Source organism: Amblyraja radiata, chromosome 34 (assembly GCF_010909765.2).
Source record: "Amblyraja radiata isolate CabotCenter1 chromosome 34, sAmbRad1.1.pri, whole genome shotgun sequence".
Taxonomy (NCBI): domain Eukaryota; kingdom Metazoa; phylum Chordata; class Chondrichthyes; order Rajiformes; family Rajidae; genus Amblyraja; species Amblyraja radiata.
The window spans coordinates 7,503,269-7,564,216 of record NC_045989.1 but is presented as its reverse complement, the minus strand read 5'-3'; the positions used below and the strand labels follow the sequence as shown (position 1 = coordinate 7,564,216).

The 60,948-nt window shown below is 47.9% G+C and overlaps 1 protein-coding gene across 1 annotated transcript; it reads right to left on the bottom strand.

Annotated features, from left to right (window-relative positions):
- Nucleotides 1-2,370: 2,370 nt before the first annotated feature.
- Nucleotides 2,371-43,462, bottom strand: rgma (repulsive guidance molecule BMP co-receptor a). Its single transcript, XM_033050597.1, has 4 exons — nucleotides 43,049-43,462; nucleotides 24,137-24,270; nucleotides 12,096-12,604; nucleotides 2,371-3,517 (listed from the first exon to the last, which is right to left on the bottom strand). The coding sequence occupies exons 1-4, from the start codon at nucleotides 43,060-43,062 to the stop codon at nucleotides 2,855-2,857; spliced, it is 1,320 nt and encodes a 439-aa protein (XP_032906488.1). The 5' UTR covers nucleotides 43,063-43,462; the 3' UTR covers nucleotides 2,371-2,854.
- Between the last annotated feature and the right edge of the window lie 17,486 nt (nucleotides 43,463-60,948).

The following is a 60,948-nucleotide window of genomic DNA, read 5'->3' as shown; positions in this document are numbered from 1 at the left end:
GTTTAAAAATGGAGTTTGATAGGTTCTTAAACAGTAAGGGCGTCCGAGGTGACAAGGCAGGAAAATGCGGTTGAGAGGGAGAAATGGATCAGCCATGATCAATTAGCAGAGGAGGCTCGTTAGGCCGAATGGCCTAATTCTGCTTCTACGTCTAATGATCTAAGCCTGCAGTCACACACCACCAGGTTCAGAAACAGTTACTTTCATGTTGGTCGTGTGATTATGCCCATTTTGAGACCATTAGTTTGAAATGAAGGTGAAAGGCCCAGCCTCATGGTATTGCCCCTAACCCTGTCAGCTTTAGTTTAGATTAGAGATACAGCACAGGAACAGGCCCTTCGGCCCACCGAGTCCGCGCTGACCAGCGATCCCCACACAATAACGCTACCCTGCACACATTAGGGACAATTTACAATTATACCAAGTCAATGAACCTACAAACCTGTACGTCTTTGGAGAGTGGGAGGAAACAGAATATCTCGGAGAAAATCCACGCAAGTCACGGGAAGACTGTACAAACTCCGTACACACAGCACCTGTAGTCAGGATCTAAGCCGGGTCTCTGGCGCTGTGAGGCAGCAACTCTACCGCTGCACAACCCAACCAACCTGTTCCTGAACCAACCCACACAAACCTAAACCTATTTCAGCAATGGAACATTCCGGACCATGTCTTGCTCCAGCACGTTTCCAACTGCGTTCTTGCACGAGCATTGTGTCTGGTAATCTTTTTCTTTTCATCGAGTCTGTTACTGTGATACTGCTGCAAGCAAGGTTTAAATTGCCCCTGTACCTCCCGTACTTGTGCCCATGACAGTGTACTCCGACTCCAGTGGCATCAATCTCCCCCACCTGGGAACGAGCGGGGTTCACATTGAGGTCCAGGAAACTCATGGCCATTGGCTGCTTCTCGCTGAAGAAGGGTCTCGACCCAAAATGTCAACTATTCCCATTTCTCCAGAGATACTGCCTGACCCCCCGCTGAGTTACTCTGGCATTTTGTGTCTATCTTCGGTGTAAAGCAGCATCTACAGTTTCTTCGTATGCATTTTGATGGCTTCTTAATCTTGGCCCAGCTCAGTCTACCCTCCGGTAGCGAGGAGGTGGGAGGGGGGAGATATCTGACACGCCAAATCCAGCTGCAATACCATGGGTCTGTCACCTTCACCTTCATTTCAAACCACTGCTCTCAAGATGGGGGTCTCCCCAACACCAACATGAAAGTTCACGCAGTAAGTGGATCGCACACACCATGTCACCGCACGCCATGGAGCCAGTAACCTGCAACCTTCACCTGGGGCATTTAAACACATTTGTGGAATACCCTGCCACAGAGGGCAGTGGTGGCCAAATCACTGGATGGATTTAAGAGAGAGTTAGATCGAGCTCTAGGGATATGGGGAGAAGGCAGGCACGGGTTATTGATTGGGGACGATCAGCCATGATCACAATGAATGGCGGTGCTGGCTCGAAGGGCCGAATGGCCTCCTCCTGCACCTATTTTCTATGTTTCTATGACATTTGCTTAATAAATAGTTTATATCGCAGTTACAGAGTTTGTAACTCTTTAAATTCATCTCCATTCTTCCCATCAAGGGTCTCGACCCGAAACATCACCTATTCCTCTTGTGCAGAGATTCTGCCTGACCCGCTGAGTTACTCTGGCATTTTGTGTCTATCTTCAGTGTAATCCTGGTTTAGTTTAGGTTAGTTAGTTTAGTTTGGAGATATTATCTACTATCTACCTCATCGATGACCCTCGGGCTATCTTTGATCAGACTTTACTGGCTTTACCTTGCACTAAACGTTATTCCCATATCATGTGCCTGGGCACAGTGAATGGTGGATTGTAATCATGTATTGTCTTTCCGCTGGTTGGTTAGCACGGAACAAAGCTTTGCACTGTACCTCGGTACACGTGACAATAAACCAGACGCACGCACACGTACCGATCCAGTCAGAATATGATCGCGGCCACTGACTCTGGAAGATTCTGCAAGACCCTCGCCCTTCTGCAGGGGCCGGACGGTGGGGCTGAGGGAGGGGGTGGTGCAGTAAAGTGCAACAAGGCAAATCTGCAACCTCACACTGACTACCTCTTCTGTTCCACAGAGAGAGAAGGGTGGGGGTGGGCAGAGGGAGGGGTGGACAGAGTGGGTTGTGGGTGAGTGGAGGGGGGAGTTGGGGGTGGGTGGAGGGAGGGTTGGGGCGTGGGCAGAGGGGGGGTTCGGTTGGGACTGAATGGGGGTTGGGGAGGGGTGGATGGAAAGGAGGGAGGTGTATGGATGGAAGGGGTTGGGGGGGGGGGGGTGGAGGTTGGATTTGGGCAGAGGAGGTGGTGGGACTGAATTGGGGAGGGGGGGGGGGGGGCGGCTGGGACTGAGTGGAGGGGTGGGGGGGAGACAGGACCTGGAATCCCAGTGGGAAGTCGGGGCTGAGATTGGGATGGTCAGGGATGGGCTGGGATGGGAGGGGGGGGGGGGGGGTGATCAGTTACGCCTGGTCCTGGCCTCGGTTTACCCCCAACGGCACGTCCTGGTGCAAATCCCGCGCACCGCGCCAAATGCCTCACGGATCATCACAAACACGTAACCACAAAACCAACGGGAAGCCCACCGCGAACGGGCAGCGACGCTGACAGCACGAACGGAGAGAGAGAGTGAGGGAGGGAGAGAGATGCACAGTCGTGTGTGTGCGCACGCGGGCATCTTAAATAAGATACGAGCCAGCGGCAGGGGAGGGGGGGGGTAAAGGGTGGGAGGCAGGAGGAAGGGAAGGAGCGGGGGTACAAAGTGAGGAGGGGAGGAGGGTGCGGGGGATGGGGGTGAGAGCGAGCGAGCGGTGATGGTGGCCGGCTATAGGTGCGGCAGGGAGCAGCAGATCCAGCAGAGCAGCAGCAGGAGTGCGAAGGAGAGAGGGTGGCGGAGAGTGGCCTCGGGGCACGAGTTCCCTGGCGGCAAGTCAGCTGTCCGGTGGTAAATGTGGAACTTGTCCTTGTTGGAGTGCAGGGTCTTGACGTCCTCCAGGGCGTAGTACGCGGCCAGCGTGAAGTTCATGTCGCCGGTGGTGAGGAGATCGAACACACACGACCAGAAGTACAGGTCCTCCACCGGCAGCTTCTCCTTGCACTTGGCGGCGGCAGACCGGTGCGTCGGCACGTCCTGGTGGCCGCGGCCCTGCAACAGCGCCCAGTCCATGCGCTCGTTGGTGGGGCAGCCGCGCAGGCACAGCTGCAGCCCCTGGTTCTCCTCGAAAGAGTTCATGATCTCCTCCGGCATGCGGATGGCAAAGGTGAGGTAGCGTCCCGCCTGTCTCACCACCACCGTGGTTCCGATGTACCGCGCCTGGATCTCGATGTGCTGCCCGCCCGACTTCTCCGCCACCCACAGGCTGTTGGCCCCGTGCTTGTCGCCGCCGTTACGCGAGCCGTCCACGAAGGCTGCGGGCAGGTCGTCCGTCTCCGCCTGGTAGACCTTCTGCTCGACGCACTCCTGGAAGCTCTTGAAGATGATCGTAATCTGGCGGGACATGGAAGGGGGGAGGGAGGGAGAGAGAGAAAGATGTTAGAGCTCCAGCCATTTCACCACAGCAGATCTCCAGCCAGTTACAAGACCAAAACCACAAACCCAGAACCACTAACACAAAAGTGAGTCCGAAAATCCCTGGCTGACTTAAAGCAAGAGGGAATCGAGGAGATGCAGACAAAATGCTGGAGTAACTCAGCGGGACAAGCAGCATCTCTGGAGAGAAGGAATGGGTGACCCTTCTTCAGATCGACCCGAAACGTCACCCATTCCTTCCCTATAGAGATGCTGCCTGACCCGCTGCGTTACTCCAGCATTTTGTGTCCACTTTCCATTTAAACCAGCATCTGCTGTTCTTTCCTACACAAAACCTTGTGCTGATATCTTTAGATGGGACTACATAATGAATACAGGCCTTTCAGCCCGTCAGGTCTGCACTGACCAATGTATCCATTGTTTAAATGTCGTAATTTAATCTTATTTTACGTTCCCCCTCATCACCAGCAGTTCCGCTCCCCAAATATTCCACCACTCAACGATATACAAGGAGCAATTTATAGCGCACAATTTACCCAAGTCATGATTAAACGTGCGGACTCCACGCAGAGAGAACTCGAGGTCAGGATAAACCTGGGTCGCTGGAGCCGAGAGGCAGCAACGCCACAGATGCATCACTGTACAGGGCGACACAGTGGTAGAGTTGCTGCCGTGCAGCGCCGGAGACCTGGGTTCGATCCAGACTTTGGGTGCTGTCTGTACGGAGTTTGTACGTTCTCCCCGTGAACTGCGTGGCTTTTCTAAAAGATCTTCGGTTTCCTCCCATGCTGCAAAGACGTACAGGTTGTAGGTTAATTGGTTTGGTGTAAGTGTAATTTGTCCCTAGTGCGTGTTAAGGGGCTGTCCCACTGCGACGACCTAATTCGCGAGTTGAGAAGAGTTTGCCCTCGACTCATACTCGCAACATGGTCGACACGAGGTCCTAGGAGGTCTTTGTAACTCTCCTTCATGCTCGAGAGTAGTCCCCACGTACTCGAGGCCTCAGCTCGGTCGCGGCATATTTTCCAACATGCTTGTGAGTAAATAAAGGTCGCCATGGAAAAAAAATCGATATTTTGTTACTCGTAGGTTTAGTCGAGGTAGGTCATAGTAGGTCGGCATGTTATTCGTAGGTAATCGAGGGTAGTCGAAGGTAAAGCTCGTTGAGAAAAAAAAGGTAAGTAAACTGACCGGTAATGTTAAATGCCCGCTAAACTTTATTAAAAGTTGTCTGGATTCTTAAAAGTGTCTCCAATCCTTCTTCCCCCCCCCTTCACTCCCCCCCTCCCCCCCCCCACTCACCACGCTCCCTACCGTAACTGTGCCAGCCATTTTTTACCTTCATCGCGGATGTGAATTTCAGACAGCGCTCCCCCGCTTTCCCTGGCCCCCGACTTTGCAATGTGTTTGTGTGTGCGCAGACAATCGATCCGGCTCGCGGTTTATCCGGCGAGCGCCCTCGAGCTTGAAGGTCGAAGACAGTCGCTGAAAAGTCGCGTTAGTGGGACAGGCCCTTTAAATAGCGTTAATGTGCGGGGATCGCTGGTCGGTGCGGACTCATTGGGCCGAAAGGGCCTGTTTCCACACTGTATTGCTAAAAACAAAAACCGTCACTTAGATGAGGGAAGATGGAGGAGGTTGAGGAGGCTGGAACAAGCAGCCTATTCCTTGGAGCGCAGGGGATGAGGGGCAATCTTATAGAGGTGTACAAAATCATGAGAGGAATAGACTGGGTAGATGCACTAGAGACGAGTCTCTTGCCTAGGGAATGGGAATCGAGGACCAGAGGACATAGGTTTATGCTGAAAGGGGAAAGATTTTATATGAATCTGAGTGGCAGATGTATGGGACAAGCTGACAAAGGAGGTAGTTGAGTCAGGGACTATTGCGATGTTTAAAAAGCAATTAGACAGGTACATGGATAGAACAGGGTTGGAGAGATATGGACATGGGCAGGTGGGACTAGTGTAGCTGGGACATGTTGGTCGGTGTGGGCGAGTTGGGCCGAAGGGCCTGTTTCCACGCTGCATCACTCTGTGGCTATGAGATCAGAGTGATGCAGGAATGCACGGATGGGTGAGGCCAAATGACTCATGTCAGTACTTGTATTCCATTTGAAATCCCACATGATTCACCCTGCCGCGAGGAAACTTCTCCTTCCTGTGTTACCTCCCCTGGTTGTCACACGCAGGGGGAAGGAAGTTGTCTTTTCACCACTCCCAAGCTGTCCGAGATTGTGGACACAGGTTCCACTCACCCTCAGCCAACTGATGTAGAACATAGAACAGTACGTTCCCTATGTGTGGGAGATGAGTGCATCCATTTTATCTTTGCACAGAGATATTCAGTGTTACCAGCTAAGAGCGAATGCCCTTCCCCTTTGTGGCCTGATGTTCAAAGACAACCCTGGGACCATGTGGCCTTCCTTCAGGTGACCTGGTTTCCTCCCACATCCCAAAGACGTGTGGGTTTGTAGTTTATTTGGCCTCTGTACATTGCCCTTAAGGCCCTGTCCCACTATGCGAGTTTACCCAAGAGCTCTCTCGAGTTAAAAAAAAAATCAAACTCGTGGTAAGTACGTAGAATGTACGTAGCGGGTACGTCGGAGCTCGTGGACGGCTCGTAATGCTAACGGCAGGTACTCGGGAAACGCGGTAACTCGTGAAGTTTTTTTCAACAGTGTTAAAAATTTCCAAGAGTAAAAATACTCATGTAAAAATACTCTTATATTAAAAAATACGTGATGAAGTAACACGAGTTTAATTTTTTTTTAAACTCGGGAGAGCTCTTGGGTAAACTCGCATCGTGGGACAGGCCCTTACGTGTGTAAGGAGTGGGGATAAGCGGGATAACATAGAACTAGTGTGAATGGGTGATGGATGGTCGGCGTGGCATTGGTGGGCCAAAGGGCCTGACTACAGGTGTTTGTCTGTAGGGAGTTTGTACGTTCTCCCCGAGACCTACGTGGGTTTTCGCCAGAATCCTATCACATGACAAAGCCGTACGGGTTTGTAGGTAAATTGGCTTCGGTAAAATTGTGCATGGTTCCTAGTGTTAGTGTACGGGGTGATCGCAGGTCAGCGCGGACTCGGTGGGCCAAAGGGCCTGTTTCCGCGTTGCATCTCTAAACTAAACTAAAAGCTTTTCACTGTACCTCGGTACACGTGACAATAAACTAACCTCAAACAATGCCTGTGCTAAACTTGGTGCCAAGTTAAACTAATCTGCACTGACTCAAGATTTAAACTACGTCTAAAGTTTCCAGGGTTCAGGGAGCATGTAAGGACTAGAATAGATTCAAAGGGTCTTCCGAACCTTTTGATAATTTCCAAAGGGATTTACTCCAATACAGGCAGCCACGCTCTGAAATCCACTGACTGAATGAAGGTCGCAGGGCAAACGGAAAATATGTTTGAAGGGTCTTGGTGAGGAACACATTCAGTTAAAGGCTAATCGTTCATGGACCAGGACCGTGAAGTGTAAGAGTAAGGAGGTTCACACCAACATACATAAACCAACACTCAGCTGGAGTCCAGTGTACAAGGAAGTAATGGAAGGTGCACAGGATGTTACCAGGGCTGGAGAGTTGTGGTAGTGAAGAGGTAGGAAGGAACCGCAGATGCTGATTTACACCGAAGATAAGACACAAAGTGCTGGAGTAATTCAGCGGGACAGGCAGCATCTCTGGACAAAAGGAATAGGTGACGTTTTGGGTCGAGACTCTTCTTCAGACTCTGATTCACATTCAGGATATTCGATACTCACAGAGGCACAAACCTATGGAATTTTCCACTCCAGAGACTATGGAGGCTTATTGGCTGAGCATGTTCTTGGATCTTGAGAAATTCTTGGCTACAGAGGGAATCAGAAGGTTCTAATTGGGGCAAAGTGCAGAGCAAGGTTTTCTTTATATCATTATGTGGAGAGGATGTTTCCACCAGTGGGAGAGTCTAGGACTAGAGGTCACAGCCTCAGGATTAAAGGACGTTCATTTAGGAAGGAGATGAGGAGGAACTGCTTTAGTCAGAGGGTTTGTGAATCTGTGGAATTATTTGCCACTGATATTTTTAAGGCAGAGATATATAGATTGTTGATTAGTACGGGTGTCAAAGTTTATGAAACTAAGGCAGGAGAATGGGGTTAGGAGGGAGAGATAGATCAGCCATGATTGAATTACGGAGTAGATTTGATGGGCCGAATGGGCTAATTCTATTCATATCACTTATGATCTTATACAGAGGGTGGTGTGTGTCTGGGACGTGTTGCGATGGGTGGTGGTGGAGGTGGATACACATTTAGAGGCTTTTAGATGAGCTTCATGGGAATGCAGAGAATGGCAGGATATGGAGCATGGTCAGGCAGATGAGGCTAGTTGGGCTTGGCATCATGTTTGGCACAGGCATTGTGGGCTGTACTGATGCTGCAATATGTTCTATAACTTGGGATCGAGCAATTGGACATGAAAATGAATGAAAGGAGGGATCAGGCACGATCTCAGATAATCACAGAGGCAATTTGAGGGATTTTAATTCTCTTTGAACAAGCACAGTTTTGTGGTGATGAAGAGTTTGGCCAGATAGAGGTTGTTTCCTTTCTAACGGAGGAGCTGCAGGAAGATTAATTTGAGATGTGCAGAACTGTAGCACACAGCATAAGTCGACAATGAGAAGATATTGATTTGACCCAAGTGTTGACAGATTAAAGGGTCATCGAGGATATACTTTAGAGGGTTCAGCAACTGCAAGTACAAAAGCCTGTTAGGGACATCCCTAAATACATTTATAAAGCATCTGTATAAGCTGCAACCACAGTTTAAGAATAAGGAGCAAGCCATTTAGAACGGAGACGAGGAAACACTTTTTCTCACAGAGAGTTGTGAGTCTGTGGAATTCTCTGCCTCAGAGGGCAGTGGAGGCAGGTTCTCTGGATGCTTTCAAGAGAGAGTTAGATAGGGCTCTTAAAGATAGCGGAGTCAAGGGATATGGGGAGAAGGCAGGAACGAGGTACTGATTGGGGATAATCAGCCATGATCACATTGAATGGCGGTTCAGGCTCGAAGGGCTGAATGGCCTACTCCTGCACCTATTGTCTATTGTCTATACGGACTGGGAACTGCCAATTGGGTGCGATTGATTAGTTGAAAGATGCAACATGGAAACAGCCCCTTCACCCCAAGCGAGTCCACACCAACCATCGATCGCTCATGTACACCAGTTCTATGTTATCCCACTTTCTCATCCACTCCCTACACACAAAGGGGAATTTACGGAGGCCAATTCGCTCACAAACCTGCACGTCTTTGGGAGGTGGGAAGGAAACTGGAGCATACGGAGGAAACCCACGCAGTCACTAGGAGAACGTGCAAACTCCACAGAGTCAACACCCGAGGTCAGGATTGAACCTGGGTCTCTGACGCTGTGAGGCAGCAGCTCTACCCGCTGCCACTGTGGGACGAGATGCAAAGGTCCGTCCACAGTTCATGCTCAGCTCACGTGCGCTAGATAGACAAGACTGTACATTTTTTTTAAATACTGATCAATCTTAATTCTTATGACTTTTTTTTTTCTTTTAAGATTATCACTGCCAGGATCAGGTTATATTGGTAAAATATCCCCGGTTAAATACTGGCTAATCAACTGGCAAAGAGTACACTATGGCAGTCTTTGGACTTTAGAGATACAGCATGAAAAAAGGCCCTTCGGCCCACCGAGTCCGTGCCACTCAGCGATCCCCGTACACTAACACTATCCTACACACAGAATTGAGAATGGAGCGGCTGGGCTTGTACACTCTAGAGTTTAGAAGGATGAGAGGATATCTTATAGAAACATATATGATTATTAAGGGTTTGGACACGCTAGAGGCAGGAAACATGTTCCCGATGTTGGGGGAGTCCAGAACCAGGGGCCACAGTTTAAGAATAAGGCGTAAGCCATTTAGAATGGAGACGAGGAAACACTCTTTTTTACACAGAGAGTTGTGAGTCTGTGGAATTCTCTCCCTCAGAGGGCGGTGGAGGCCGGTTCTCTGGCTACTTTCAAGAGAGAGCTAGATAGGGCTCTTAAAGATAGCGGAGTCAGGGGATATGGGGAAAAGGCAGGAACGGGGTCCTGATTGGGGATGATCAGCCATGATCACATTGAATGGCGGTGCTGGCTGGAAGGGCCGAATGGCCTACTCCTGCACCTATTGCCCATTGTCTATTTTCTATAAGGAACAATTTACAATTCTTTTACCGAAGCCAATTAACCTACAAACCTGCATGTCTTTGGAGCGTGGGAAGAATCTGGAGTACCCAGAGAAATCCCATGTGATCACAGGGAGAACGTACAAACTCCGTACAGACAGCACCCGTAGTCAGGATCGAACCCCGGTCTCTGGCGCTGTGAGGCGCCAACTCTACCGCTGTGCCACTGGGCAGTCCCTGGACTGACAGCCAGGTGGCAGCGTTGTCCAATTGTTGGCACCTCTGCACTGTGCTCTGGAGAGGACGGGTCAGTGTGGAGTGAGTGGGCAGTGTGGGTCAAGGTGAACAAAGCAATAATGACCGCTCAATAACGTGGGCTCTAGGAGCCCAATACAGCACTGGTGAGGTGGGGGAGAGAGAGGTGGGGGAGAGAGAGGTGGGGGAGAGAGAGGTGGGGGAGTGAGAGGTGGGGGAGTGAGAGGTGGGGGAGAGAGAGGTGGGGGAGAGAGAGGTGGGGGAGAGAGAGGTGGGGAGAGAGAGGTGGGGGAGAGAGAGGTGGGAGAGAGGTGGGGGAGAGGTGGGGGAGAGAGAGGAAGAGAGAGAGAGAAAGGAACCCTTATCTGCTAAAATACATTAACAGGTTGTCTACGTTTGGTTGAGTTGGGGCCTTTCAACAACAAGAATGCAACATGGAACATTCTCGCGACTGTCAGCTCGTGAACGGATCCCATCCTTCATCGAACGTGAAAGCACAGGCAGGTTCAGTCACCGTGTCCCCTGTCTAATCACTTCTGGCAGCGGCTCAAAAATCTCATCTTTAGGGTGCGGCACTGACTAAACGTGGCACAGTGCTGGAAGCAAACCGGCCTGGGTCTGTGGCAGGAATTGCTGGGAACTCGGAGGATGCAAGAGTGGATGAGGGTGGCGTGTGGTGGAGGCAGACAGGGCATGGCAATGTATGGAAGAACGTTGATCAGCATCCGGCTAATTCAGCTCTGTGTGTGTGTTTCACAATCAGTGAAGATTTATTCATTGACTGATTGAAAGTTACAGCATAGAAATAGGCCCTTCAGCCCACGATGACCATCGACCGCCCATCCACACTAGTTCCATGTTCTCCCACTATCACTCCGTGCACACTAGGGGCAATTCACAGAGACCTACAAACCCAAGATAGACTCAAAATGCTGGAGAAACTCAGCGGGACAGGCAGCATCTCTGGAGAGAAGGAATGGGCGACGTTTCGGGTCGAGGCTCGAGACCCAGTCTGAAGAAGGGTCTCGACCCGAAATGTCACCCATTGCTTCTCTCCAGAGATGCTGCCGGTCCCGCTGAGTTACTCCAGCATCTTGTGCTTATTCCACTTTGCTGCAAACTCACGGACTCTGTGCGTCACTTCAGTTCAGTTTAGAGATACAGCACGAAAACAGGGCCTTTGGCCACTGGGTCCCGGCCCACTCACACTATCCTGCACAGTAGGGACAATATGCCATTTTACCAAGCTAATTAGCCTGATAACCTGCAGGTCTTTGGCGTGTGGGAGGTAACCGGAGCACCCGGAGAAAACCCACGCAGGTCACGGGGAGAACGTACAATCTCCGTACGGACAGCGCCCGTAGTCAGGGTTGAACCCGGGTCTCTGGCGCTGTAAGGCAGCAACTCTACCGCTGCGCCACCGTGCCGCCCCTGTTCTGCGAACAGCATTGTCCAGCTCAGACATCTACACGAAGCCATTCAGTGTTGGCCTCCGTAAACTGGCCCTTCTGTGTAGGTGAGTTGTAGGATGTGGGGAAGTCCATGGGAATTTGAGGGGAATAAAATGGGGCAAGTGTGGGATCAGTTGAGGGACAGTATGAACATGATGGGCCAAAGGGCCTTCTTGCATGCCCTCTGCCTCCATGAGCACCAAACTACAAGCCCTCACGTCTTTGGCATGTAGCAGGAAACCGGAGCACTTGGAGGTCACACGCGGGAAGTCAGGATCGAACTGGCATCCTAATGCCCCTTTCCCACTTAGGAAACCTGAACGGAAACCTCTGGAGACTTTGCACCCCACCCAAGGTTTCCGTGTGGTTCACGGAGGTTTTTGTCAGTCTTACTACCTGCTTCAACTACCTGCAACCTCCGGCAACCACCTGCAACCTCCGGGAACCGCACGGAAACCTTAGGTGGGGCGCAAAGTCTCCAGAGGTTTCAGTTCAGGTTTCTAAAGTGGGACAGGGGCATTACTGGCAGCGGCTCTACCAGCTGCGCCACCTCTGTTGACCGCTGGTTGAACAGTGGAGAGCGGGGTGGCCGCTCGGCCCTCTCCTGCTAGCCCCAGGCAGAGTGGTCGAGGCTCGGACCTACCTTGCTGACTGCGGTGGCGCTGGAGGAGTGGACCACGGCTACGTTGGTGACCTGAACGAACAGGTAGCTGTTGTCGATGAGGGGCCACGCCCCGCGCACCTTGCAGGTCTGGAAGTCGTCGGAGAAGGTGCGCAAGTGAGGGTCCCCGAAGAGCCCGCAGTGCGTGTAGTTGGCCTGCCTCCCCTGCTGCGCCAGGCTCTTCTCGTAGTTGCAGGTCTCGGGCGCGTCGGAGTGCACCATGCAGTCCGGCGAGGTGGGCTGCGCTGGCGCGGGCCCGTGCGTGGGGCCCACCTTGGAGCAGTTGTGCTGGCTCATCAGGTCCTCGATGCCGTGCACGGCCGAGTGGTAGGCCAGGTCCCCGCGGCACGCCCGCGCTGTCCGCCGCGTGCACTGCGAGTAGGCACGCAGCGCCACACAGAACTCCACCGACTCCTCACCGCCCTGGTGAAGCCCAGACGTGGCCGACAGGTACTCAGAGTTGCACTTCAGTATCCGGCACTGGCAGCTAACTGTGGAGACAAGCAGAGTGTGGTCAAATAACCATCCATACAAACTCTCAACTGCATAGTCGGTAGACAAAAGTGCTGGAGAAACTCAGCGGGCGCAGCAGCATCTATGGAGCGAAGGAAATAGGCAACGTTTCGGGCCGAAACGTTGCCTATTTCCTTCGCTCCATAGATGCTGCTGCACCCGCTGAGTTTCTCCAGCACTCCTGTCCACCGTAGATCTTCCAGCATCTGCAGTTCCTTCTTAAACACTCAACTACATAGAATTGGCAGCCAGTTTAATGGTTTAAATATGCCAATTTAAACTGCACGTGTGTCTGTGTGTGTCTAATTATTTATGTAGAATTCAGAATTATATTATATATCCTTATATTATACGGGTTTATAAATATATAGGTTTATATTATACTAGATCAAGTGCAGACTCCCCCAGCGCAATATTCCACCACTCACCCGCTCCCCCAACGCCAGCCGTTCCCCAACGCAATGTTGCACCACTAACCCGTAGCCCCCATGGTAGGCGTGGTCCCCAACTTAACCTGTTGCCGAGCGCAAGATTCCAGCACTCCCCTACCTCGGAATATGTAAAAATTTAAACGCTAGTGCGTAGCGTTTTGAGGAAGATACAAAACACACATGCATGCATACACAAGATGATACTTTTACCTCCTACACTCCCCTACTAGAAAATGTGTAGGAAGGAACTGCAGGTAGACATAAAAAAAGCTGGATCAAGTCTACTCCGCCATTCAATTATGGCTGATCTATCTCTCCATCCTAACCCCATTCTCCTGTCTTCTCCCCATAATCTCTGACACCTGTAAAGAATTCCATAGATTCACCACCCTCTGACTAAAGAAATTCCTCCTCATCTCCTTCCTAAAAGAAACATCCTTTTATTCTGAGGCTATGAACTCTGGTCCTAGACTCTCCCACCAGTGGAAACATCCTCTGCGTGACGTAACTCAGTGGGTCAGACAGCATCTCTGGAGAAAAGAAATAGGTGACATTTCGGGTGGAGCCCCTTGTTCTGTCCCGCTGAGCTACCCCAGCTTTTTGTGTCTATCTACTCTTTAAGAAAAAGAAAACGTCGACCAATGGATTTGGAGATCACGTTCAAAGAGCTAGCACTCGTAAGAAGGGCCAAATGGCCTCCTCTTATGCTGCGATGTTGTTGTAATCCTCGCACATACTCTTTCCAAGCATCACGGGCACTTTGAACCAATTCCTCAATCAGTGAGCTATATCTCGATGGAAGTGGATACCAGGCAGTGATTCAGAGACAACAATCTAATTAGCGGGATTCGGACGACATTAGAAATGACAGCACAAAGCATCCCCATCGCGTAATTGTCATCCAAATCTGGCGAAGGAGTTCTTTAGCTGGCGTACGTACAGCTGGATTAGCGGGTGAAGTGATTATGGAACGGTGTATCAAGGAATGATCAGGAGATGACAACTCTTATTACGGCACGTAATCGATTTAATGCCATCAGTCGGGGAACATCTACAAGGTTTGTACGATTACAAATTGTATTCCTTAGATGTAAAAGCCATTTTCTGCCCTTAGTAATTCTGCTAATAAACCATTCATGTGGCGTTCCCTCGTCAGCACAGAATCAGACCAGTGATTGGGGCAGCACAGTGGCAGAGTCGCTACCTTACAGCGCCAGAGACCCCAGGTGAGATCAGGGTTCGATCCCGACCACGGGTGCCGTCTGTACGGAGTTTGTACGTTCTCCCCGTGACAGCCTGGGTTTTCTCCGAGATCTTTGGTTTCTTCCCACTGGAGTGGCCGTACAGGTTTGTAGGTTAATTGGCGAGGTACAAATATAAAAGTGTGTGGGATCGTATTAGTGTGCGGGGATCGCTGGTCAGCATGGACTCGGTGGACTGAACGGCCTGTTTCCTCACTGTATCTCTACACTAGACTCAAAGCTCCCTAGGGGGCAGCTAGGTCATTATCTCAGTGTTGCCCACAAACACTGGATAGAGAGAATGTGGAGAGGATGTTTCCACAAGTGGGAAAGTCTAGGACCAGAGGTCATAGCCTCAGAATTAAAGGACACTAGACCAAGTGCAGACTCGTTGGGTCTGTTCCCCCAACATGCGGTTGGGGGCGACATGCGGCGTCACACACATTAACCACCCCCCCCCCCCCCACCACACACACCCTAACTACCCCCCCGCACACACGCTAACTATCCCCCTTGTTAATATATTAATATTATTAATTTGCTCCTTTTACCCCATAATTGCCCTATCCTTTGGGAAGGAGATGAGGAGGAATTTCTTTAGTCAGAGGGTGGTGAATCTGTGAAATTATCTGCCACAGAAGGCTGTGGAGGCAAAGTCAGTGGATATTTTTAAGGCAGAGACAGATAGATAGATTCTTGGTTAGAACGGGTGTCAGCAATTATGGGTAGAAGACAGAATATCAAAGATAGATCAGCCATCAGGAGAATGGGGTTGAGAGGGAAAGATAATTCAGCCATGATTGCATGACGGAGTAGACTTGATGGGCCGAATGGCCTAATTCTGCTCCTATAAATTATGAACAGAGCCATGTAGAATGTTTATGTTTCTGTGTCCGTGACCACGCAAGAAGCCTTCTACACACATTGGGAGTTCTGTTCCCTACAACATCCCTTCAGGCAGCATTGGAGTTACAGATCCAATGAGTTACAGACCCAAAACTCATGAGTGTTTTATTGTCGCATGTACCAAAACGGAACCATGACATTTTCACTTGCTGCAGCAGCCCATCATGTTTGCAAACACAGCACTCAACACACAGTCTAATAAATGTTCAATAAATAATAATGGCCCTTCGCCCCACCATGCCTGCGCTGAACATGATGCCAATATTGTGCAGAAAATGAAACAAATCCAACCAGCTTTCTGACAATTAAAAAACATATTAAAATCCTCGTACCCAGTTGATTTAAATCTGCACTCCTTGGTATGAATTTCTTCTCTGAGGGAAGACAACCCTTTCATGTCTCTGTCGATGATTCTCTTAATTTTATAGTTTCCAACGGCGTGACCATTTACCTCCCGTACACACTAGGGGAAATTTACAGAGGCCAATTAACTTACAAACTTGCACGTCTTTGGGATGTGGGAGGAAACAAGAGCACACGGAGGCACCTGTGCGGGTCTCAGGGAGAACGTGCAAACTCAGCACAGGCATAATCCGAGGTCGGGATCGAACCTGGGTCTCCGGTGCTCTGAGGCAGCAGCTCGACCACTATGCCACCCTAGTGGTTCTCAATACCGTTCTATAGGCTCAATCTCCGCTCCCAGTAGCTGTGGGCCAGAGACCCCCAGCAGTCAGTGGAGACATTACATTTACACCTCCATCAGTGGAGCTGCACACTAAATCTCGTTGCACTGACGTGCAATGACAATAAAAGATATATTATTATTATTATTATCTACATACACACAGCACAGTCCATCACACAAACCAACCTCCCTTCCACTGACTCCATCTACACCTCACACTGCCTCAGCAAGGACCCCAGCACAATCAAGGATGAGTCACACTCCGGCCACTCCCTCTTCTCCCCTCTCCCATCAGGCAAGCGGTACAGAAATGTGAAAACGCACACCTTCAGATTCACAAACAGTTTCTTCCCACCTGTTATCGGGCAACTGAACCATCCTACCAACAACTAGAGAGCAGTCCTGAGCTGCTAGCTACCTCTTTGGAGACCATCAAACTATTTTTGATCGGACATTACTGGACTTTATCTTGTACTAAACTTTCTCCCTTTAGCATGTTTCTGTACACTGTGGACAGCTCGATTGTAATCATGTATAGTCTTTCCGCTGACAGGTTAGCATGCAACAAGAGCTTTTCACTGTACCTCGGTACACGTGACAACAAACTAAGCTCACACTCAACTCTGCACACAATAATAACTCATAAATAATATTTATTATTAATAATTTATTAGTAATGAAGAATAAAATAAAAGAATACACTAAACTCTCATTTTCACCCACAGGGATGTGTCGAGCATATCCTCAAAGCTCTGCCTCTATCTGCCTGGTCATCTCCTCAAGGAACAGAGCTCAGAATGGAGTGTTTAGACGTCTGGTGTTGGGAATGAGAACAAAGTCCAACTGAGCTGAAGGTAGACACAAAAAGCTGGAGTAACTCAGCGGGTGAGGGAGCATCTCCGGAGAGAAGGAATAGGCGATGTTTCGGGTCGAGACCCTTCTTTAGACTGAGCTGACTGGCTGGAAGAAAGACCTCACTGTCTGAAGAAGGGTCTCGACCCGAAACGTCACCCATTCCTTCTCTCCAGAGATGCTGCCTGTCTCGCTGAGTTACTGCAGTGTTTCTGTGCCTTTTCTCCCTGGTCGGTCAAAGTCCGTGCTGGCGGGCGGGGAGTTCATGCAATGGCCAGTTTCATCATCAAGATGGGGGTCCGGCAACACAGAAGTGGTTCAGGGTCTCGCCGTGGATCTCAGTGTTAAATGATGTGTCACGAGCATGGACAGTCGAAAGGACCAGCTTCTCGCCACGTTGTTACGGCAACCAACAAGGCACGCCAACGCCTCTACTCACTCAGGAGACTGAGAAACTTGGGCACGTCTCCAATGACCCGTACAAACATTTACAGATTCACCATAGAAAGCATACTGTTGGGTTGCACCTCAGCTTGGTTTGAGAACAGCTCTGGCCAAAACCACCAGACATTGCAGAGTTGTAGATGTAGCCCAGTCCATCACCCAGACTAGACTCCCATCTGCACTTCATGCTGTCTCGGAAAAGCAGCCAACATAGTCAAAACTTGTCCCACCCCGGCCATTCCTGCTCCTCCCTGCTGCCATCCGACAGAAGGTATATAAGCTTGATAGCCCACACCACCAGACTCAGGGACAGCTTCTTCCCTGCTATCATCAGCGTTCTGAACGGTCCTTGCGTAAGCTGGGGGACTGTCCAACTCACCTCTGCCCCACTGCGGACATTGGACTTTGTCTGTGGAACGGATGCGTTACAATGCTGAGAACCATATTCTGCACTCTGCATTCTTGCCTTTGCTCCACCTATTGTCCTGAGTTTGATTTGATTGTATGAATGTAAAGGATTATCTGATCTGTGTGGATAGCATGCAACAAAGCTTTTCACTGTACCTCAGTACACATGACGATAACAAACCAAATTGGACTGAAGGACCTGTTTACACACTGCGTGACTCTATGAGAGATGAGATAGGTTACTTGTAAATTAACTTTTCCTGTCATTTCCAACGCTCTTGCATTGAATGCAACGCCTCTGTCCTTTGGGACCGGGATACTTCTCTACACCTCACCTAAAGAACTGCTGGCACTGCGAACGGTGATGGTACCTTTGACCCATGGAGGCCAACATAGCCAAGGGAAATCCCCTCTGCTTGTCGCCCGGTCATTCAATCACCTCCAGTGTGGGATGGGGCAGACAAAATGGGATTGGTAGCCCAGGCAGAAGTAGCCACCTCTTCCCCCTGCAGTTATAGTCCCACAGCCAGGCTTGGGGCTGTGCTTGGGGCTGTGCTGGCCTGTATTACACCAGCTGTAACTCCACTCCAAAAAAAACGCACTGGGGGCAAACACGGCAACCAGCTGCTGAAACACTGACGTACTTTGTTGTTATTGGTTACAGGCACGAGCTATAAATCTCACCTATACAACCTAGCCGAAATCCTAGTGGATAGGCACAAAGTGCTGGAGTAACCCAGCGGGTCAGGCAGCGCCTGTTGCGAAAAAGGATGGGTGACTATTCGGGTCGGGACCCTTCAGTCTGAAGAAGAGCACCGACCCGAAACTTCCCCTTATCCATGTTCACCACGGAACCTGGATACAGCCTGACCTGCTGAGTTACTCCAGCACTCTGCTGCCTCATCTGCTGAGTTACTCCAGCACTTGTGTGTTTTTTTGCTCAATATTCCAGCATCTGCAGTTCCTTGTGTCTGCTATAAATCTCTCAGTGCACGGGTTATCATTTCTTAATTTAATAATGATATACACTGAGACACAGTGTGTAGATAATTGCTTCATAATTAATTTCTTAAATTAGATCTGTTAGTCAGAATAATAAAAACAACTGATGCTTGTTTAATTGCAGTTATCTTTAATATGATACAAATCTTTGAGTAGATACGCTATTAAAAGAAGTAAATGATTAATTTAACTCACCAGTGAAGTGCACAATTTGGTGCGAATCACTTTGATCGCTGCCCAGTATCTTTACGATTAAGGCTTGACAGAGAGTCACGTTTCAGAAATTGAGGACTATCCTGAATTTACTTTGGCAGTTCTTTGCCCAATTATTGTCCCTTCCCCGAACCACTGCCTCGCACAGAGTCCTGTTCCTTGGAGAACAAGTGCATTCTTGCATCTTGTTCAAATGTAGAGCTTGGATGGTGAGTGTGGCTATTTGTCTATAATGGCCATACAACCTAGCCTAAATCCTAGGGGATAGACACAAATGCTGGAGTAACTCAACGGGTCAGGCAACATCTCTGGAGACACAGGATGGGTGGCATTTCGGGCTGGGGCCCTTCTTCAGACTGAAAGTACTTCTGAGGGGTCCCGACCTGAAACGTCACCCATCCTTATTCGCCAGAGATGCTGCCTGACCCGCTGAGTTACTCCAGCACTTTGTGTCTATCTTCGGTAGAAACTAGCATCTGCAGTTCCTTTCTACACTAAATCCTACAGGACTCGAATTCAGACTCGAATGGGCTGAATGGCCTAATTCTGCTCCGATGTGTTATGGTCTTCTGGATACGTGGAACTGCAGTTGCTGGAATCATGAGCATCTTGAACTAAAACACAAAAATAACTCAGTGGGTCAGGCAGCATCTCTGGAGGACATGGACAATCGACGTTTCAGAATCTGAAGAAGGGCCCCGACCCGAAACATTGCCTATCCACGTCTTCCAGAGATGCTGCCTGATCCGCTGAGTTATTCCAGCATTTTTGTGTTTTAGTCTAAATCCTGTCAGTCTTAACACTGTGCGTAGAAAGGAACTGCAGATGCTGGTTTATACCAAAGATAGACACAAAGTTCTGGAGTAATTCAGCGGGTCGGGCAGCATCTCTGCAATAAAAGAATGGGTGATGTTTCAGGTTGGGACCCTTGATCATCAAACTAAAAGTGAGTCCAGATAACGTCAGCCACCCTTTTTCTCCAGACCCACTGAGTTACTCCAACACTTTGAGTCTATCTTGGAAAATACTACCCTGAGTAGATCGCCACTATGCTCACATTACCGTCCCAGAGGCATCAACTGTGGAGTTTAGATCATCTCCTTGTATTGGCATGGATTAGGAGTAAAAGATGGGACACTGGTCTTTGTCCCACAGGAAGGGCAATAGTATTAAACAATTAAGGGCCTGTCCCACATACACAATTTTTTCGGCGACTGCCGGCACTCGTCATAGTCGCAGCAGGTCTCCGAAAAATGTCAAAATGTTGAAAATCCAGCAGCGACCAGAAAAAGGTCCGACTCTTTGAGCGACTACTCACGACCATACAGGCATCACCCCGCGACATGTCCTGCGCCACATCCCCTTTGATGTCTTGTTTTCACACCTTACACTTCCTTATCTCCGTGTCTCTCTCTCCCCCCCTGACTCTCAGTCTGAACAAGGGTCTCAACCAGATACGTCACCCATTCCTTCTACCCAGAGATGCTGCCTGTCCCGCTGAGTTACTGCAGCATTTGGTGTCTATCTTCAGTGTAAACCAGCTTCTGCATACACATTGTACGATTTCACTGCATATTTAAAAATAAAAGAATGGAAGTTGCTTTTGAAACAGCAAAAATTCGATTCTAAAGCAGCTTTCACTGAATGAACAATTGCAATCTTGCTTCAATGAAAAGATGCACATTTAAAAAGGTATATATCACCACGGACTTTATATATACATAACATGTTTCAATCGGAGACTGGGGCTTGTGACTTTAAAATAGCTTGCTCTGTACACTGAGCACAGTATAAAACTAACTGTTGAAAATAAATATCTATAACAACATGCAAATTAGTCACTAACTTCCCTTTGACACAGAGAGAATAGGCAATTTGGACTGGGCTGATCATCTACAGTGCCCTCCATAATGTCTGGGACAAAGACCCATCATTTATTTATTTGCCTCTGTGCTCCACAATTTGAGATGTGTAATAGAAAAAAAATCACATGTGGATAAAGTGCACATTGTCAGATTTTAATAAAGGCCATTTTTATACATTTTGGTTTCACCATGTCGAAATTACAGCTGTGTTTATACATAGTCCCCACATTTTAGGGCATCATAATGTTTGGGACACATGGCTTCACAGGTGTTTTTAATTGCTCAGGTGTGTTTAATTGCCTCCTTAATGCAGGAATATAAGAGAGCTCTCAGCACCTAGTCGCCTTTGGAAACTTTTATTGCTGTTTATCAACATGAGGACCAAAGTTGTGCCAATGAAAGTCAAAGAAGCCATTATGAGACTGAGAAACAAGAAGAATGCTGTTAGAGACATCAGCCAAACCTTAGGCTTACCAAAATCAACTATTTGGAACATCATTAAGAAGAAAGAGAGCACTGGTGAGCTGTCTAATCGCAAAGGGACTGGCAGGCCAAGGAAGACCTCCACAACTGATGACAGAAGAATTCTCTCGATAGTAAAGAAAAATCCCCAAACAACTGTCCGACAGATCAGAAACACTCTTCACGAGTCAGGAGTGGAATTGTCAATGATGACTGTCTGCAGAAGACTTCATGAACAGAAATACAGAGGCTGCACTGCTAGATGCAAACCACTGGTTAGCTGCAAAAATAGGATGGCCAGGTTACAGTTTGCCAAGAAGTACTTAAAAGAGCAACCACAGTTCTGGGAAAAGGTCTTGTGGACAGATGAGATGAAGAGTAACTTGTATCAGTGATGACAAGAACAAAGTATGGAGGAGAGAAGGAACTGCCCAAGATCCAAAACATACCACCTCATCTGTGAAACACGGTGGTGGGGGTGTTATGGTCTGGGCATGTATGGCTGCTGAAGGTACTGGCTCACTTATCTTCATTGATGATACAACAGCTGATGGTGGTAGCATAATGAATTCTGAAGTGTATAGACACATCCTATCTGTTCAAGTTGAAACAAATGCCTCAAAAATCATTGGCCGGCGGTTCATTCAACAGCAAGACAATGATCCCAAACATACTGCTAAAGCAACAAAGGAGTTTTTCATAGCTAAAAAATGGTCAATTCTAGAGTGGCCAAGTCAATCACCCGATCTGAACCCCATTGAGCATGTCTTATATATGCTGAAGAGAAAACTGAAGTGGACTAGCCCCCCAAAACAAGCATAAGCTAAAGATGGCTGCAATACAGGCCTGGCAGAGCATCACCAGAGAAGACACCCAGCAACTGGTGATGTCCATGAATCGCAGACTTCAAGCATGCAAAGGATATGCAATAAAATACTAAACATGATTACTTTCATTTACACAACATTACTGTGTCTCAAACATTATGGTGTCCTGAAATGAGGGGACTATGTATAAACACTGCTGTAAAATCTATATGGTGAAACCAAAATGTATAAAAAATGGCCTTTATTAAAATCTGACAATGTGCACTTTAACCACATGTGATTTTTTTTCTATTACAAATCTCAAATTGTGGAGTACAGAGGCAAATAAATAAATGATGGGTCCTTGTCCCAAACAGTATGGAGGGCATTGTAATTTGCATTACAAAGCCTTCAATGGAGCTCAGCTTGATTTTCCCACATAGGTAACTCAGAAGGGACTTCAAGAGAAAGAAAGGGCATGAAAGGAGGAAGGAGGGGGAGGGGGGGGGGGGAGATCTGACAATGAAAATAAGCATGAATTTAAAACGAAAAAAGGTCAGAACTGTGAATAAACACAATTAAGGTATTCAGAAATATATTGCCAGTACTCTCCCACACGCATACACACACACACACACACAGTCACAAACAGAGACACGCTGAAGTGCTCGCACACAGAGACACACACAGAGACACACACACACACAAAGGCGCGCGCACACAGAGAGAGACACACAGACAGAGAGAGAGACACAGAGAGAGAGAGAGAGAGTGAGAGAGAGAGAGAGAGAGAGACACACACAGACAGAGAGAGACACACAGACAGAGAGAGAGAGGCACACACACAGTCACAAACAGACACACACACACACAGAGGCGCGCACACAGAGAGAGAGACGCACACACACACACAGACAGAGAGAGAGAGAACGACAGAGAGAGAGAGAGACACACACACACTGATCCTCAATCCTAATCTCGCTCGTTACCATCGCGTTTCCTGTATCAGTCTTAATCTCAATCAAACGTGCAGTGTAATCAATATGTGTATCCACTCCAGTGCTTATTGCCAAATGGAATTTGCAATTAAACTACTTTATTGGGAAACAATTCATAGGAGCATCGGTTGTGTTCTGTGCAAGCAGATTTGCAAAACGACGATGTGTTATTTATGAATCTTATGCTTCTGGGAAAGAGAGCTGATGGAACACGACAAAGTCTCTCTCCACCAACCTAAAGACTAATTAGCCAGATACCTGCATGTTTAAATCCTATGGGTGTTTGGGACAATTAAAGATTGTTACTGCATTGGGGCCGAGACTGCATTTTGACTCTTTAAGTGATTAAATCAAAGAGTTGCAGATATTCTTAAAAAATGGATCAAGATTACGGTTAAGCTGTAGTGAAGGGTTTGTACTGCGTTGCAAATGCAAGTCAAACACGGGAGAACAATATGTATGTATGCACAAAGTATTTTTGTTCCTTAACAGATTGCGCCAGAGTTTATGTCGGAACACAGGCGATTTTATTTTCAAGAAGCGTTTCACAAAGTGGTAAAAAGTTGTGCTGAAGTTGCCAAGCGCCGCCCATCCCCCAATAAAAACAGACCGATTCTGCGGGGGATCTTTGTAAGACCCTCAAAGCACTTGGTTGGGCAAAAGGAGAGAACAACAACAGCACGGCTGGCTGGCTCATTTGTACTCAACGTCTTAAAAAAAAAAGAGACGCGTTTTAAATTCACACTTCAACTGGGGAGAAAGACTTGTACAAATACATCGCCAGTTTACTCAAGTCTAACTTGGTTTCTTTCTTACTAGTCTCTCGTCTCGATCACAGGACAAAAAGTTCTCCCAACAAACTCAAAGTCTTAAAGACAAACTTGTCCCACGGCAGCACAACTTTCAAATAAAAACCTTTTTCTTCCCCCTGTTTTCCACACATTTCCCGTGAGTGTGACTTTACGTCTACTTTGATCAGACAAACAAGTTACAAATGCGATTGCTATAACGCTATGAGCTCGGCTCCAGTAAGTAAGTAAGCTGGCTCAATATTGTTTTGCTACATCCAAAAGATCCGACGCGCTCGGCACTTAAACCCACGCAACTCCAAGCTCGGAGAGAGAAAACAAAACTAGTCACTGAGTTTCCAACTTTTCTTTGTGCGATGGAATGAATGTCTTTGCTTTTTTTTTTTACCTGCTGGGAGGCAGAGGACGATGGTGAGGATCTGCAGGATTCGGTGGCCGGATGGGTCGTCCCTTCTCCCCATTCCCATCCATCCAGCCCAGACTGGGGTCGCACACAAATCCGACTCTCCGACTCTGCTCACCCTGAGTGAGACATGCAGGGAGGGGAGGGGGAGAGAGAGGAGGGGAAACAAATTAAAAAAAAGAGAGAGATCAGAACCACACACGCCAAGGAGAAAGAAACCGCCGAGGAGTCCGCAGCTCCATCAATCATGTGTCGGGGTGAAACCAACCTCCCTCCTCGCTGGGCGAATGGGGCAGAGGGGGAGTCAACCCACGCTGCTCACTCCACCCAGAAACACAGCACTGAATGCCGACAGTGAACCAGCGCCAGGCGGGGAGGGGGGAGAGGGAGAGGAGGGGGGAGAGGGGAGAGAGAGAGGGAGAGGAGGGGGGAGAGAGAGAGGGAGAGGAGGGGGGAGAGAGAGGGAGAGGAGGGGGGAGAGAGGGGGGAGAGAGGAGGGAGGGGGAGGAGAGGGGAGAGAGAGAGAGAGGGAGAGAGAGAGAGAGAGAGAGAGAGAGAGGAGGGGGAGGCAGAGAGGGAGAGGAGGGGGGAGAGGGAGAGAGAGGGGGAGAGGGAGGGAGAGAGAGAGAGAGACAGGGGAGAGAGAGACAGAGAGAGAGAGAGAGAGAGAGTGGGCGAGAGAGAGGGGGAGAGAGAGAGGGGAGGGGTAGGGGGGAGAGGGAGGGAGGGAGGAGAGAGGAGGGAGGGAGAGGAGGAGAGGGAGGGAGAGAGGAGAGGAGAGAGGAGGGGAGAGATGGGAGGGAGGGGGAGAGGAGGAGGGAGGGGGAGAGAGAGGGAGAGAGGGAGAGAGAGAGGGAGGGGGAGAGAGGGAGAGAGAGAGAGGGAGAGAGAGAGAGGGGGAGGGAGAGAGGGGGGAGGGAGAGGGAGGGAGAGAGGGGGGGGGGGAGGGGGAGAGAGAGGGAGGGAGCCAGAAACTTAGAACATATCCAGCCACTCTGTGAAACAGCCAGATTATTTCTACAGCGAGAGAAACACAGCCAACAAGAAAGTAAAACAGAAAACTGCAAATAAAAGTTGGTGGAGCGCCCACAGATTGAGATCCAAGGAGGAAAGGCCCCAAAGAAGGAGAGAGCAAAATACTTCGCTAAATTCGTCAGTTCACATAGGAGCAGAATTAGGCCCTTCGGCCCATCAGGTCTACTCCGCCATTCAATCTTGGCTGATCTATCTTTCCATCTCAAACCCATTCTCCTGCCTTCTCCCCATAACCCCAGACACCTGTACTAATCAAGAATCTGTCAATCTCTGCCTTAAAAAATATGCATTGACTTGACCTCCACGGCCTTCTGTGTGAGAGAGAGAGAGAGGGGGAGACTGAGATACCCTCAAAGAAAATGTTACCAAAAAATAATTGTGTCTTTGTAAACTAAATCCCCTGATTTTGGAAAGAGTACTTGTGTCATGCAATGCTGGTCCTCGTGACTTTAATTGCAATGATTCACCCCCAATTTTAACATAAAATGCTGTTTAAATAATACTCCACAGTGCTTCTCAGCAAACGGTGTGTGTGAGGAGTTCCAGCCAGGAGTGAATAGTTAATAGTCACCTTGTAACTCCCAAGACTCGATTCCAAAGCGGAACCTCAAGATCTACAGTAGACGCTAAAACAGAGGAAGATAGAGGCACTAAATGCAGGAGAAACTCAGCGGGTCAGGCAGCATTGGTCTGATGGGTGTGAAGGGTCTCGATCAGAAACGCCACCTATTCCTTTCCTCTAGAGATGCTGTCTGACCCGCTGAGTTACTCCTGCATTTTGTGTCTATCTTCAGTCTAACCACAGTTCCTCCTTACACAAATATAGGGACACTGGCCGATTATCCTCGCCTGTTACTGCTGGTTGCTATCACAGCTGCCTGAGCTGCTGAATAGATACAGTGTTTTGGGCTATTAATTCAAATTTCCAGCAATTTTTGATTTAAAATAAAACGGTTCGGCAACTCGAACGCCCAGGAAGGAGATTACAAAAAATGGTGGACACTTCCTGGTCCATCACGGATACTGACCTCCCCACCATCGAAGGTCCATCACAGATACTGACCTCCCCACCATTGAAGGGATCTACAGGAGGCAATGCCACAAAAAGGCAGCCAGCATCATCAAGGACCCACACCACCCTGGTCACACTATCATTTCAGTCCTGCCATCGGGAAGAAGGTACAGGAGCCTGAAAACCATGACCTCCAGGTTCAGGAACAGCTTCTTCCTAGCAAACATCAGCCTATTGAACACTAGAAACACTAACTAACTATGTTATATCAATGGTAGACAAAAATGCTGGAGTAACTCAGCGGGTGAGGCAGCATCTACGGAGCGAAGGAACAGGTGACGTTTTGGGTCGGGACCCTTCTTCAGTCTGAAGAAAGATCCTGATCTAAAACGTTCCCCAATCCCTTTTCTCTCTCGAGATGCTGCCTGACCCGCTGAGTTACTCCAGCACTTTGTGTCTATCTTTGGTATGAAGCGGCATCTACAGTTATCGTTTCTCCGTACCAACCCTCGACCACCCCTTGGCAATACTTCTATGTTATCCCACTTTCTTATCCATCCCCAACACCTGAGGGACAATTCTCATAAGCCAATTAACTGGCACATCTGTGGGATGTGGGAGGAAACCGGAACACCTGGAGAAAACCACCACGGTCCCAGGGAGAACGTACAAACTCCACACAGATAGCACCTGGGATCAGGATCGAAGCCAGGTTTAGTTTAGTTTACTTAAGAGATATAGCGAGGAAACAAGCCCTTCGGCCCATCGAGTCCATGCTGACCAGTGAGCAACCACACACTCGTTCTATCCTACACACTGGGAACAATTTGCAGATGTCAATCAACCTGTAAACCTGTACGTCTCTGGAATGTGGGAAGAAACCAGAGTTCCCGGAGGAAACCCACGTGGTCACAGGGAAAGGTACATACTCCCTACAGGATCGAACCCGTGTCTCTGGCGCCGCAAGACCGCAACTCTACTGCTGCGCCACGGTAAGTACAGAACATCATGAATCTGAATCTGAGTCTGCGGAAGCGTCTCGCCCCTGAAATGTCACCCATTCCTTCTCTCCAGAGATGCTGCCTGACTCGCTGAGTTACTCCAGTTTTGTGTCTATCTTCAATGCAAACGAGCATCTGCAGTTCCTTTCTACTCAGTATAGAACATCCCCCTTATTTCAGTCCACAACCTTTTTTAGTTAAGGCTATCCCTTAGTTCTAGATTCATTTCAAGGGAAGCAACCTCGAAGCATCTAGAAACATAGAAAATAGGTGCAGGTGTAGGCCATTCGGCCCTTCGAGCCTGCACCGTCATTCAATATGATCACAGGATACCGAGTTGGATGATCAGCCATGATCATATTGAATGGCGGTGCAGGCTCGAAGGGCCGAATGGCCTACTTCTGCACCTATTTTCTATGTTTCTATGGCTGATCATCCAACTCAGTATCTTGTACCTGCCTTCTCTCCATACCCCCTGATCCCTTTAGCCACAAGAGCCACATCTAACTCCCTCTTAAATATAGCCAATGAACTGGCCTCAACTACCTTCTGTGGCAGAGAGTTCCACAGATTCACCACTCTCTGTGTGAAAATCTAATCTCACAATCCCTTATCTGTTTGAAAACATATAAGATCCCAGTATGGTTTATTTTCACACTGTGTTGCAGAAAGCACGAGCATTTCCTCAAGATTTTTTCCAGTACCCTCGCCTATTGATATGTGCTCTGGATATATTTAATGTGGTTCAAAACCAGATGAAAGAAAATTGGAAATGTGGCCATGAATATTTTAAGAGGACGTGACAACTCCCTGAGTCATAAGAGTAGCTCTCCCACAAAATTCTTCGAAGGATTGGTGCGGCGTTCCGTCGGGACAGAGCTAAGTTTATTTATTTTTCTGGCAAGCATTTAGCTGCTCAAGTGGAAGATTAAATATGAAAAGATATCATTTATAGTTTGCAAAGCCCCCAACTCTTTGTTCCTCTCTTTCTGAAGGTTCTCACCCAGTCAAGAATCTTCCAACTTGTCGGCCCAAGGGGCTGGCACAGTGGTGGAGTTGCTGCTTTACAGCGCCAGAGACCCGGGTTCCATCCTGACAACTAGGTGCTGTCTGTATGGAGTTTGCACGTTCTCCCCGTGACCTGCGTGGGTTTTCTCCGGGTGCCCCGGTTTCCTCACGCACTCCGAAGACGTACGGGTTTGTCTGTTAACTGGCTTTGGTAAGATACATTACCGAAGCCAATTAGCCTATAAACCAGCACGTCTTTGGAATGTGGGAGGGAACTGGAGCACCCGGAGAAAACCCACGTCACAAGGAGAGCGTACAGACGTACATTTAATTGAATGGCTGAAGAAGAGTCTCGACCCGAAATGCCAGAGATGCTGCCTGTCCCTCTGAGTTACTCCAGCATTTTGTGTCTATCTTTGATTTAAACCAGCATCTGCAGTTCCTTCCTACACATTGATTTAACTGGCTGTGGTGACAGAATTTACACCAGATTTCAGCATCTGCAGTTCCTTGTGTCTCCACTATCGATACGGTATTGAGCGGCACAGCGGTAGAGTTGCTGCCTTACAGCGCTGGAAACCCGGGTTCGATCCTGACTACAGGTGCTGTCTGTACGGAGTTTGCACGTTCTCCATGTGACCGCGAGGGTTTTCCCCCGGGTGCTCCGGTTTCCTCTCACACTCCAAAGACGTGCAGGTTTGTAGGCTAACTGGTAGAGTTGTAAATTGCCCCTAGTGTGTGTGTTGGATGGTGCTTGTGTATGGGATGCGGGCTTGGTGGGCCGAAGGGCCTGCCTCTGCGCTGTATCTCTAAACTAAACTAAACTCGATGAACAAGTCGACTGTGATACAGGAGTGTGGATCTTGCAGCGAGGCTTGGGGAAGGAGGGAGAGATGTTCTGGGGCAGCTTTGCCTGCCTTGCAAGGCTGAGCTGAAGTTACAGTGTCGACACCATTGCAGCCCTACAATCTGATAAACACACTGGTGAAGGTGTGGAGCACAAATAAAGGTGGCACAAGATCAAGGAGAGATCAAACAGTCGGTGCTGGCACCATGCCAGGCATCCGTTTGCACTGTGCCAATACTGGTGTCAGAGTTCTTCATGCCTCAGCTCTTTGGGAAATGCCAGAACTATTTGTCCCGGTGCATTGGCAACGAGGAGAAGGTGTGGTGATGGGGGGGTTGGAAGAGGAGGGGGGGTGATTCTTTGCAGCCTTAGGGGTTGTATGCATTGCCCCTCCTTAGTATGCATTTAACATTCAGTTTAGTACGGCATTGACACAACAGGGGCGGCACAGTGGCGCAGCGGGTAGTGCTGCTGCCTCACAGTTCGCCCATATCTTCTCAAGAAGGAAACCTGCCTTCCTGATGGACGTGATGGGGGGGCGCAGTTGCTGTCCAACAGTGCCAGAGATGCGGGACCGATCCTGACCTCAGACGCTGCCTGTGTGGAGTTTGCACGTTCTGTGCACTAACTCTGCAGACTCTGGGTGCTCCGGTTTCCTCCCACATCTCAAAGATGTGCGGGGTTGTAGGTTAACTGGTCCTCTGTCAATCGCCCCGAATGTGCCGGGAGTGGTTGGAAAAGTGGGATAGCCTGGAACTAGTATAAATGGGTGATTGATGGTCAACCTGGACTCTGTGGGCCGAAGGGCCTGGTTCCATGCTGTATCTTTCAATCAATTGTTAGTTGGTGTGAAAATTTTCCATGACAATTAAACACTCTTGGGTCTTGTCCCAAGATCGATTACAACAATTTAATTATCTCTGAAGTGAATACGATTTTATAATGCGAGAAGGGTGGCATAGTGGCACAGTGGTAGAGTTACTGCCATACAGTGCCAGAGACCCGAGTTCGATCCTGGCTATGGGTGCTATCTGTACGGAGTGTGTACGTTTGTAAATTGTCCCAAGTTTGTGTAGGATAGTGTTAGTGTGCGGGGATCGCTGGCCGGCACAGACTCGGTGGGCTAAAGGGCTTGTTTTCATGCTGTATCTTTAAACTAAACTAAAGACACTCAGTGCGGTGGTGTTTTATGTTTGCAAGGGGCAAGTTCTGCAGTTCGTTGTAACATCACAGCACGTAGTTGGCAGCTCCTTAGACCTCCCAGAATGTCCCACTAAAGGCACTTTACCAATTCCTTCACGGAGGAACGAACGGTAGGATTGAACTCTGCAGATGTGAATTATGATGAGCCCATCATTCTCTGTGTATTTTGGCAATCTGCAAAACTGGGACCTCTGCTTGGCAATGGATCACACTAAATGATGGTTTTTGCCCTAACGTTCGTCAAACTCCAAGTCATTTGCAGTCAACACAACAGCTAAGAAAGTTGATGCAAGATCTTGACTTGCTTAGGTAGGATAGATAGAGGGAAGCTGTTTACAATGGGGCATCACAGATTTGGACAGATGCACAGCTTCCGTTACCTCCCACACTGCAAAGACGTACAGGTATATAGGCTTGGTAAATGTAAAAATTGTCCCTAGTTGGTATAGGATAGTGTTAATGTGTGGGGATCGCTGGTCGGCGCGGACCCGGTGGGGCGAAAGTGCCTGTATCTCTAAACTAAAAAAAGACACACAATAGATAATATAGTAGTGGGCTAAATAGATATGGGCCAAATGCAAGCAGGTGGGACCAGCGTAGATGTCGTATGTAGCTATAAGTTCAGATGACGTCGATTTTAAGGAAAGACACAAAAAGAAGGAGAAGCAGAGAGATTTAAGAATAGATTTCCAGAGGGGAAGAGTGTTGGATGTTGAGGGCAATGATGGTGTCATTGAATCCAGGGATGCTGGAGGGGACATAACTAGTGCAGCACAGAGATCTGACAGGGTGGTGGGACTGGGGAGATCAAAGGAATGGTGGGTTATTCAAACTCAGTGACTCTCTGGAAATATTTGCCAAGATATTGCATATTAAATCAGGGAGTCCACCTGAAGCATTCGAAAGGTTTAGGAAGGAACTGCAGATACTGGTTTAAACCAAAGATAGTCAGAAAAAAAATGTTTGCATAATTTTATCATTGTAACCTTTTGCAATCTTTATCATCATTACTTTATTTGCACATCTTTCACTCATTTGTTCTATATCTCCCCACATCATCGTCTATATCTCTCGTTTCCCTCTCCTGTGACTTTTCTGTCTGAAGAAAGGTCTCTATCCGAAACGTCACCCGCTCCTTCTCTCCAGAGGTGCTGCCTGACCCCCTGAGTTACTCCAGCATTTTGTGTCTATCTTCGCTTCGGCTTGTACACGCTGGCTATCGGCTTGTACACGCTGGAATTCAGAAGATTGAGGGGGGATCTTTTAGAGACTTACAAAATTCTTAAGGGGTTTGACAGGCTAGATGCAGGAAGATTGTTCCCGATGTTGGGGAAGTCCAGAACTAGGGGTCACAGTTTAAGGATAAGAGGGAAGTCTTTTAGCACCGAGATGAGAAAATCATTTTTTACACAGAGAGCGGTGAATCTGTGGAATTCTCTGCCACAGAAGGTAGTTGAGGCCAGTTCAAAGGCTATATTTAAGAAGGAGTTAGATGTGGCCCTTGTGGCTAAAGGGATCAGGGGGTACGGAGAGAAGGCAGGGATGGGATACTGAGTTGGATGATCAGCCATGATCATATTGAATGGCGGTGCAGGCTCGAAGAATGGCCTACTCCTGCACCTATTTTCTATGTTTCTATGTTTCGCATCCAAAAGGCTGATTTTTTTCAAAGTTATTTCAGCCTGGGAAGCGGGACAAAAGGGAAGAAATGCTTCCTGAATAGGAACAAATTGAAAAGAACTTCTAACATAAACTCTGTGCTGATCACAAAGGCAGAGGGGATGATTGGTGTTGTCAGCAAGTATGCATTATTTTATTGTTTGTTATTATTTTTTCTTTCTCTTTTTGTTAAAGCGTCCATCTATTAACAAGGACGAATCCAACGAGAACACCATTGTTGGAACTGATGTTCTGTTTTTAAACCTGTTCTCTAACAAAAACATGCATGAAACACGAACGCTATTGAAGACACTCTCAATGCCAATTGGAGGGACTGAAAATATAAAGACTAAAGAATGTACCGTGGTGAAGAGGAGAGCTCGAGGCAACACAAATAATGCACCACAAGGTGCTTTCCATGTTCCACATGAGAAGGCAGGGATGGAGGAGGCCTTTCAGCCCCCTGAGTCTGTCCATTGTGGCAGCACGGTGGCACAGCTGGTAGAGCTGCCGTCTCACAGCGCCAGAGACCCGGGTTCGATCCTGACCCCGGGTGCTGCCTCTGTGGAGTTTCATTTTATAGATTTGATAGACAATAGGTGCAGGAGTACCTTCGAGCCAGCACCGCCATTCAATGTGATCATGGCTGATCATCCCCAATCAGTACCCCGTTCCTGCCTTCTCCCCATATCCCCTGACTCCGCTATCTTTAAGAGCCCTATCCAGCTCCCTCTTGAAAGCATCCAGAGAACCTGCCTCCACAGGAACCCGAGAATTCCACAGACTCACCACTCTCTGTGAGGAAAAAGTGTTTCCTCGTCTCCGTTCTAAATGGCTTACTCCTTATTCTTAAACTGTGGCCCCTGGTTCTGGACTCCCCCAAAATCGGGAACATGTTTCCTACCTCTAGCGTGTCCAAGCCCTTAACAATCTTATATGTTTCAATGAGATAACCTCTCATCCTTCTAAACTCCAGAGTGTACAAGCCCAGCTGCTCCATTCTCTCAGCATATGACAGTCCCGCCATCCCGGGAATTAACCTTGTAAACCTACGCTGCCCTCCCTCAATAGCAAGAATAGTTTCAACGTTCTTCCTATGACCTCGTGGGTTTCTTCCACGTGGTCTGGTATCCGACCCACATCCCAAAGGCATGCTGGTTTGTAGGTTAATCGGCCCTCTGTGAAATTGTACTAACATGTAAGAAAGCGGGACAACAAAGAACTAGTGTGAACGGGTGATCAAGGGTTGGCATGGACTCGATGGGCCGAAAGGCCTGCTTCCATGCTGGATCATTCAATCAATCATTGGCAAAACTGAATCTTAACCACTTAAAGAAAAAGACATAAAGAGCTGGTGTAACTCTGCGGGTCAGACAGCATCTCTGGAGAACAAGGACAGGTGTCGGGTCGGGTCGGGATGCTTCGCGATTATAATGCAGGGAATGTAACAGTGGAATGGACGTTGAATTGGGTCGACTGGGTCAGTTCATAGATCTCAGGACCAGAACAGTCAGGGGAGAGGGAAACTGGAGGTATCAACCAACAGCGACTGTTATTCTTTAAATTAAATGCTGATCAGATGTTACCTGCTTAAATTACCCACTTTATTCTTTGTCCATGGTCACTTCATAACTTAAATCCAGTTATTGTGCCTGTTATCATTGAACCACAGAACAGCTACATTTGTTTCCTGATGTGACAAAGATGGAGGCATCAAATCATGTATATGTTGCACATTTCCATGCATTTTGCTTGGAAACATATATTTTTGTATTAGATCAAAGAAAAAAAACTGTTGGAGGAACTCAATAGTTTTAGTTTAGTTTACAGATAGAGCGGAAACAGGCCCTTTGGCCCACCGAGACCACACCGACTAGTAATCCCCGCACATTAACACAATCCTACACAAACTAGGGATATTTTACAGTTATACCAAGCCAATCAACATACAAACAGCACCCGGAGAAAACCCACACGGTCACAGGGAAAACATACAAACTCCACACAGACAGCACCCGTGGTTAGGATCGAACTCGGGTCTCTGGCGCTGTAAGGCAGCAACTCTACCGCTGCGCCACCGTGCCGCACAGGTCAGGTGAGAGTTTCTTCAACAGCATTAATATTTAAGGAGCGTTTTTGCTAGGGAACAGGTTAACAAATAGAACGTCATTCTCTACCCTGGTAGTAATCCCGCGCCTTTCTCCCTCACCTCTCCCCTACATCCCTCCTTGATACCAAGTGGACACTTTATAAAAAGAGGAACAAAACAAAACCGTAATGCACGGCAGATGCAGGAATTGCAGATGCTGGTTTACAAAAAAAAGTTTCAAAGTGCTGGAGTAACGATTGAACAGCATATTGGTGCAGCGGTAGTTACTGCTTTACAGCGCCAGATACCCGGGTTCGATCCTGACTATGGGTGCTGTCTGTACGGAATTAGTACGTTCTCGCTGTGACCAAGTGGGTTTGCTCCAGGTGCTCCGGTTTCCTCCCACATACATCTTTGTAGGTTAATTGGCTTTGGTAAAAAATTGTAAGTTATCCCTAGTGTGTAGGATTGTGCTGGTGTATTGCTGGTCGGTGTGGACTTGGTCAGCCGAAGGGCCTCTTTCTGTGCTGAACCTCTAAGGTCTAAAAATAAAAGACCAAACTCAAGTTAGGTGACGTTTTGGGTCAATAGACAATAGATACCAATTTAAATAAAGACCAAAATGTTTTTTTTAATTATGGGTTAATAATTGGAAAGAAATTGATACTTAAATTTTGGAAAAATACAGCCATACCAACTGTTAAAATGTGGATTAGGAATATGATAGGCATAGCACGCCTTGAAGAAATGAGACTCCGACTAATAGATAAATATGACCAATTCCTTTTTGGAATCATGTGATGCAGCGGTACCATAAGGATTGCTGATTTCAGTTCATGACGTGGATAGATCTACATCTCCGAATATAGATTTGAAAAATTCTCTTTTAAGGGGCCTTCTCTTCTATTTCTACTTTCCACCTTTTCTTTTTTATTTTATTTTTTTATTTTTATTTTTTATATACACACTTCACATTTTTCTACTCTCTACCATCTATTTTTCCACTCTTTCCCCTTTCTATTGTTTTCTTTTTCTTGTCTTGCTTACTTCCTTCTCATAACATAAAACTAGAGGTTGTACATAGAATGGATTACGGTATGACATAGTTGGCACCTAAAGTTAGTTTTGTATTGTATTAACTTCTAATAAAATAAACAAATTAAAAAAAAAAAAAAAAAAAAAAAAATAGACAATAGGTGCAGGAGTAGGCCATTCGGCCCTTCGAGCCAGCACTGCCATTCAATGTGATCATGGTTGATCATCCCCAACCATTCCTGCCTTCTTCCCATATCCCCTGACCGCTATTTTTAAGAGCTCTATCTAGCTCTCCCTTGAAAGCATCCAGAGAACCTGCCTCTACCACCCCCTGAGGCAGAGAATTCCACAGTCGGGACCCTTCTTCAGACTCGAGAATAACATTTCAGTCTGTAGAAGGGTCTCTAGTCATATAATGCGTACTAGATAGACACAAAATGCTGGAGTAACTCAGCGGGACAGGCAGCATCTCTGGATGGAAGGAATGAGTTTAGACCCTTCTTCTTTCCAGAGATGCTGCACGTCCCGCTGAGTTACTCCAGCATTTTGTGTCTATCTTCAGTGCAAACCAGCATCTGCAGTTCCTTCCTACACATACAATGTGTTTACTCTTACAACACCAATCATTCTTTTTTACCTTTGTGAAAGGCATGGAGTTTATGACAGTCATTCTTTTTATTTTATTTTGTTTGCCCCGAACTGAGTTCCTCCAGCAGTTTGTTTCTTGCTCTGCATCTGCGGTCTCTTGTGCAGCCATCTGTGTTACTTTTGCCAGCTCTTCACAGTCACGGATTCAACATCCCACCAGCCCCTCTCAATGTTCATACAATCGAAGCAAAAAGATAGGAAGTAGCCATTCATCTCATTGTACCCTGTGCCAGCTCCATGAAAGAGTTCAATTAGCCACTCTACTCTGCTCTTTTGCTATAACTCTGTAGATCTTTCCTTTCATTTACATTTCCCATTCCTTTCTGAAAGTCCCTATTCAATCTTTTTCCGCCACCACCCTTTCAGTCGCTACAATTCTAGTCAAAGAAGCGCTGTATGAAAAATCCTCTTGCCTTTCCCAATTATCTTCAGTTTATTATGAGAGCAAAAGAAAATGGAGAAAATGAAAGGCAAGTCCAAAGTAAATCCTATCGCCTTGACAACACTTTAACAATAATTATAAAGCGAAGAGCAGAGGTGTTCGTCCCAATCGCGTATTCTCATCAGGACTTCATGCTGGTGACAAAGTGACACAAGTTGGGGTGTGGGGTGGGGGGGAGGGGAGAGCGTGGGAGAGGAGAGGAGGGGAGGGGAGAGAGGGGTTTTAGAGAGGAGGGGGGAGAGGGGGCGAGGGGAGGGGAAGAAGGAGAGGACAGGGGGAGGGGAGATGGGTGAAGGGGGCAAGGGGAGAGGGGTGGAGGGAGGGGGGGAAAGGGGAGAGTGGGGGAGGGGAGCAGGGAAAGTGGAGCGGGAAGATGTGGGGGAATGGGAGAGGGATGGGGGAGGAAGGTGGAGGGGGAGGGGAGCGGGGGAAACAGAGTGGATGGGGGGGAGGGGTGGGGGCAAGGGGGTGGGGGGGAGGGGGGGAAGTTAGTCATAGAGAAAGATCAAGATGGTGATACATTGCCAAGAAATTACAATAAAAAAAAGTAGAAGTGTTTTCTTTGGAAAAAAAAGAGGAAGGGGAGTTAGTCAGAATGCTGAGGCCTTAAGGGTCTGTCCCACTCTCACGACCTAATTCAAGACCTCTGCTGAGTTTGCCCTTGACTCATACTCGCAGCATGGTCGTCACGAGGTCGTAGGCGGTCGTAGCAGGTCGTGATGCTAGTCGTGGGTACTCGTGGCATCAAGTAGGTCGGGGCGTTTTTCTAGCCTGATTAAAAATGTCCACGTGTAAAAAAGGTCGTGAAAGTGGGACAGGCCCTTTAGAATCAAGTCAAATTTACACCAGAGAAGCGAGCCATTCAGCCAATGATATGCACGCTAGGTGAACAAGATGTGTATGAAGGAACTGTAGATGCTGGTTTAAACCGAAGATAGACACAAAATGCTGGAGTAACTCAGCAGGGCAGGCAGCATCTCTGGAGAGAAGGAATGGGTGACATTTCGGGTCGAGACCCTTCTTCATGTCCCGCTCTGTTACTCCAGTTTTTTGTGTCTGTCTCTCGTTGAACAAGAGTCCCCTGGTGTAGTGACTGGCCTTTACCAGTCTATCCAGCAGTGAATTACAGACATCCAACATCGTCTGTGAGAAAAAACTGTTTCCCCAGCGATTCCCTATTAATCCTTGCAGGCGCAGCCGTACTTCAAATTCATGCCTGAAGAAGGGTTTCGGCTCCATAGATGCTGCCTCACCCGCTGAGTTTCTCCAGCATTTTTGTCTGCCTTCAAATTCATGCCTCTTGGTATTTGACCCATTCGCTAAGTGACAAAGTTCCATCTCGATTTTCGCTGTCTCAGGAGCTCATAATTTTCAATGAAATCTGCATCGGCCCCCCTCTCTCCCCACCCATGTGTTATAAACCACACACCCCCCACCCATCTACTCTGTCCCCGCAGCTTAAATATTTCTGTCCTCCAGTGAGATTAAAGAAGACAGACATAAAATGCTGGAGTAGCTCAGCAGTTCAGGCAGCATCATTGGAGAAAAGGAACAGGTCACTTTTCGGGTCGAGAGCCTTCAACGGATTGAGAGTCCGGGAGGGGGAAATTAGAGGCATGGGAGGGAAGGTACAGAACAAGGCCGAGCCTGCATTGTAAAGCTATTGCAAGTTAAATTAAGTCTGCGAGTGTGGCGACTTCCAATGGTTTGCCAAAGGCACAAACAAAAGCCGATTTCCCAAGTAACTCAAGACTATTTGGAGCAGAAACAAGTTAGATTTGCGATTTTTGATAGATGGAAGATAGACAATAGAAGTAAGACATTTACAGCACAGAAGCTGTCTATTTGGCCCATCAAATCCCATCCAGAGAGTTGTGAATCTGTGGAATTCTCTGCCCCAGAAGGCAGTGGAGGCCAATTCACTGGATGCATTCAAAAGAGAGTTAGATAGAGCTGTTAGGGCTAGCAGAATCAAGGGATGTGGGGAGAAGGCAGGAAAGGGGTACTGATTGTGGATGATCAGCCATGATCACATTGAATGGCTAGAAGGGCCGAATGGCCTACTCCTGCACCTATTGTGTATGTATTTCTATGTATCTATGTAACCTGTCCTGATCATTTTAACCACAGATCAGCCTCATTATATACTTTATTTAAACCAGCCCACCTGCCCTTCTATTGATTTTTTCCCCTTGCCTGTTTCTCTTCCACTAGACTTTACGTTAGAGCTACAGCATGGAAACAGGCCCTTTGGCCCATCGAGTCCGCACTGACCAGCGATCAGGCCGTACATTAATCTACACACACACTAGGGACCATTTTAAAACTTGCAAAGGCCAATTAACCTACAAACATGCATGACATTGGCATGTGGGAGAAAACCGGAGCACCCGGATAAGACCCACGTGATCACGGGGAGAACGTACAAACTCCATACAGACAGCACCCGTATTCTGGATTGAACTGGTGTCTCTGGCATTATAAGGCAGCAACTCTACCACTGTGCCACGGTGCACTGTTCTGTTACTACATCCATGCAATGGGGTGGGAGATTGCAACCTTAATCTCACTGCAGGAGTAGCAAATTCCACATTACAACCGTTCTTGGGCTAAAGCTGTTGCCTATGTACTCCATACTGGGTTTAATGGTGATCATCTTAAATCCATGACAACTGTTTAAAAAAGGCTTAGAACAATATAAAGACTGTTTTCTCAATAAATCCAGGTATCCATTACATCCACTTCAACCTCCTCAATAAGATAATTGGAAAACATAAAAAATAAATACAATGTCAATACTAGTTCGACACTAAGGGAATGCAGTGCTATCCCCGGGGAACTTTGCCTGGAGGTCTCTACTTTTCACTTCAAAATTACACCCGATGCAGCATATATTCTCTATGTGTATGTACTTGCTGTGTGACTGTGTGTGTGGGGAAGCATATCGGTGCAATCATGAAATAATAAGCAATTATGATTAATATAATTTTCAGATTACATTTTAATGATCCAATTTCTCTCTTGCTTTACATCCCATTCAGAAAACCTGTTTAAAAATGTCAAGCATGGAATGGCAAATGGAATGTAACTCTGACAGAGTGTTACAGAACAGGTGTGTTCAAGAAGGAACTGCACATGCTAGGGAATCGAAGGTAGACAAAATTGCTGGAGAAACTCAGCGGGTGCGGCAGCATCTATGGAGTGAAGGAAAGAGGCAATGTTTCGGGCTGAAACCCAAGGGTTTCGGGCTATATAGGTCTACGGCCCCATACAAGCAGTTTAACATTATACATTTACCTAAAAGCAGACAAGAACGCAATATCACAAGGTCTCAAGTTTGTCCCTCAATGTTCTAGACTGTTCAATTGCCTCAAGTCCACCGTTTAAATATTGCTGCTTCTGTTCATTCACAATGCATTTGGTTAATGGGTGAATATTTGATTAAACGGTCTGCAGCAATGGTAACAAGGTGACACATTTATTCCCCTAATTATGCCTCAGTCACCCAGAGTGAGAATAACAAGCACATATGCAAAACTTGAAATGATCTTTTGGATTTAGATTGAGTTTTATCACGTGTCAGAAACAGCGCAGAAAACGGCACAGAATTCATTCTCAGCTGTTGCCTAGGCAAAGCGAAGCGTGGTTAGACTGACAAGAATAAACCTCATGGAACATCGAGGGGGGGGGGGGGTACAGTGGCACAGCTGGTAGAGCCACAGTCTCACTGCACCAGAGACCAGGGTTCGATCCTAGCCTCGGGCGCTGTCCGTGTGGAGTTTGCACATTTATCCCAGTGACCGTGTGGGTTTGCACCCACGCCCCGGAGATGCATGTGTTTGTGGGTTAATTGGGCTATTGCAAATTGCCCCTAGTGTGTCGGCAGAGAATGTGAACCTGGTATGGCAGAACTAGTGTGAACATATGGTTGGCATTGACTCGGTGGGCCGAAGGGCCTGTTTCTTGGCCAGAGAGAGTGAGGATACTTCCCATGACCAATAATCTCGAACCAGAGGTCATAAGAGAGCTAGATAGGGCTCTTAAAGATAGTGGAGTCAGGGGATATGGGGAGAAGGCAGGAACGGGGTACTGATTGGGGATGATCAGCCATGATCACATTGAATGGCGTTGCTGGCTCGAAGGGCCGAATGGCCTACTTCTGCACCTATTGTCTATTGTCTATAATCTCGGAATAAGAAGAGGACAATTGGAACGGCAATGGAAAGAGGTTCTGGGATAGGTTCTAACACTCAAAAGAAGGTAGCAACAGAGTATACAGTATATAGTATAATAGATATCCGCATATGAAGGGAATGTAGTGATGTGTTGGGAGGGATAGAGCTGGTAAATGGTGCTGAGGTAGAAGATCAGCTGTGATGAATGGGAATCAAGAACCAGAGGAGATAGGTGAGAGGGGAAAATGGATTAGGAACCTGAGGGGCCGCTGTTTCACACAGAGGGTGGTGGGTATATGGAACCTGCTGCCAAAGGGGGCATTTAAGGCCAGCACTATAACAACAATTAAAAGAAGATAGACACAAAGCGCTGGAGTAACTCCAATTCAAAAAAGGATGGGCGATGTTTCGGATCAGGTCCTGAATCGGGACCCATCCTTTTTCTCCAGAGATGCTGCCTGGCCCGCTGAGTTACTCCAGCACTTTGTGTCTATCTTCAGTATATCGGCATCTGCAGTTCCTATCTAAACAATTGAAAGACATCTCGTCTGACACATGGATAGAAGCAATTTAGAGGGGTATGGGTCAAACGTGGGCATGTGGAACTAGTGTAGAAGGGGCAGCTTGGTCGGCATGGGCAAGTTGGGCCGAGCGGCCTGTTTCCATGCTGTATGACTAGGGAGGGATCAAGTGGTTCACTCCCTAAACTGAGCCTGAAGAAGGGTCCCGACCCAAAACATCATCTGTCCATTCCCTACTCAGATGCTGTGTGCAGGAAGGAACTGCAGATGCTGGTTTAAACCGAAGATAGACACAAAATGCTGGAGTCACTCAGCGGGACAGGCAGCATCTCAGAAGAAGGGTCTCGACCTGAAACCTCACCCATTCATTCTCTCCAGAGATGCTGCCTGTCTCGCTGAGTTACTCCAGCATTTTGTGTCTGTCTTCCCGACACAGATGCTACCCGATCCGCTGAATTCCTCCAGCACTTTGTGTTTTGCTCAGGACTCCAGCACCTGCAGTTCCCTTGTGTCTGGCTGCCAACATTTCTCAGGGCAGAGTGAATCCCAGCCCTCTCGTTCCAGTGTGTAGGAAGGAACTGCAGATAGTGGTTTAAACCAAAGATGGACACAAAGTGCTGGAGTAACTCAACGAGTCGGGCAGCATCTCTGGAGAAAACGGATGGGTAGTGGTGTTCAGGCATTCTCTTTGCTCCAGTTACCTCCCATTTACTCTCAGCCCGAGGAAGGGTTCAGACGCGAAACGCCAGCCACCCTTATTCTCCAGAGATGCTGCCCGACCCGTTAAGTTGAGGGCCTGTCCCACTTACGCGACCTTTACAGGCGACTGCCGGCACCCGGTGAACAGAAAGACGCTACGACTATTTGGAGACCTCTCACGACCATAGGAGACCTCTCACGACCACGGTCGACGTGATAGACCAAGGTCGTGAGAGGTCTCCTATGGTTGTGAGAGGTCACCTGCAAAAGGTCCCCAGGAGTCGCCTATACGGCTGTGAGAGGTCCCCTATGGTCGTGAGAGGTCTCCAAAAAGGTCGTAGCGTCTTTCTGGTCGCCGCTGAATTGTCAACATGTCGACCTATCACGGGTGCCGGCAGTCGCCTGTAAAGGTCGCGAAAGTGGGACAGGCCCTTTACTCCAGCTACTCCGCGTCCATCTCCCCTTGTTCTGTCCCGTCTCCCGTAAGGTGTCGCTGTTAGTCTCCGAGAGCGGCGTAAATCACTGACTGCTTCGACCACACTCTCCCTCCCCACTCGATATGTCGATATGTCAATCTATCCTGGTTACATTGCTACAAGGAATGGTGGGTGGGTGGGGGGAGAGAGAGGGGGGGGGGGTGAGAGTCTATCCGGAGAGGCAGCCTAATATGATCACTGCAGCAATTATAAGATTCAGGCAGTAATCAAAACATCGTCACCCCCTTAATATGCAGCCTGCAAACCACAAAAAATGCATTCTACAACCAAACACTAAACAGCCTGATTATCCTATTCTGGAGATAATAATCGCAGGCAGAGCCTTCGGGCGATTTACAAATATCATCTGCGCCAATTTACATTGAGATCAAAGTTTCGTACGTGTGATGTTTTCAAAAGTCTCTCTGCAGCTTGTAATTGTATTAATAGATTGAAATCCAACGAGGATTTAACCAAGTCGGCGAAATTATGCAACGATACTTTTTTTTTCTAATTGCAGTTTTTGCATCTGTAACCGCCGGGTTTACTTACTTGTTAAACCATTAAAAAAAAAACAAGTTGCATCTTCCCGTGACTGTAACTAAAGGTATTAAGGGTGCAATCGTTTTCTTGCACCGACCGAGGAGTTTTACTGCCAGGATGCAACTTCACCGCGGGAGGAGAGAGAATGCAAACAAATAAAAATAAGGAGGGGGGAAAAAAACCTTAATGCCACACACACACACAAGAAAAAAACCCCACTAACGCACGCGAAAAAGATTAAACTAGAAATCGCGACTGAAAAGTCTGGACCTAATTATATACACACACACACACACACACTGAAAGTGATTGGCAGTTCCAGCGAAATTCACGCAAAGATATCGAAATCTATCTTGTCTGCGAGCGATTAGAAACACTTCGGTTTTTACCATTGCAATTGCAATTTACAGTTGCAATCACTCGACTGCAATTGCTTGTAGACATTAATTCTGCCGCGTTTGGCTTCAGGTGGCAGTGAACATGCGGCGCTTCTCTCTTGCTTACCTTGGCTGCGGCATGTAAATCTGTAGCCCGGGTAGGATATTGACAGGATCTGGACGGTAATGTATGGCCCAGACCCTTGGGTTGAGAAAAAAAGAAGCTTGTCTTAATGAGATTATCTCTTCTTGTGGTCCCCCTCTCTTTTTCCTCGCCTCTTCCTGGCCGTGTATCTATCAGAAGGCTTCCACACACACACACACACACAAGTGCGTCCCTTAGCTGGCCAATATAGGCTCCATCAGGGTCCCGGTATTAGATGCTTTTGGGAGGGGGTTGTTTTTAGACACTGCCTGTGACATGGAAACGGCAGTGAAATGGAGAGAGAGGGAGCGAGCGAGAGAGAGCGAGAGTTTCAACAATATCCACGTGTTAAGAGGTTCGTTAAAATGCAGAGAGCGGGGGGTGGGTGTAAGAGAGAGAGAGTGAAAGAGAGAGAGAGAAAGAGAGAGAGAGAGAGAGAGAGAGAGAGAGAGAGAGAACGGCTCTCTCTCTCGCTCTCACACACACACACACGCTGGGAATGCGATCTAACACCACGGAATGTCTCATCAACTGAGAAGGATGGGACGTGAGAAATCACAGCCCCAGTAACGCACTGGGCAAGAGAACCATTGCATTGCAACTTGCTGCTGCTGCTGCTGCTGTCAAAGGCGCTATAGGATCTTTGGTCAAAGGGGCAATGTGGACCAGAGGATGCATTCTCGCCTTTGCACTGTCGGGAGGGAGAGTTGGGGGGGGGGGGGGGGGGGGGGGAGACGGATCTAAAGATTGGGGAGGATTTGTGGACAGTATTGTGTGTGAGGGAGGTGGGAAACTGAACCACTGGAGTGAACCCGGGGCAGAATGATCATCATAAAACGCTGGCACCGGCACCAGCTTCTGTGAGCGAAGAAGGTTCGCGCCGGCTAATTCATTCTCACAATGCGATCAGTACCGATTGTCACTGGGGGTGGCCGATTTTGCCCTCATCCGCTCGGCAGAAGGTGGTGACTTGTGCCACACATGCCAGGTTGAGGAGGGTCGGTGGTCGGGGGAGGGGGGTGCTGGCGAGAGGCGGCAGAGAGAGACAGAAGCAAGCAGCGTTTCTCACCCAGTGCCTCTGCCTGGAGACACTTCATGGCATTTGTGTTTAAGAAGGAACTGCAGATGCTGGAAAATCGAAGGTGCACAAAAATGCTGGAGAAGCTCAGCGGGTGCAGCAGCATCTATGGAGCGAAGGAAATAGGCAACGTTTCGGCCCGAAACGTTGCCTATTTCCTTCGCTCCATAGATGCTGCTGCACCCGCTGAGTTTCTCCAGCATTTTTGTGTGACACTTCAGGGCACACGGCTGCCATGAGCTCCAGGCTGTAGGAAGGAACTGCAGATGCTGGTTTACCCCCCGCCCGAAGGCGGACGCGCAAAAAGCTGGAGTAACTCAGCGGGACAGGCAGCATCTCTGTGGAGAGAAGGAATGGGTGGCGTTTCAGACTTCTGGAGGGAAGGGTCTCGACCTGAAACATCACCCATTCATTCCTTCTACCCAGAGATGCTGCCTGTCCCGCTGAGTTACTCCAGCATTTTGTATCTATCTTCCATTTTAACCAGCATCTGCAGTTTTTTCTTACACATGTTGTCCAGCAGTCACTTCTATAAACAGGAACCCTTCCAACTTTCTCCCATCCACCCACAATCACCCTGAAGAAGGGCCCTGACCCCAAACATCACCTGTCCCGATGTTGGGGAAGTCCAGAACAAGGGGTCACAGTTTAAGGATAAGGGGGAAATCTTTTAGGACCGAGATGAGGAAAAAAAAATTCACACAGAGAGTGGTGAATCTCTGGAATTCTCTGCCATGGAAGGTAGTTGAGGCCAGTGCATTGGCTATATTTAAGAGGGAGTTAGACGTGGCCCTTGTGGCTAAAGGGATCAGGGGGTATGGAGAGAAGGCAGGTACAGGATACTGAGTTGGATGATCAGCCATGATCATATTGAATGCAGGCTCGAATTGTCTGCAGGCTCGAATGACCGAATGGCCTACTCCTGCACCTATTTTCTATGTTTCCATGTTCTCCACAGAAGCTGCCTCTATGTCATCTATCCACGTTCTCCAGAGATGCTGCCTGACCCGCTTAGTTACTCCAGCATTTTGTGTCTATCTTCAGTGTAAACCAGCGTCTGATGTTCCTTCCTCCACATTTTATCTCCAATCCCTTGTGTCTACAACCTGTATTAAGCACCAGGCAGTACTAGAAGGGACCTTACACTGGATGGACTGTGTCGAATCAAAGATCTGCAGATGCTGGTTTACGAAAAAAAACACAAATTGCTGGAGTAACTCAAGTGGATCAGGAACATCTGAGGTTTGAGATGGGAAGAAAGGTTCTAACCCAAAACATCCTCTATCCGTGTTCTCTAGAGATGCTGCTTCACCCGCTGAGTTACTCCAGCATCTTGTGTCTAGCTAGTGACTGCTAGAGGCTGATTTGTGGCATTTCTGCAGCATAGTGTTGTCATTGTCTTTCTGATGTTAGTGTCCACTAGTGTTACTTTTACCAAGGGTTGGAGCTAACTGTGTAGTAACTATCTAACGTTGGTTACTGACCAGCATTTGTGCTAACTATTGATTGGTGTGGTAGGTGGTGGGTGTATGGAACGATTGGGCTGAAGAGCCTGTATCCACGCTGCATGTCTCTATGACTCCATGAGAAAGTTCTGCCCAACCAAATGCCCCAAGGGTTGATAGAGCACAGCCAGATGTGGCAGATAGTTCCCTCTACATTGCTTCATATGTTCATAAGTGATAGGAGCAGATTTAGGCCATTCGGCCCATTGTTTACTCCGCCATTCAATTATGGCTGATCTATCTTTGATATCCTGTCTTCTCCCCATTACTGCTAACACCCGTTCTAACCAAGAATCTATCTATCTATCTCTGCCTTAAATATATCCATTGACTTGGCCTCCACAGCCTCCATCGCTAATCTTCAATTAAGATCTCCTCAGTACTGATTACAACTGAACTTGGAGCAGTTAATAATCGCTGTGGCTAGAGGAACGTGACTGAGCTTGCTTGAACCAATTTCATATAAAACCCTTGCGGACTCTTTTCTCTCATCCATCTGGGCTTGCTGTGATTTCAGGTCTCAGAAGTGAAGGCCAACTCATGACCACAATTCCCAAGAGGTTATTGCAGAGCCCATTTCCCTGACACTGCCTTCTCCATCTGTTTCTCACTATTAAATACGCACCTGTCTCTCTGGGTTTATGGAACTCCCCCCCCCCAGAACAAGGTGTTCCTAAGGGAGGCATTGTGAATGATGGTTCTTCCCATTAGGTCCCACAGTGGTGCAGTGGTAGAGTTTCTGCCTTACAGCTGCGGATGCTTGTCTGCATGGAATCTATACGTTCTCCCCATGACTTCCTACGGTTTTCACTGAGAACTTCAGTTTTCTCCCACTCTCCAAAGGCGTACTGGTTTGTAGGTTAATTGACTTGGTATAAATGTAAAAGTTGTCCCTAGTGTGGGATTGTGTTAGTGTGCAGGGATCGCTGGTAGGTTGGTAGGTGCGGAATCGGTGGGCCGAAGGGCCATTTTTCCGTGCTGTATTTGTAACCTAAACTAAATTAGGAACCCGTGCAATGTTCTGCAATAGACGCTGGCTTAGTTATGTCTCCAAGCAGCATCTTATATCTTATCCGAAAATTGGATCGGAAATCAGAGAGAGGCAGATTCATCAAGGGCCAAAGATCAACATTGGCCTGGTCCCAAACATTCACACCTGCCAGCAACATGCTAGGTGCTCTCCGCTAAGTAATGCTATAAATCCTGACAAGTAATGCACGGAACAATAACATCAATGGTGTAAGTAATTAAACAGTAATTGACTCATTAACTTAAAACAAGGTACATCACCCTCACTAACATAAACAGGTCAGGTTGGGGGGGGAGTTCCCCCCGCCACGGTACTATGTAATCCCGCGCTACCTGCTCCATGGTCGGATAGTCGGCGACTAAACCGTCTCCCCCACCTGGTTTGCCAAGTGAGGAGGGGCCTGTGGATCCCCAGCAGGACCAAAAACAAGACCTGTCAAAGGGCGGACGAGCCAACAGCCATCCACACTTCAGTCGAAGTTGCGATCACTGTCGAACATAAGCACCGTTCCCCTTTGATGTTTTCAACGATGATAATGATGATGACTAACATAAAATGGCTGCAGCCTTACAAACTCTGCCCCGGCCGAGTCCCACGCAAGTCTCACGTACCCAATCTACCGCACGCATGTGTGTCCCTGATGTTCCTGGCTGGTAGGATGCAAGTGAGCATGCATGTAAGATGCTGGTGCACATGCGTGTAAGATGCTGGTCCACATGCGTGTAAGCTGCTGGTGCACATGCATGTAAGATGCTGGTGCACATGCATGTAAGATGCTGCTGCACATGCATGTAAGATGCTCGTGCACATGCGTGTAAGCTGCTGCTGCACATGCGTGTAAGATGCTGGTGCACATGCATGTAAGATACTGCTGCACATACATACATGTAAGATGCTGGTGCACATGCGTGTAAGATGCTGGTGCACATGCATGTAAGATGCTGCTGCACATGCGTATAAGATGCTGGTGCACATGCGTGTAAGATGCTGGTGCACATGCGTGTAAGATGCTGGTGCACATGCATGTAAGATGCTGGTGCACATGCGTGTAAGCTGCTGCTGCACATGCGTGTAAGATGCTGGTGCACATGCATGTAAGATACTGCTGCACATACATGTAAGATGCTGGTGCACATGCGTGTAAGATGCTGGTGCACATGCATGTAAGATGCTGCTGCACATGCGTATAAGATGCTGGTGCACATGCGTGTAAAATGCTGGTGCACATGCGTGTAAGATGCTGGTGCACATGCATGTAAGATGCTGGTGCACATGCGTGTAAGATGCTGCTGCACATGCGTGTAAGATGCTGGTGCACATGCGTGTAAGATGCTGGTGCACATGCGTGTAAGATGCTGGTGCACATGCGTGTAAGATGCTGGTGCACATGCGTGTAAGATGCTGCTGCACATGCGTGTAAGATGCTGCTGCACATGCGTGAAAGATGCTGCTGCACATGCGTGTAAGATGCCGCCACACTTAAGATGCTGCTGTTAATTGACTTATTATAATTGTAAATTGTGTAGGGTACTGTTAGTGTACGGGGTGATCGCTGGTCAGCGCAGACTCAGGGGCCAAAGGGCCTGTTTCTGAGCTGTATCTCTAAACGAAACTAAACTAAACGACCGTGGAGGAGGTCAAGTCATTGGGTATTTTTAAAGTGAAGATTGATAGATTCTTGAGCAGTACTGGTGTCAGAGGTTATGGGGAGATGGCAGGAGAATGGGGTTGAGAGGGGAAGATATATCAGCCATGATGGAATGGCAGGGATGACTTGATGGGCTGAATGGCCTAATTGTGCTCCTATGACATGAATATGAACATTAAAATAAATCGTTCTGGTGAAAGATCATCTATCTGCTTTCTTCCCCATAACATAAACTCACACCAGACCAGAGTTCAAGTTCAAGTGAGTTTATTGTCATGTGTCCCTGTATAGGACAATGAAATTCTTGCTTTGCTTAAGCACACAGAAAATAGTAGGCATTTACTACAAAACAGATAAATGTGTCCATATACCATGATATAAATATATACACACATGAATAAATAAACTGGTAGTGCAAATAACAGAAAGTGGTTGCTAATAATCAGAGTTTTGTCCGAGCCAGGTTTAATAGCCTGATGGCTGAGGGGAAGTAGCTATTCCTGAACCTGGTTGTTGCAGTCTTCAGGCTCCTGTACCTTCTACCTGAAGGTAGCAGGGAGATGAGTGTGTGGCCAGGATGGTGTGGGTCTTTGATGATACTGCCAGCCTTTTTGAGGCAGCGACTGCGATAAATCCCCTCGATGGAAGGAAGGTCAGAGCCGATGATGGACTGGGCAGTGTTTACTACTTTTTGTAGTCTTTTCCTCTCCAGGGTGCTCAAATTGCCGAACCAAGCCACGATGCAACCGGTCAGCATGCTCTCGACTGTGCACCTGTAGAAGTTAGAGAGAGTCTTCCTTGACAATCCGACTCTCCGTAATCTTCTCAGGAAGTAGAGGCGCTGGATGGCTTATGTTGCCTGAAATGGAGTCTTTATCACTCCATGGTTTTTGAATTGAATTGGTAGATACAGTATGGAAACAGGTTCACCGGTTATCGATCACCCATTCACCTGAATTCTATGTTATCTCACTTTTGCATCTACTAAGCATAATTTAAATACAAACCCACACGTCTATGATGTAGGAGGAAGCTGGAGCACCCAGAGGAAACCCATGTAGTCACAGGGAGAGCATGCAAACTCCACACAGACAGTGCCTGAGGACAGAAACTATGAGGACAGAGAATGGGTCTCTGCTGCTGTCTCTGCTACCAGCTGCACCACTGCACTGCCCTTAATAATGAGATATTCTCCAGAGATGCTGCCTGACTCAATGTGTCCAGCACACTGTGTCTTTGTTTTTTATCACGCCAGAGTCATTAGTCATAGAGATACAGCACAGGAACAGGCCCTTCGGCCCACCGGGTCTATGCTGACCATCAACCTGCCATTTACATTAATCTAATCTAAGTTTATCTCTCCACGTTGTCGCCAACTCCCCTTAGACTCTACTACTCAATAGACAATAGACAGTAGGTGCAGGAGTAGGCCATTCGACCCTTCGAGCCAGCACCGCCATTCACTGTGATCATGGCTGATCATCTACAATCAGTACCCCGTTCCTCACACGCACTCTAGGTTTACAGTGGTCAGTTAACCGATGGAAGGAAACCGGAGTAACTGAAGGAAGCCTACATGGTCCCAGGGAAAAGGTGGAAACTCCGCACCCGAGGTCAGGATCGAACCGGGGTCCCTGGCGCTGTGGGACTATGGCTATACCCGCTGCACCATTGTGAAGCCTTAGAACAGAAGGGATCAGGGATGGAATGTACTGTTTTCACATTGACAAACCCTAACGTCAAACATCTCCACGACAAGCCCAGCAACAGAGCAAGACTCCCTTTAGATAGGCACAAAATGCTGGACTCTGTGTTTGACCACAATAACCTGGACCACTGCAAGAAAGGACATTGAACGAAGGACAGGGCAGGCAGGCAGGTGACAACTCTCTTTCCCCTCTGGAGACCTTTGTTACGCAATCTGTCCCAAGGGCAGATGCAGGGAACCTGGGTTGGTGTAATACTGCCATCAGTAACAAGAGACTGCTGCCGCCCGACTGGAACAAAGGTTGCGTAAACCTGTGGAGGGCCAGGCTCATTGGCAGGGGGCAGCCTACTCTGAGGCACTGGGTGGATGCGGATCCTGGTAGCAATTCTATTAAATGCAGTGAGTATATAGGATTATGCAATACCATTGTGTCGGACTGGGCCATTCCCTGAAAGAACCACCGTTTAATTGTGGACACTTGCTCAAATCCTGCCAGGGTACAAAGGGGGCGGCAGGGTGGCACAGCTGCAGAGTTGCTGCCCTACAGCACCAGAGACCCAGGTTCGATCCTCTCTATGGGTGCTGTCTCTACGGAGTTTGTACGCTCTCCCTGTGACCGCCTGGGTTTTCTCCGGGGCTCCGGTTTCCTCCCACACTCCAAAGACATACAGGTTTGTAGACTCATTGGCTTGGTATAAGTGTAAATTGTCCCTAGTGTGTTGCATAGTGTTCATGTGCGGGGATCGCTGGGCGGCGCGGACTCAGTGGGCCGAAGGGCCTGTTTTCACGCTGTATCTCTAAAATTAAACTAAACTAAACTCTATCTTTTCGGAATCCACACACATATCTATGAGGCATAGATAGGGTGGACAGTCAGAACCTTTTTTTCCAAAGGTGGAAGTCCAAAACTAGAGGGCATAACTATAAGGTGAGAGGGTGAAAGTTTAATGGAGATGTGCGGTGCAAGTGTTTAGACAATGGACAATAGACAATAGGTGCAGGAGTAGGCCATTCGGCCCATCGAGAATGGCGGGGGGCTGGAACGCATTGCCCAGGGGTGGTGGTGGAGGCAGATACCATACTGGCATTCAAGAGGCGTTTAGATAGGCACATGGAGGTGCAAGGAATAGAGGGATATGGATCATGTACTGGCAGATGAGATCATGTTCGACACAAACATTGAGTCATTCCTGTGCTGTAATGCTCTATGTAGGAAGGAACTGCAGATGCTGTTGTAAGCCGAAGATAGACACAAAAAGCTGGAGTAACTCAGACAGGCAGCATCTCTGGAGAGAAGGAATGGGTGGCTTCTCAGATGTCTCGACCTGAAACGTCACCCATTCCTTCTCTCCAGAGATGCTGCCTGTCCCGCTGAGTTACTCCAGCTTTTTGTGTCTATCTTCTGTACTGTTCTATGTTCTATGTTCATACCAGATTCCATTCCGAAAATTGCTAATTAATTTTTCCCTTTCAGCCTTTCAAGCAATCCTTCTATCTGTGCAAAGTAAGTAATTTATCTTTTATTTTCCATTCTCTTGCTCTGCCTGACAGCGGATCTCTGATTCATATAATAATTGTTAAGGGCTTGGACACGCTAGAGGCAGGAAACATGTTCCCGATGTTGGGGGAGTCCAGAACCAGGGGCCACAGTTTAAGAATAAGGGGTAAGCCATTTAGAACGGAGACGAGGAAACACTTTTTCTCACAGAGAGTGGTGAGTCTGTGGAATTCTCTGCCTCAGAGGGCGGTGGAGGCCGGTTATCTGGATGCTTTCAAGAGAGAGCTAGATAGGGCTCTTAAAAATAGCGGAGTCAGGGGATATTGGGAGAAGGCAGGAACGGGGTACTGATTGGGGATGATCAGCCATGATCACATTGAATTTAGTTCAAAGAAAAAGCACCATAAAGGAAACTACTGCATATCCAAATCACAGCACATAAATATCTACTTTCTCTTCTGGGTGGAGGATACTTCCATTGTGAAGAGTATTGTGTTGGTGTGCTGGCTCGAAGGGCCAAATGACCTCCTCCTGCGCCTATTGTCTATTGATTCTGTATCAGAATTAAAACCAAAACGAGGCACCCTTTTGGGAAGTGGGGTGTGTGGGAAAGACAATAGGTTTATTGCTCTTCATCAGTTACCCTTGAGGAGAGGATCACTGGGATCTATGGCCCTTTCCACTGATGTGTTTCATGAAAGCCACAGAGATAATGTCACACAGTTATCACACATTTCAAAGTGACCTGGATGAGTACTTGAAGTGTTCTAAAGTACAGGAGATAGAGAGTGTGACTGCCCAGAATTCATCTTTGCTCTGTCCAGAATCTGTATGACAGTTTTCTTCAGTCCGAGAAATGTATATAAACTCTGTTATGTACATGATTTATTATCTAATAGCACTTGGTCTTCATTGCATTGACATCTATTAAGGGTCAAAATGTTTAAGAAGGAACTGCGGATGCTGGAAAAATCGAAGGTGGACAAAAATGCTGGAGAAACTCAGCGGGTGAGGCAGCATCTATGGAGCGAAGGAATAGGTGACGTTTCGGGTCGAGACCCTTCCATGGAGCGAAGGAATAGGTGATTTTCGGGTTGTTTCGGAAGAAGGGTCTCGACCCGAAACGTCACCTATTCCTTCACTCCATAGATGCTGCCTCACCCGCTGAGTTTCTCCAGCATTTTTGTCTACCTTGTCATATCAGTATTTAGTATTTCTGATTTGTTCCCAGTGGCTTTGTGAAAAATATTTTCCAGTCATACAGTCTTTAGAGTTTAGAGATACAGCGTGGAAACAGGCCCTTCGGCCCATCCAGTCCGTGCCGAACAGGGATCCCAATATACCAGCATTACCCTGCACACTAGGGACAATTTATAATTTACTAAAGCCAATTAGCCTACAAACCTGTACCTGTTGGAGTGTGAGGTGGAAACCGGAACACCTGGAGAAATCTCACGCGGTCACAGAGAGAACGTACAAACTCCGTACAGACAGGACCCGTAGTCAGGATCGAACCCGGGGTCACTGGCGCTGTAAAGCAGCAACTCCACTGCTGTGTCACTGTGTCGCCCAGTCTTATTAAAAACTGACTGTGTCGGGTGGGTTTCACAAACCCACGTTTCAATGTGGGGAAAGGTTTCTCTATAACAAAGTCAAAGTCATCGTTGCCAGCTGCCACTGTGAAGAAGGTAATAGCATGATTGCCACGGATCCAGTGATTTGCCCAACCTGTCTTTTCTTTTGTGGTGTTATTTTCTCCTGGATAGTGGAAGGGGAATGGAGGGGGAGTGGAGGGGCGGTTCACACCAACTTCATTTTCACTCCTGTCTTCCATATGCTTCCACACTGGCGGATGAGAAACCAGCTTGGGGAATCTCTGGCTGGCTGTCACCTTCCCCGTACCAGGGCAGAGCTGGCTTTGGGCAAGTTGCCAGTAACTGGGTTCATTTAACACTCTGTGCAATTTACCAAACGTTAGGCATTGGTGCAGATGGTCTATCGGGGAATGTCAGCAAATGCAGACGTGGATGGAGCGAGAGAGAAACATGTCTGTGTCTGAGGACGGGTCGCGACCCGAAGCGTCACCAATTCCTATATCAAAAATCTTCTAACCCACCATTCTACCTCCAGGTCCCTCAGGTCGGCCGACTTGGGGCTACTGACTATCCCGCGGTCTCGGTTTAAGCTCAGGGGTGACCACGCTTTTGCGGTTGCAGCACCTAAACTGTGGAACAGCATCCCTCTCCTCATCAGAATTGCCCCCTCCATCGACTCCTTTAAGTCACGACTCAAAACCTATTTCCACTCCCTAGCGTTTTTGAGCCCCTCTGAGGGGGCTCTGTAAACAGTTTATATATGTATCGTTAGGTCTGTCTACCAATGTATGTAGCACTGATGTGAAGCACTTTGATCAACGTGAGTTGTTTTTAAATGTGCTATTGTAGTGGTGCCTGCTAGCGCACGCAGCTATCGAACCCGGCGTTCGGAAGCCGCGGTCATGTGATTCGGGAGGGGTTGTTGTTTTCGCGCGGTTTTCCCCCTGCGCGCGTTAGTTCAGCGCAGACCACCGATGTGGCCAGACGTGTCTGTTAAACCTGTATGCTGCAACTTGAACTTTCGAATAAAGTATTGTTGAAAACTCCAGGAGTCGTTTATCAGACCACTAAACTATACAAATAAATTTATTATTATTATTATTTACTCCAGAGATTGTCCCTAGAGGGTGAAGGATAGTGTTAATATGCGGGGATCGCTGGTCGGCACGGACCCGGTGGGCCGAAGGGCCTGTTTCCGAGCAGTATCCCTCAACTCTAAAACTCTAAAAAGATGCTGCCTGACCCGCTGAGTTACTCCAGCATTTTGTGTCTATCTTCGGTGTAAACCAGCATCTGCAGTTCCTTCCTACACATTAAGGGACAATTCATGTTTGGTTGAGAAAGGACAATGGCTATAATTCATGCAGATGTTACAGTACAGTAATGGATGGACTTGAGACTTTACTTTAGAGATACAGCACGGAAATAGGACCTTCAGCCCACCGATTCCATGCCGAACAGGGATCACCCCGTACACTAGCATTATCCTACATACTAGGACAATTTACAATTTTAACGAAGCCAATTAGCCTACAATTAGTCTTCAGAGTGTGGGAGAAAATGGAGCACCCGGAGAAAACCCACGCGGACACGGGGAGAACGTACAAACTCTGTACCGACAGCACCCGTAGACTGGATCGAATCCGGGTCTCTGGCGCTGTAAGGCAGCAACTATACTGCTGCACCACCGTGCCGCCCTTCTTTGTGTTGTTACTGGTAGAGGTGTAACCCTGGCAGGATAGCATGTCCCATCACTGCCTGAGGGGAATGAAGCAAACCTGACCTTATTCATGTACTACTGTACTTCTATCGCTTTGTGATCCCTTGCTGCCGAGATTCACATCTGAACGTGCTCCATGAATCTTGGTGTTGAAGGGTGCCCAGACTCTACAGAAATCTGTACGTTGCCTTTTGGTTTAAAGGCAAGGAACCAAAGTGCAGCATCAGTGGAACAACATACATCGCAATAGGCCTATAGCCCTTTATTGATGCTACACGTTCTTGTAGCTGTAAGCAGTACAACACAATAGCAATTTTAGCAATTCAATATTAATTTCTTAGTGTTAGTTAATGTCAATTAGTGTGTGCGTACATATGTGCATGTTGGTCATTCACCGTCTCTCAGGTTATGGCATGCTGTTACATATTGTGCACCAAGATGTGCCGTATTATCTTCGCCAAGGATTATTCTTAGTTTTGATGTATCATCTAGTTCTTTAAAATCAGGGGGCAGCATGAGTTGTCAAAGTAGGATGCCTTGGGGGTCAAAAAAAAAAAAGAGAGCGAGAAAACAGAGAGAGAGAGAGAGAGGAGAGAGCGAGAGAGAGAGAGAGAGAGAGAAAGAGAGAGAGAGAAAGCGAGAGAAAGAGAAAGAGAAAGCGAAGAGAAAAGAGAAAGAGAAAGAGAAAGAGAAAGAGAAAGAGAAAGAGAAGAGAAGGAAGAGACAAGAGAACAGAGAAAGGAGCAAGAAGAGAAAGAGAAAGAGAAGAGAAAGAGAACGAGAAATCCAGAACGCACCCTAACCTACCATATCCCTACACATCCCATCGAACTCACCGTAACACTCTCACTCTATCTCCCTCCCTCTCCCTCTCTCCCCCCCATCCACCCATTCCTTCTCTCTTCCACTCTCCCCAGTCCCACTCTCCATGCCCAACTCCCCCATCTGCATCCCTTCTCCGCCCCCCCCACTCTCTTGTCTTGTCCCTCTCCCCTCCCCTTTTTCCTTACCTTCCCCCCTCACTCCCCACCTCCCTCCTTTCTTCCCCCTATCTTTCCCTTCTCGAACCCCTCTGCCTCCCTCCCCATCTCTCTCTCTCATGCTCTCTCTCTCCCTCTCTCCTCCCCCCCTCCGCTTGCTTTCCCCACATCCCTGCTCCCTACTCCCTGCCCACCGTTCTAACATTCTCCTGTTCCAGGAGGCAGTGAACTTTGGGGATAATTTTAACCTACCCAATCAGGAAAGTGATGTGATCAGCGCGGATCACACATGGCTGATGTAAATGGAACTTACAGTAAACTGGGTCATACCAGGACATGAATATTCTCATGGCACCGTTCACAGAACGTGTCCCAGTCCCCCGGCCAACATTCCACCCTCAATCAGAAACAGGTCCCTTGGTTTTTCATCCTTCACCTTTTGTGGGTCACAGCTGCGAATGAATTGGCTCTTGTGTTTAGACACGTTGGGCAGCGACCGCCCTCGGAGCTGTTGTCACGGAGCTGGAGGGTGTCAGGGCCCTTCAGTAATGCGTCCCTCCTTCTATTGAAGACAGACACAAAATGCTGGAGTATAATGCCCCTGTCCCACTTATGAAACCTGAACGGAAACCTCTGGAGACTTTGCGCCCCACCCAAGATTTCCGTGCGGTTCCTGGAGGTTCCCGGAGGTTTTTGTCAGTCTCCCTACCTGCTTCCACTACCTGCAACCTCCGGCAACCACCTGCAACCTCTGGGAACCGCACGGAAACCTTGGGTGGGGCGCAAAGTCTCCAGAGGTTTCCGTTCAGGTTTCCTAAGTGTGACAGGGGCATAACTCAGCGGGTCAGACAAAGGAATAGGTGTCTCTGGAGCATCTCTGGAGAAAAGGAACATGATGATAAAAATATCAATATCAATATTTATTACATGTCATTTGAACCTCAATGAGGCTCAAACGAAACTCTGTTTCCACAGCCATACAAACAAAGACAATTTCCTACAGACATACACACAATTCAATTTACAAAAACATCCATCACAATGAACCCACTGTGATGGAAGGCAAAGTCTTTTCTCTCCCCTGTTCTCATTTCTCTCCCGATGTCGAAGCCCCAGGCGGGCGATGATAAGTCCCACGGCCATTTTTAGGCCGCGCCGGGCGATGTACGGCCCCGCTCCGGGTCGTTCCAACCCCGCGACACGGGCTGGAGAAGTTTCGTTGCGGAAGCTCCGGAAAGCGGTCTCTCCACCCATGAGCTCCCGATGTCCCGACAGTCCACCGGACCTGCGGCTGCAGCTGGAGCCTCCGAGCTACGTGTTCCGGCCGCAGCAGCGAGTCACCACCGCTCCCCACGCTCCGATGCCGGCCAGCCCCACGATGGTGAGTAGTCCGCAGCTCCGCAGGCTCCATGACTGGAGCCTTCAGGTCATTCAGGCTGGAGGCCGCTCACCGGTGCTAGGCCCCAACGACAACGGAGACCCGACAGGAAAAAGGTCGGGTCTCCCGTACAGGGAAGGGATTATTACAAGGTTTCCCCCTCCCCCACATATACACAGTCAAAAACACTATTAAAAAATACATTTAACTACATTTAACTAGACAAAAAATAAAAAGAAGACAGACAGGCTGTAGGGGCCGCTGCAACAGTGAGTCGCGCCACCACCTGAGGTCGAGACCCTTTCTATCATCATGCTCCTATTCCATTTACTCGCTGAATTAACCCTTTGGCCCAGAGAGTCCACGTCAACCATCAATCACCTGTTCACACCGATTCTATGCGTAGAAAGGAACTGCAGATCACACTAATTCTATGTTATCCCACTTTCATATCTACTCCCTACACACTAGCGGCAATTTACAGAGGCCCATTAACCTACAGAGCCGCACGTCGTTGGAATATGGGAGCAAACCGGAGCACCAGGAGGAAATCTACGCAGTTTAGTTTATTGAGGGACAGTGAAAAGTTTTCGTTTAGTTTAGTATATTGCGTTTTAACTTATTTATTGAGTTATAATTAGTTTTATCGGGGGAGGAAAAATACGAAGTTGGTATATCCCTGTTATTTTTAAAAAACTTTTAATATATCTTCAGTTTTCTTTTTCTCCTTTTCTCTTACTATGGCTTACTTCTTAACTTTTTTTCGAATTTTTTGTGTCTAAGGGTCTTTTTTTGATCACTCTTTCACACACTCACTATCCTATCTCACTTTCTCTACTTTTCTCCTTTTTAAAGTCTAAAATATGAAGTGGTACAGGAAATGTATTATGTTATTTATGGCTTATATTATTGTAATGTACACTACTTCTAATAAATACAATAATAATTAAAAAAATAAATAAAATAGTTTTATCATGCAGGGGCCCCTCAGGGGACAGTCCTCTCTCCCTTCCTGTTCACCATCTACACCCCAGACTTCAGATACAACTCGGACTCCTGACTACTGCAGAGATTTCTGGATGACTCTGCAATTGTGGGCTGCATCAGTGAGGGGAGGGAAGCTGAATACAGAGGTGTAGTCAATGACCTTGTTGAGTGGTGTGGGCTGAATCACCTGCAGCTCCACACAGACAAGACTAATGAGTGAAGGGCCTGTCCCACTTGGGTGTCATATGCACGACATCATTTACCTGTCACGGCGCACGACGCGCGCAGCGTGACGCGCACGCGATGCGGGCATGGCGTGCATTACGCGCGCATGGTGCGTGGTGGCGCAGGCAGTAACGCGCGGTCAGGATGAACAAACTCATCATGGGGGCGGAGTTGGAGTTGGATTCACGTGAGGTGGTCTTGGAGGGGAGGATGCTCCTCAAACTGTGGAGCGTCTTGGACAATACAGCTCACCCCCTCCATGACACACTGCTCAACCTGAGGAGTAATTTCAGAAACAGACTGGTTCCACCAAGATGCAGCACAGAACGCCGCAGGGGATCCTTCTTCCCTGTGGCTATCAAACTGTACAACTTCTCCCCCTTCTGTCGTGGGGTAGACTAAGACTGACTCCCCTCTCCCCCCCCCCCCCCAATCTTTACACATCTCCAATCCTGAACATCCCGCTCATCATTTTAATTTCATGTTTGTTGTGTTTTTTATGACAGTTGGCAGACCAATTCTCCGTGGATATATCGTAGCGGCTCGTTATGCCAACCCTAGGTACTCGGGGCATCAGGTAAGTCGGGACGTTTTTTCCAGCCTGATGAAAAATGTCCACGAGTTAAAAAATAGCCCCGAGTACCTACGGCCGGCATAACAAGCCGCTACGATATATCCACGGACTCGCTACGGACTCGCTACGAACATTCTGCGAGTTTGAATCAAGGGGAAAACTCAGGAGAATTCGTGAATAACTCAGGAAAGTGGGACAGGCCCTTTACAGGTTTGCAGGTTAATTGGCTTTGGTAAAATTGTAAGTTGTCCCTAGTGTGTGTAGAATAGTGCTAGTGTGCGCGGATTCTCGGTAGGCACGGACTCGGTGGGCTGAAGGTCTGTTTCCACGCTGCATCTCTAAACTAAACTAAACTTAAACAGCTGATGCTGGAAACTTGCATAGAACACAAAGAGCTGGAGTAGCTCAGTGGGTCAGGCGGCATCTCTCTGGAGGACATGGATAGGCAACGTCTTGAGTTTGGACCCTTCGTCAGAGTTGAAGATGCTGCCTGATCCGCTGAGTCACTCCAGCACTTTGTGTTCTATGCAAGATTCCAGCATCTGCATTTCACTGTGTCATATCTGAAGTATGTTCCCAACCTGAAACATCACCTATCCTTGTCCACCGGAGATGCTACCTGACCCACTGAGTTTCTCCAGCACTTTGTGTTATACAAAGAAATTGTTGGCCAGGACACCAATAATAGACACAAAATGCTGGAGTAACTCAGTGGGACAGGCAGCATCTCTTGATAGAAGAAATGGGTGACGATTCGGGTTGAGACCCTTCTTCAGATTTAAGTCACCCATTCCTTCTATCCAGAGATGCTGCCTGTCCCACTGAGTAACTGCAGCATTTTGTGTCAAGCTTCGGTTCAAACCAGCATCTGCAGTTCCTTCCTACACATAGTTTGCCTGCTCCTCTTTTAAATGGTGCTGTGGGATGCTGTACGTCTGTCTGGGAAATGTCAGGGGCGGCACGGTGGCACAGCAGTTGAGTTGCTGCCTCACAGCGCCAGCGACCCGGGTTTGATCCTGACTACAGGTGCTCTCTGTATGGAATTTGCATATGGTTCTCCCTGTGACTGTGTGGGTTTTCTCCGGGTGCTCAGGTTTCCTCCCTCACTCCAAAGACGTGCAGGTTTATAGGTTAATTGGCTTTGGTAAAAATTGTAAATTGTCCCTAGTGTGTAGCAGAGTGCCAGTGTACGGGGTGATCGCTGGTCGGCGTGGACTCGGTGGGCTAAAGGGCCCGTTTCCGCGATGTATCTCAAAAGTGTGGCGTAAATTCTAAACAGGTGTTGCCACATTGACCACTTACTATTGACAGTGCTGAAGTCCCTCAGCGTTTAGTTGGAACGTCAGCCTAGAGGTCATAGAAAATAGAAAATAGGTGCAGGAGGACGGCATTCCGCCCTTCGAGCCAGTACCACCTGTGCACAGGTCGGTGCACTATATTAGCTGCTTCACTCTCAATGCAGAACTTCACCAAACCATGGAAAGCGTTTAGTTTGTAGGAAGGAACTGCAGATGCTGGTTTACCCCGAAGATAGACACAAAATGCTGGAGTCTCCTTCTTTTCGTGTCCATCTTCCATGTTACAAATGTTGGCCTCGCTGCCATCGTCCGTCCGGCAACAATCAGTGGAAGCCATCACTTGTCGCAGTAGATGATGGTGGGAGCAGAATTAGCTGGGGATACTTCCAGTTCCCAGCCCCTCAACATGGACGCTTCTGCTCTGGGGCCAATGCTGGAGTAACTCAGCAGGACTGGCACCATTTAATAGACAATAGACAATAGGTGCAGGAGTAGGCCATTCGGCCCTTCGAACCAGCACCGCCATTCAATATGATCATGGCTGATCATCCCCAATCAGTAACCCGTTCCTGCCTTCCCCCCATATCCCCTGACTCCGCTATTTTTAAGAGACCTATCTACCTCTCTCCCGACATTCCTTAATTGATGTTCTCTCTCT

Bases quoted from the DNA above. Each gene is read 5' to 3' on its own strand.
- rgma (XM_033050597.1), bottom strand. The intron at 12,605-24,136 runs GTAAAAAAAAAA...TTGTCTCCACAG, and splicing joins CGTCCTCTGCCTCCCAGCAG to TTAGCTGCCAGTGCCGGATA. The intron at 3,518-12,095 runs GTAGGTCCGAGC...ATGTCCCGCCAG, and splicing joins GCGCCACCGCAGTCAGCAAG to ATTACGATCATCTTCAAGAG.